This window comes from Rana temporaria, chromosome 1 (assembly GCF_905171775.1).
Source record: "Rana temporaria chromosome 1, aRanTem1.1, whole genome shotgun sequence".
Lineage (NCBI taxonomy): Eukaryota > Metazoa > Chordata > Amphibia > Anura > Ranidae > Rana > Rana temporaria.
Window position 1 is genome coordinate 248299456 of NC_053489.1, and position 62738 is coordinate 248362193.

The window sequence follows — 62738 nt, forward strand, 5'->3', positions numbered from 1 at the left end:
GCTGGCCGCCGCTAGTAAGAGAGCTACAAAGAAGATAGCGGCGGCGCAGCCTGGCAGAAGCCACCGGAGAGCGGGAGAAGAATCGGGGAGCGCGGAGAGCAGAAGACGAGAGCAGAGAAGACAGTAGAAGACCCCCGAAGTCAGAAGAAGACCCCCGGAGAGCGGAGAAGTCGGAAGAAGACCCCCGGAGCTGACTAATAAAATATTTTAAAAATCTGTGTAGTCTGTTTATTTTTTTGACACTTTTCCTCCAGGTGAATGGTTAGGGGTACGATGTACCCCATACTCATTCACCTAGGGTGGGGGCCAGTATCTGGGGGCCCCCTTGTTAAAGGGGGCTCCCAGATTCCGATAAGCCCTCTGCCCGCAGACCCGACAACCAACAGCCAGGGTTCTCGGGAAGAGGCCCTGTCCTCATCAACATGGGGGCAGGGTGCTTTGGGGTGGGGGGGCCGCAGGGTGAGCTCCCAATGTCGGAGCGTTTGTCGGATAAGTGTGAACCCGGCCTCAGGAAGAGAAAAGCAAAAGAAGGAAAAGTAAGAGGCAGGAAGTAAAATGTCAATATATTAAAAAAAAACAAAAACAAAAATAAATCTGCGCTATCCAAATACTTAGCAGCCACAAACAATCCAGTGAAACAAGAAAGCAGTGAAAAAACAGAAAACAATTTTGTGGCGCTAAAAATAATAATAATAATGATGATGATATGGTACTAATAGTCTGTGTTAACACCAATTGACAGTGTAATCAAATGAAAAAGTCCATATATAATAAATCAATGACAGTAGATAGTTAAAAATAAACTGTTGATGGATGAGTAATCAAGTGAATGGTTCCAAACACCACGGTGAATCAAAGTAATTGATTTGTGAAAATGACCACCACCAGAAGCAGAGGCTTACCAGAGGTATTGAACCCAAATAAGCATACGCTTAAAGGGTCAATACAAGCTGAATGTAAGTTGGTGAAGACCACATCAACCGGATCTGGATATACGATTGGGAGGATACCCTGAAGACATCACGTAAACCAGCACAGGGGGGAATGGCAGCAACTTGGAGGTAATTCTCAAAGGATCAGGCCGTATCCAAAGTGCATGAAGGAAAACGAAGGCACATAGTGTGATACCGTAACAATGTTGAGATTTAATAACGGTTAAAAACACTTACAGTTTTGCTGAATAAAAAGGACATCAATAAGAAATAGTGCATGGCAGCAGCAGAGTCCCGACGCGTTTCGCAATAGTTTGCATCATCTGGGGTTATGATGCAAACTATTGCGAAACGCATCGGGACTCTGCTGCTGCCATGCACTATTTCTTATTGATGTCCTTTTTATTCAGCAAAACTGTAAGTGTTTTTAACCGTTATTAAATCTCAACATTGTTACGGTATCACACTATGTGCCTTCGTTTTCCTTCATGCACTTTGGATACGGCCTGATCCTTTGAGAATTACCTCCAAGTTGCTGCCATTCCCCCCTGTGCTGGTTTACGTGATGTCTTCAGGGTATCCTCCCAATCGTATATCCAGATCCGGTTGATGTGGTCTTCACCAACTTACATTCAGCTTGTATTGACCCTTTAAGCGTATGCTTATTTGGGTTCAATACCTCTGGTAAGCCTCTGCTTCTGGTGGTGGTCATTTTCACAAATCAATTACTTTGATTCACCGTGGTGTTTGGAACCATTCACTTGATTACTCATCCATCAACAGTTTATTTTTAACTATCTACTGTCATTGATTTATTATATATGGACTTTTTCATTTGATTACACTGTCAATTGGTGTTAACACAGACTATTAGTACCATATCATCATCATTATTATTATTATTTTTAGCGCCACAAAATTGTTTTCTGAAATGTCAATATATTGACTACCACTTCTCACCCAGCCTATTGTCAAATGATGGCTGGGTGGGACATTTATCATTCCGGTTGGACGTCATATGAAATGAGCCTTACGTGCGCCCCACGGATTGCGCAGGGAACAGACGATAACAGGGAACAGACGATCACTAACACTGCCATAGAGAACGGGGAAGGTTTGTTTACACTCACCTCTCCCCGTTTTTCAGCTCCTGTGACCCGATCGCAGGAAACCGGCAGCAATCGGGCCCGCGGGTCCCGCGGGAGCGGTCACAGAGCTTTGGACTGGGTCACGAGCGCGCCGCCAGTGGTGCGCTTGCGACCCACGGCTGGGTTCTTAAAGGGGACGTACATGTACGCCCTTGTGCCCAGCTGTGCCATTCTGTCTACGTATATCGTCGTGCGGCGGTCCTTAAGTGGTTAATTAAATTATATTCTGTGCCTGAGTGCTTTCACACTTGGGCGGTGTGCTTGCGGGATGGGAAAAAAGTCCTGCAAGCAGCATCTTTGGGGCGGTTTGGGAGCAGTGTATACACTGCTCCTACACTGCCCCTGTCCACTGAAATGAATGAGCAGCACTTCCGAAGTGCCTGAAAAGCGTTTTCAGAAGTGACGCAACACAGGTGCTATTAACCCCTTGTTCGGCCGCTAGCGCAGAATAAGGCTACAGTAAAGCGCTTTACCGCCAACTGACCCGCCGCCCCAGTGTGAAAGTACCCCAAGCTAAGTATACCCAGTAATGATCAATATTTGAAAAAGTATAAGAAAAATCTAATGAATTATCAAAAATGAAACACAGTATGTGGGCCTGCCTGATTGAATACAATTTGAAGGAGTTTGGGTTTGACAAGAAAATTGTATTACTGTATGTATGGCCAGCCTTAGGAAATTACAGAGTCTGCGGTGCTAGTACTCTGTCCTAATCCCTTACAATCCCTTTTAAGGGACTGATGAAAAAAATAATACAAACAACAAGCAACAACAGAGTTCCATTACAACTTGCTAAGTACAAAAAAAAAAAAAGTTGCACAATAAAGAAATTACTTCTTTACTTTACTGCAGAATTATTAAGACAAATTTTAATTGACCCCTCGGGATAAGTGAATAAAATACAAACAAGTACAAGGCACAGAAGATAACTTTTATCAATCTAATTAACCTTTTTATCAAACTAAAATGATAACTACTTATTGCAGAAGGCTAAACTACACAGGATAATGTTAAACATTTAGCATCATCAGATTAAAGCTAAACTTCAACCTTCAGTCTTGCACAGTTGTATAGGCTCCTCTGCTGTACTGAAAACAGCTTTGTTGTTTTCAGGGTGATGCAGGTATTTGACCCTTCTGCTTTTACGTTCTGTATACAACATAATAAGGTGTGAAAAGCAGTTATTCTCACTCTTGAAGTTTGGGATACATGCTGAGGAGTAGCAAAGTGATAGAATTTAATGACATGGGCCACTAGAAAGGTAAGTATCAACGCTTTTCTAATACAACTTGGACTTACTTAACCAGGATCACCTTAAATATCTCATTAGTTAAGCTTTAGTTTGCCCACAACAGCCAGTCACATATGCAGGCATGATCCACCCTTCCGGCAGAACATGCTATAAACTAGCAAGGTTGACTGTGCTGACTCATCAAGTTCTTATGTGAAGAGAGAGACTGAAGTGAGGAGATGAGCAGGGCAGGCAGATGATGCTTAACTAATGTATTTGTCATTATTCCCAACAATAGCCAACCAGCACCATCTGTGACTCATGGAACTGAGGTCATCACATCACCCAATCTGAATGTGATCTGTCTGCTGATGGATTACCAGTGTTAAGCATTAAACCAACTCTTTTTTTTTGGCAAACAGCTGTGAAATATGAACTAATAAAAAAACTATTTCCACGTGGAAAATCAGTGAATAGACACTATGCCTAATGCTGGATACTTGGGAGGTTTTTTTCATTCAACCCAGGGGGCTGAATAAAAAAAAAACTTACAGATCACCATACTAACACATCCAATGTTAGTGCAGTGATCTCACCGCTGAGCTTATTGTGTCCTGACAGGGGGATCTCCCGCCAGAAAACAGTGAGCAGATGCTGGTTTTCCAGCATGGTCCTGCGACAAAAGAAAGGCGTGAGACCAACTAATGTCAGTTGAGGAGCAGTCGGCCGGTAACTGCTGAACCAACTGTTTTTCGTCCCGTGTATACCTAGCTTAAAGGGGTTGTAAAGACAAAAATATGTTCCTCTTAAATTAAAGTCTGAGACCCGGTTCACACTGGCGCGACTCGTCAGGCGACACAGCCGCCTGACAAGTCGCGTCCCATTGTAGTGAATAGAACCGTTCTAATAGGAGCGACGCGAGTCGCTCCGACTTAGAAAAAGGTTCTTGTACTACTTCGGGGGCGACTCGGGGCGATTTGCATTGACTTCTATACAGAAGTCATTTTGCAAATCGCCTTGGAAGTCGTTTTCAGGTCGCCTGGCCAAGTCGCCCCCGAAGTCGTGCCGCCCCTGTGTGAACCGGCTCTGACAGTAGCTGATAAAGTAAAAAGTAATGTTTTGCATTATAACTAGTTTGATACCTGTTGAAATCGAGCTGTTTTATTCACCTCCAGTACTCCTGAATCGTTATTCTCACTGACTTCCTGGTTTGCGGTGCGCATTCATTCTTGCTACATCACGGCCTAATGAGAACTACAGTTCCCATTAGGCTTAGCCTCCATGCCTGTGAGGGATAAGAGAGCATCTTCACGCAGGGCTGTAGTCATAGGGAGGGGGTGAGCACATTCTGCTTTCCACCATGCAAAACGGCTCAGATGCTGGTGGAAAGCAAGAAGAGGAGAGACAGGAAATGGCATTTTCAAACCTGGATTACTGTATTTTGGAGGTCAAAAGGAAAAACGAGGTAAGTGATGTTTAAATGCTCTAGCTTACAGCAATCAATTGATCTAATAAAAAACAAACCTTTAGTGTTCCTTTAAGTTTCTCGCCAAAGCTCTGATTTAACCTTATTGAAAGCCATCTTGTCTCTTGAAGTATCTCGAATAGTATAGAGATCATCAAGTCAGTCTTTCAATTACAGCCCATTCCTCAAAAACATTACCCTTCCTGTGATTGACATATGCCAGCAGCAGCCAGCAAAAAAAAATGAAGAGGGCATAGTTTCTGTATTCTAAAAATAAGTAAAAAATTGCATATCTATATGTTTAGGTGCATATTGGGGGGAAACAAGGACTATATTTAAAACAGGCGATGGAGCAGATTATGAAAGTAGTTCTGAGTTTACATGCTTGGGAAATGAAAAGTTTGACTTTAAATTCTGTGACTGACCCATTAGAAAGCACCACAAATAGAGAAAGTGCCTTTCAACAGAGTTATACCGGTTTGCAGGGCCAGATCTAGCCTCTCTGATGTGGGAGTGCAATAAAAAATGTCAGGGGAGTAGAGAATGCAAGGTCAGCGTGGCAGTGTAAATAATTCAGTGGGGCAGTGTACAGGGGATCAGCAAGGCAGAGGATAAAATCAGCAGTTTGTGAACAGTGTACAGTGGAATAGCAAGGCAGTGTGCAGGGGGTCCACAGTGCAGAGGATGAGAGGTCAGCAGGGGAGTGTAAAAGAGTCAGTAGGGCAGAGGATGAGAGGGCAGCAGGTTTCATAGCAGAGGTCATCAGGCCAGAATACAGGGGTCAGTAGGGCAGAGGACAGGGATCAACAGGGTTGAGGAAAGCAGCCACAAGGGCAGAGGACAGGAATCAACAGGATGGGGGACAGGGGTCAACAGTAAGGAGGAGAAGGGTCAGCAGGACAGAGGAGAGGGGGTCATTAGGGCAGTGTACAGTGGTCAGCAGGGTGGAGGATAAGGGGTCAGTAGAGCAATGTACAGGGGTCAGCAGGGCAGAGGAGAAGAGTCTGCAGGGCTGTGTACAGGGGTATGCAGGTGGAAAGGACATGGGGTCAAAAAGGTAGAGGACAGAAATCAGCAGAGCAGAGGAGGGGGGAGGGGGACAGAAGGGCAGTGCACAGTGGTCAGAAGAGCAGTGTAAAGGTATCAGCAGAATGGAGGACAGCGGTCAGCAGGATAGAAGGCACGGGCAGCAGTATGGAGGACAGAGGTCAGCAGGATAGACGGCAGGGGCAGCAGGATGGAGGATAGGAGGTCAGTGTACTGGTTTTAGCAGTATGATGGACAGGGGATCAGTAAGGCAGTGTACAGGAGGCAGCAGGGCGGAGGACAGGGAATCAGTAGGGCAGTTTGCAGGGTTCAGCAGGATGGAAATCAGGGGGTCAGTAGGACAGTGTACAGGGGTCAACAGGATGGAGGACAGGGGTCAACAGGGCAGGGTACATGGGGTCAAATCCCCCTATTCTCCCTCTTAGCCAAAATCCCCCCCATCCCCTCCTAGCACAAATCCCCCCTCCATCCCCTTCTTAGCACAAATAGCTCTCCCATTTCCCCCTCCACCACAAACCTCTCCCATCCCCGCATTTGTGTTTCCAGTACAATTCCCCCACCTGTAAGTTCTACTAACCCCCCCCCCCCCCCCACACACACACACAAACACACACTTGGGAAACTGCTACAGAGCCAGGAAGAGGTGTGCTGTGCTGTGCTCTCCCACTCCTGTCAGAACAGCTCTCCCCTATGCAGCAGATGATACAGGATAACTCTTACATCGGGCTGTACACAAAGGGTTTCATTACTTGACCCCTATGTCCTCCAAGGGCTGTTTATCTCCCGACAGCAAGAAATGTGGTCATTGGGCGCGTAATCAAACTATGTACAGTCCAATCTAGTGATCCTGTGTCACATGCTATGCAGAGAAGCGCTGTTATGACAGCAGGGGAGAGCACAGCATGCACCTCCTCCCTGCCCTTTCCCCTCTGCCGCTGTGACTTCTCTTTGGACTTTTTCACCTTAGTTCCCTGCGCCATGCAAAATGTCCACGGAAGAGGGAGCAGCATTTCTCTCATAGGCTCCAGTAGCAGGAGAACTCAGGGGGTAGGTGAGGTGACTAGTGCCCAAGAAGATAAATAGCAGGGGAGAATGCTGGAAATGCAGGAAAAGGGCAGGCAATCAGCTTGGCCTACAGAGGAAGCTATAACTTTGATTCATCACTTTGCAGGATGTAAGGTAATTGATGCCAAATGCACTATTTACATGTACCGGTAATTTTTCTTCCCTGGAGTAAGGCTTTAATTTATTTCCGAATGTGACACAGTTGAGTACATGTGTAAGAGTGGGGCAATGAAGCTTAGCATGGTAGAGACTTTGTTAAAAAAAGGGGAGGAAGGCTGCAATCAAAAGAGACAGAGTGTTGGGAATGAGAGTGCGGAAATAGAATAAAGAGATCATCTAGAGACAGAAAATGATCTGTAGAAACACGAAGTGGCAAATATTTGTGTAACAAAGGTGCAATGAGGCAGAAAGACAAAGCACATTCCACAGAAAATGATATCTCCTTATAAGTCAGAAAGTGAGATATATAGGTATTTTCTGTTAACAACTATCCCATCATGAACAACAGCCAAATCAAGTAATGGGGTGAAAGGCCCCACCACTCATTACTGGTTGTGTTATACAGGGTCTGAGCTCACAGGATGCACAATACAGATAATACAGAATCTGTTGAAACCACCATTCTTTTAAAAATATTTTAGGCAATCAATGTCTCCACCCTTTCCACCTTTTAATATATTGGACCATCATCAATTTAACAGCCAACTCTAGCCAAAACATTTTTATTAGTTTTGGATAGAGTGGGGGAGGGCTTGGGCATCTGTCAGGGTTTCCTTATTGATACTAAACAGAGAAGTGTTTATTGCCAAAATTAGTTCGTAGAAATCTTATGTATCATGCCACTGTATTTTTATTTATTTTTTAATTCTCTAAGTACCTTTTTCCTGCAGCACTGTTGTGTGGTTACATGATCTTTCCCCGTTTTTTGGAATCTTCAGGGAAAGATCCTCAGGAAGGAATTCTATTACTCTGCAGATTTATGCTCTCTACAGTGTGAGTCTTTGTCTGCACATCCCTGATTGGTTCCGTGCCAGTCACAAGAACAATTGAAACTAGATTATAAATATCATATAACTGTTTTAGAGCTCCCGATAAATCTTTATTGAACTCACCATGGGATGCTGGAGGTGGGCTCAAAGCTAAAAGTTCATGTACACTGTATCTGCATCAGAAAATGGGGTACTATATGGATGGGATAGTGGTGCTGGGACGATATAAGGGGTGTATGAGGGAAAACAGTGCTGGGGGTATCTTGGGTGGCTACAGTTCTAGAGGTATTAGGGGTGTAGAGGGGTTAGAGTGATGTGGTATCGGGGGTGTAGGGGGTCACAATGCAGGGGTGTAGAGTGCTGGGGGATATTTGGGATGTAGAGGGGTCACAGTGTTGGTGTGTAGAGGGCTTGGAGTGCTGGGGAGATATCAGGGATGTAAAGAAGTCACAGTGTAGGAGGTATCAGGGATGTAGAGAGGTCACATTGTAGAGGGTGTCAGGTATGTAGAGAGGTCACAGTGCAATGGGTATCAGGGATGTAGAGAGGTCACAGTGCAGGTGGTATAAGGGGTGTAGAGAGGTCACAATGTAAGGGTTTTTATCAGGGATGTAGAGATGTCATAGTGTAGGGTGTATCAGGAATGTAGAGAGGTTACAGTGCAGGAGATATCAGGGATGTAGAGAGGTCACAGTGTAGGGAGTATTAGGGATGTAGAGAGGTCACAGTGTAGGGAATATTAGGGATGTAGAGAGGTCACAGTGCAAAGGGAATCAGGGATGTAGAGAGGTCACAGTGTAGGGGGTATCAGGGATATAGAGAGGTCACAGTGTACGGGGTATCAGGGATGTAGAGAGGTCATAGTGCAGGGTGTATCAGGGATGTAAAGGGTCACAGTGTAGGGGTTATCAGGGATGTAGAGAGGTTACAGTGCAGGGGGTATCAGGGATGTAGAGAGGTCACAGTGTAGGGAGTATTAGGGATGTAGAGAGGTCACAGTGCAAAGGGAATCAGGGATGTAGAGAGGTCACAGTGCAGGGGGTATCAGGGATATAGAGAGGTCACAGTATACGGGGTATCAGGGATGTAGAGAGGTCACAGTGTAGGGGGTATCAGGGATGTATAGAGGTCACAGTGTAGGGGGTTTCAGGGATGTAGAGAGGTCAAAGTGCAGGGTGTATCAGAGATGTAGAGAGGTTACCATGTAAGGGGTTATCGGGGATGTAGAGAGGTCACAGTGCAGGGTGTATCAGAGATGTAGAGAGGTCCAAATGGTTGGGGAGTTTGGTAAGTTTTCAGGCCTAATGGTTAACTGGGATAAGTTGGCTTTGCTCCCAATAGACACACTACGAGATCAGACGTTAGCCGAGATGCCCCAGTTAAAAATTTTAACTACATTCAAATTCTTGGGGATTTTGATCACCCAAGATGTCAGAGATTATATCAGCATAAACCTAGCCCCATTACTCCTAAAACTCAAGCAAAAGAAAGATATTTGGAGCCGCCTCCCTCTCTCAGTAGCTGGGAGATGCCATTTAATTAAAATGATCTGGCTCCCCCAGATATTATACGTCCTCCATAATTGTCCGATTTGGGTGAACCAATTATGGTTCAAAAGATTGGAAACACTTTTTCGTGAATTAATATGGAAAGGAGGGCAGGCCAGGATCGGGCTACTGACTATGCAGCTCCCGGTTGGGGAGGGAGGGATGGCGGTCCCACACCCAAGAATCTATTTCTTGGCATCTCAGTTACAACACATTGCAGGGTGTGGAATCCCAGATTCAAGAAAGGACTGCTTTAAACTAATACTATTTGGGGCCCCACATAAAACACTAGTAGAAACCCTAGAGGTGAACTGATTTGCTCACAAGTGGCCGACCATAAAGTTACTTTATAAGCTATGGAAGACAATAAAGACTCTATTGGGATACTCGGGAGCGAATGAGTTTACTCCCCTTTTGGAACAACACAAATCTCCCAGAAGTAGAGGGCGTGGGAAAATGCAATATCTGGGAGAGACAGGGAATTACGCGATTAGTCCATTTGTATGAGGGAGACACTATGAAGTCATTCGCGGATTTGAGACAAGAATTTAATATCCCAAATAAAACTTTCTTTAAATATCTCCAGCTTAGGCATGCCATTCAGTCTCAGTATAAGACGCACTCTTTAGATAGGATCCAGACTCCCATCCTTAACAAAATAGCCCAAAACAATACAACGAAAGGGCTAATTTCACAACTATACGATAAACTGGGGGCCATGGCTATGAATAAATCAGGGTTGCTTAGGAGTAGAGAAAAATGGGAAGGAGACCTGGGGTTAATAACGCAGGAGCAGTGGAGTAGGATCCTAAACAGAGGGGTCCTAGTATCTATTGCCCCAGCACAGAGATTGTCTCATTTATTCCTCATACATCGGGTCTACTACACTCCGATTTTTTTTTTCAATTAGGCTGGAAACAGAAAGATGAATGCCCTAGATGTAAGGCTCCAGGCGACCTTGTCCATATGTTCTGGAGATGTCCCAAGTTCTTCAGGTATTGGACAGAGGTCATTAACAAACTGAACAATATCTTTGGGACATCTCTAGAGACAGACGCTAGAACTTGTCTCCTTGGAGACTTAGAAGAGCATAGAGCCCCATCGGGAACTCTGGAGGGCGTAATGCGAGGCCTGTTTCAGGCACGCAAACTAATTGCGCAGCGATGGCGGGCACAAGGTCCTCCATCTGTGAGGAATTGGATCGCAACTATCAATATGTTGATAGAGAGCGAGAGAGCGACCTTTATTAAACAAGGGAATCGTAAAAGGTTTGAAAAAGTTTGGGGACCATGGTTGAGAGCGACAGGATTCCCTCCTTAGAGACATAAGGCTGATACGAACAGCGACCTCCCTTAACGATAGAAGATAGAAAACCTTTACCAGACTAATATATAATAAAAATAAGACGGACCAGAACGCGACCCCTCTTTAAAAATGACTTTTGCGTTGGAGATCTGGAAGAGGCCACTCCCTTCGGTCCCTTCTGTTAATACCTCTTGCTGCCTTAATTGTAAACCATTGGCCGACATGGGAAGGGTGAGACATAATAGCCGTATTAGGGGGGGCGGGACAGTGAGGGGGCGAGGAGAGGGGGGGTGGCGGGGGGGGAGGGGGAAGGAAGGGGATGAAAATGGGATAGGACAAGCTGTTACATGTATACCATGGCTGGCACCGCTCTTTGTTTACCCTGGTAATATGTATTGTATGTAATGTGTATGAATATGAGCAATCATGTAAAACACTATCTTTTGGAAAACAATAAAGAAAAATTAAATTGGAGAAAAAAGAGATGTAGAGAGGTCACAGTGTAGGGGGTATCAGGGATGTAGAGAGGTCACAGTGTACGGGGTAACAGGGATGTAGAGAGATCATAGTGCAGGGTGTATCAGGGATGTAAAGGGGTCACAGTGTAGGGTGTATCAGGGATGTAAAGGGGTCACAGTGTAGGGGGTATCAGGGATGTAGAGAGGTCACAGTTTAGGGGTATCAGGGATGTAGAGAGGTCAAAGTGCAGGGTGTATCAGAGATGTAGAGAGGTCACCATGTAAGGGGTTATCAGGGATGTAGAGAGGTCACAGTGCATGGGGGTATCAGGGACGTAGAGAGGTCACAGTGTAGGGGGTATCAGGGATGTAGAGAGGTCAAAGTGCAGGGTGTATCAAAGATGTATAGAGGTCTCATGTAAGGGGTTATCGGGGATGTAGAGAGGTCACAGTGCAGGGTGTATCAGAGATATAGAGAGGTCACAGTGCAGGGGGTATGAGGAACGTAGAGACAGAGGTCATAGTGTAGAGGATATTATATATTATATGCAGGGGACAGCTTTGTTACTTTATTTTATGTAGTGTTTCCCCACTGTTCTTTGCTGTACAGAAATACAGAAAGATTGTTCATGTAGTTAATGTCTGCAGTCTTCTTTGAAAACCTTAGGATCGGTGTTTAAATTTTTGCTGTTTATACTGGTGTTTTGTGGTATTTCAGTAAAATTCCAATAAAAGGCATTTTCTTGTTTGTCTTTCTTGTTTGTAATTTTCTTACAATTATGTTCTTAGCACAAAACACATCAAGGCTTATTTTTTTTATGTCTGTTCACCTGCACCATCTCCCTGGTAAGGGCCCCAGCGCATTACTTGCCCAGGTGCCCATGATGCCATTAAGACGGCCCTTTGCCAAACATACCTATTTTGTCACTTTCATTAACACTCTGTCATCCACACACTCATCTGTTCTTCTCTACCTTTAACTCTCTACTTTTTTCCTCCACACAGCAACTCACTCACTGCTCAGGAGATGCAACCTGTGGGGATATCTCTACTGCACAGCTATCTACCTCACTTATAGTACCCTGACTAAAACCATATCCTCTTTTGACCTTGTTACTATGGAAAAATGTCACCAAACCTGTTTCAGAAGCCCCCTTAGCACCTGTCAATTGGACCCTGTTCCCTTGCAAGTACCACAGTCACCAACTTGTTTTATCCAATTTTCTCTCACTCACATCTTCAATCTCTCACCCTCTACTTGCACCTTATATATATATTGTCTCAATATATCACCCAAAGGGTACTCTCTGCACCACCCAAGACCTCCAGCTCTTTAGTTTAGTTGTCTCCTCTTCCCATGCTCATCCCCAGGACTTCTCCAGAACCTCTCCCATCCTCTGGAACTCCCTACCCCAATCTGTCTGTCTATAGCCTACTCTGCCCATGTTTAGGCGATCCCTGAAAACTCCTTTTTTCAGTAAAGTCTGTCTTGCCTTCAGCTAATAACTGATTATTTTATTTTAATCATCCCTCACAGTTTTTACTGTAGCACCACCCCCAGCAAGTGCTTCTGCTAACTGTCCCTCCTACCAGCCAGGCAACACGCATTCTCCACTTGCATCCAAACACAAGAAATCAGTTCCTTGGCTGGTCCTAGGGGGACAACTTCCTTTCTCTGTACAAAAGATCCTGGACTGCTTTCCTTCCTGTACACACACAGTCTTTTGTGGATCAGTAGCAAAAGTCCACTGAAGACTAGGAGCTGTTCTGGGAAATAGCACAAAAATGAGGCAAAACTGCATGCAGGAGTATATCCTCTCCTAATGTAGAACTGCTCCCAGCTCCACTGCTTGCAGGCACTTCCAGCCCACCTGGCTGCTCTGACTATATCCTAGGGCAAGGATAAAAGGAATAAGCACAACGCTGTTCTTTTAGAAAGCTTGCTATATGTGGTAGCCTCTCCCCTTGAAAATCCCTGGGTGTCCGCCTTGCTCCCACCGCTTCTCAGGCAAGATTCCTAGTCAAACCGCAATGCTGAAAGCATCTTCCTAAGCCAGCCCGAGCCCAGCCCGGAGGAAAAGATCCCCCCTAGACTTAGGGGATCCTTGCTAGGTCACAACAGCCTCCTCAGTACTCCAACTTCAACCTGACTCTCCTGCTAGTATGACTCATCCATAATTAAGGGCTGACCCATGCACTCTGCCAGGCCCTCTGCCTGTGGATTGGCCAAGTTCCCCCAAGTATGCAGATCAACCCTCCTGGTCTCCGCCCACTAATATCTAGACATTTTTCCAAACTTCCAATCTAAGGGGAGGCACCAGAGTCCTGCCTGTGAGTCATCCAGCCTGATCTGCAGTCAACCCTGACCCAGATTCAGACTTACTTTACTATGAGTCAATAAATGTGTGTGTGTACTATTCTAAAAAACACAGTAGAGGGTGTTACATTACCTTTTGTTATATTTGTCTCTACCTATTAGATTTAAGTTCCCAGGAATGGGGCCCTCCAAACCCTTGTGTATTGAGTTGTATTGTAAATGTACTGTGCTCCCAAGTTACCAAATACACAAAAACGCTTGCTATGTTCCTTCATACATTAGGTTCTGGTGTGGCCTGTTACTAGATGACTTTAAAATATACAACCAAACTAGGCATGTAAAGTCAAAGAAAAGTGCACCATAGTCAAAATTGCCTGTGAAACATCTATGATGTGCAGCATTTCCTTTAGATTATACCAAATTGGGTATGTGATTGGCTGGATCTGTGGTTTGAATATATGTGTATTAAGGTACCCTGGGTCTGAGAGTAAAAAAGTGACAAATGCATAGCTCCCAATTTTCTAAAAAAAATAAGAGGCACACCTTTTTGCACAAAGTATTCAAGTAAAAAGTTGACCCATGCAACTGGGGAGTTAGGCCGCGTACACCCGGTCAGTCCATCCGATGAGAATGGTCCGATGGACCGTTTTCATAGGTTCACCGCTGAAGCAGACTGATGGTCTGATGTGCGTACACACCATCAGTTCAAAAACCGATCGGGTCAGAACGCGGTGACGTAAAACACACGACGTGCTGAAAAAAACAAAGTTCAATGCTTCCAAGAATGCGTCGACTTGATTCTGAGCATGCACAGGTTTTGAACCGATGCTTTTGTGTACTAACCATCGGTTTTGACCTTTCGGTCAGCCGTCCATCGGTTCAATTTTAACGCAAGTTCTCTTTTTTTTACCGAAGGACAACAGACCGATGGGCCGTACACACGGTCGGTTTGGACCAATGAAAGTCCATTTTCATCGGTTTGGACCGGTCCTGTGTACGCGGCCTGACAGTCCCATGAAGAATCATTAAGCAAAGATAACCAGTTAACCCACAAGTGCCTTTGTTACACAACTTATTTTCCTTCATGCTGTCTTTTCACCATACCAAATGCAGTCATTTAGAAGTTCAATAAACAGTTTGGAGTAGTATAAGCAGGGCTTTTTTTTCATATGGAACTTGGGGGAACTGAGTTCCACCACCTTTGGCTCAGACCCCTTGGTGCCTGCTCACCACAATCACTTGTAAACACAGAAGTCTGGTTTCTGTGTTTACAAGTGACAGCTCTGCACTCTGGGCCATATTCTCAAACAAGTTACACCGGCGTATATGGAGATGCGCGGCGTAAGTGTAAAGATGCGCCGTCCTATGTATGCGCCGTAGTCACAGAACCAGATCCGCCAGAAATCAGGCTACTCCTGTCCGTCTTAACTAGTTTAAGTTTACGCAGCGTAGGCGTATATTTCTGCTGATGGCATCCTAGGCTGCCATAGAATTAGTATTCAAATATGCAAATGATGTAGATGCGCTGATTCCCGAACCTACGCGCGATCGGCTTAGGCTACGCGCTGTGCGCGTAAGACGATTGTCCGGCTGAAAGTTACCCCTTATAAAGCTCGGTTAACTTTTCTCCAGACCTGAGTAAGTTAGCTTGAAAAAAGCAAATACAGCAGCACCATCCCGGACGAGCAGAGCAACCAAATTTGGCAGACAACACAATCGTATGCCAACATGCCAGGGGCAGGCGTGGTCTTAGCACTGCTAGTGTGTGAGGAGGAAGAGGCACTTAGAAGGAGGAGGGCACGGAGGAGGGCACGTGAGAGGATCTACCCACAGCGCATTAGCCTCTTTGGCATGGCTGATTTGGATGTGTATCACCGTTATAGATTCAGCCCTGATGCCATCCTTGAAATTACCAGAGCCCGGAAGAATGACATCAGCAGCCCAACACAACGATCCCATGCAGTGCAGCCACTGGTGAAGGTCCTGGCAACATTGCATTTTCTTGCCACAGGCTCTTTTCAAAGAACCAGTGGAGACGTGGTTGGGATATCCCAAACCAGCATGAGTAGATGCGTGCACCAAGTTGTCCCCGCAATACTCCGACGCATGTCGCACCACATAATCAGACCCACCCAGGAGGACATGCGGCTGAAGGCAATGACAGATTTCTGCCTAATTGATGGTTTCCCACGCACTGTGGGTGCAATTGATTGTACCCATGTGGCAATACAGCCCCCCCACGAGACCGAGCACATATACCGCAACAGAAAACATTGGCATTCTATCAATGTCCAAGTGATCGTGGATGCACATGGCCTCATATGGCACGTCCGTGCAAAACACCCAGGATCCAGCCATGACAGCTTTATATTCAGGCAAAGTGACATCCCAAGACAATTTGAGCAGAATGTGTATGGGGACAGCTGGCTGGTTGGTGAGTGACATGGGTGTCAGGTATGACTGTCCCCCCCCATGATGCAGACATCACGAGGGGCACATGCATGACTAACATCCTTCTGTCTTTTCCCTTCCAGGTGACTCTGCCTATGCACTGGGACCTCATCTCATGACTCCATTCCGCAATCCGCAAACACCAGGAGAGAGAAGATATAACGAAGCACACGCACGCACCCGTGCAGTGGTTGAGCGAACATTTGGCCTCCTTAAGTCACGATTTCGATGCCTGGATAAGACTGGGGGTACCCTGCTGTATTCCCCCAACTTTGTGTGCCAAATCATCGCTGCATGTTGCGTGCTGCACAACTTCGCAGTGAGAAAGGGCCTGCAGATTGACCTACGTGATGACCTGACCCCCCAACCACCATGTCCCCCCCTAACCGAGGCTACCCCGTCTGCTGATGGTACAGCAGTCAGGAGATGTCTCGTGGAGCGAATCTTTGAACGTTAAACACAAACATTAAACATGGCACACAGAAAATGCACGCATGCACACCACTGTGGTCCCTAGCACACACACCCCACATGCACAGAACATTGGATTAGACCGAAGTACACCGCACGGTACTAAGGAGCAGCAACGCCGCGTCAAGGCCCCAATGATGTTGCTGTCCATTCATACACCTTTCACACGGACCTGGGGAGAACTTATCCCCAGCGACCGAGGGTGACACCCCTTACTGGCAGGAATGTCACCACCCCACATTCACACACCATTAACACTGTACTCTGCAACACTGCCTGTGTGCAGCACCCAAAATTAACAAAAAAGCTCTTAACCAGAGCAAATAATAAAATAAGCTCTTAACCAGAGCAAATAATAAAATAAGCTCTTAACCAGAGCAAATAATAAAATAAGCTCTTAACCAGAGCAAATGAACAAGAAATAATCACTTGCCCCGGCGCGGGCTACGCCTGGTGCCCAGGTTCCTGGCCCTCACTTGCCTGGGGGGAGCTGGGGCATCAGGTGGAGGAACATCTCCAGGTGGAGGAACATTCCCAGGTGCCTCCCTGCCTGCCTGTCTGCCCTCCAAAGCTAGTGCTATGCGGGTGAGCAATGACTCCTGGGTAGCTGTCTGGGCCTGAACAGCCCTTCGCAGGCACCTGACCTCCCCCACAAGTTCGGCAGTTGTAGTCTGCAGCTCACCCAGGCTGGTGATTGTGGCTGCGCAGTTTCCAGCCACATCTTGGAGAGCATCTGGTACTGCTCCCGAGGAGGCCAAGCTGTCGGACAGGCGCCTCAACTCCACCAAGATTTCACCCATATGACGGGTTTGCTGGTCCTGCTGCCTGGCCAGATTCTCATGAAGCATTTCTGCCGCACCACTTGTCCTGTGGGTAGCCCTCCTGGGGACAGGAGTGGCTGGGCCCCTTGCATAGAGTGAGGACCTGGAGGGGCTGGAGATGAGGGGGATGGGACGGGAGGGACTGGAGAGGGTGTTGGAGGACCCTGAAGGGCTGGAGATGCGGGGGCTTGGTGATGGTCCTGCCACCACATGCGACTCCTCCAAAAAAAGGAAGACCTCCTGCTCGCTGTGGACCACCTCTTCCTGGACCACCTCTTCCTGGACCTCCTCTTCCTGGACCTCCTCTTCATGGACCTCCTCCTCAACAACCTCCTGCGCGGAGGACTGACCACTCCCCTCCACCAAGGCCTGTTGGCTTCCCAGGAGGTCAGTCACAGAAGCAGACTGCTCAGTGGATGATGGTCTGTGACGGCCACTGGCAGCATTGGATGGCCCCGCTTCATCCTGCTCACCTGTGGATGACACAAAACATTCACATGTTGGTGGACCCACACACTTGTCACATAACCCACCACCCCCACCACACATGCAACACACCAGAAGATAAAACACACTTACCTGTCCTCATGGGTGGCTCACTTGAGTCATGGCCCTCCAGGCCCTCCACCTGCTCCCTCCGAAGGCAGCGGGCAATCACTTCCTCCTCTTCAGTGAGCCGGGTAGAACAGGGTGGCCCCCCTCCTGTGCCCCTGGCATGCTTTGCAATGATGGCCATCTTGTTCCTGACCACACCACGCAGGTCATTCATTTTTTTCTGAATTTCCTGGGGGGTCCTTGCCTCATGGCCTAAGGCATTGACCTGGGCAGTCACTTTCCTAAGGATCTCCTCCTTTTTGGTTTTACTTGTGCTGCCACTGTCAGCACCATGGAGTCTTGAATCGTATCTCTCCATGGCAGAGACTACGATGGCCCTCTCATCTTGGCTGAAATTCTTTTTTCTCCTTTCCTTCCTGGGTCCAGGCATTGCAAAGCTAAAGAGAAAAATCTCCACCCACAGAATCAATGGAGTCACTTTGCACTCGTTGGGCGCATGTGGTGACGCTTTTATACACTGGGCCGGCCCAACTCAGCAGGGATTTACGCCTACTGTTGTTTTGCGCATGCGCAGAGGGCGGGGCACGTCCGGCGCATGCTCCGTTCGGTCTGGACATCATTTGCATGGGGTCACGGTTCATTAGCATTCTTCACGCCCACATCCCTCCTACCGTCACTTGCGCCTACTTACGCCGACACATTTCAGCTCCGCGAGCGCAACGTAGGACGCATGTGGTACGGGAATATGGGAGAGCTCTCTCCAAGTTAAGCCGGCGTAGCGCAACTATGATGCGCTACACCTGAGTAAATATGCGCCGATCTACGAGAATATGGCCCTCTGTGTGTAACCACCTGAACTCTGCACTCTGTATGTAATGCAATCCTGGTATTTAATGCCCCTTTAAGACCCTTCTACTGTTTGTGAAATCTGAACGGGGTCGTGGTTGAGTTCCTGAACCTATTTTCTGAGAAAAAAAGCTCTGAGTATAAGAATGATCTAAATTAAATAAAGCATTTTTGATAGAAGCGTAATCATCAGATCAAAGACAGAGGGATTTTTTGTTTATTAGGAACTTAGGAATAAAGCTATGTCTAAAGTAAATACATAAATATACCTGCAAGTAAATAAGTCATTTCATTCATTCAATTAGTAGCCCTGAATTGTAATGTTTGTAAAATGTAATTGTGACTGTAAATTCAATGTAATATTTACAATCACTTATTTTACAAAAGATTTCCCATCAGACTGCATCCCTTTGGTTGAAATTAATATGAATACATTATGAACCACACAAGAGACTGCTTAGTATTATTTATAAGTAGAGCTTCAGTGGGTTGTTTGGCCATTTATACCATATTGGATCCTAATGGAAAACAGAAGTAGTGTTATTGACTTCATGCTGGCAGCATTTCCAATGACTTTAACAATGAGAACTTTTTCATTTGCATTACTTATTTCTATCCACGCTATTACTTTGTTGGGTAACATCCTAATCATTTTAATTGTTTGGAAGAGTCACTCCCTCCATACACCCATGTATTATTTTTTGGTTAACCTATCGATTCTGGATATATGCTTTACTTCAACCATTATACCAAAATTTCTCACCATCCTAGCAAGTGAAAATCGATCGGTCTTATTTCAGAGTTGTCTAACTCAGTGCTATTTCTACTTTTTATTGGGTTCAGTTGAACTACTTTTGCTTGCTGTCATGTCTTTTGACAGGTACACAGCTGTATGTCACCCTTTGCACTATACAACAGTAATGACGCCTGATTTCTGCCTGTGCCTCATTCTGGGTTGTTGGCTAGCTGGATTTTCAGATACCATTATTCCAACTCTTCTAATAAGTAACCTTTATTTTTGTGGCCCTAATGTTATTGATCACTTCTTCTGTGATGCAGAACAGCTTCTAAAACTTGCCTGCTCTGACACTAGGACAATTCGCATTGTTAACCTATGCTGCTCTTTTTTGGTTGTTTTTGGGTCTCTGATTTTTATATTGATATCATATGGTTATATAATATCAGCTATAATCAAGACCTCGAAGGTGGGTGAAAGATGGAAGCCTTTCTCTACATGTACCTCTCATCTCCTTATTGTAGTTATAATTTATGGAAGTTCAATCTTCCTGTGTATGAGGGGCATTACTCTGGCAGCCATAGACATTAGTAAACTCTCAGCACTCATGACTGGGATTGTGACACCACTTCTAAGCCCATTCATCTACACTCTAAAAAACAATCAGGTAAAAGATTCTATAAAACACTTGGTAATTATGCGGTCCCTGGGAGTATAACTATAAGTAATTTTTCATACTTGGAATTAGAATCAGCTCCTACAGGAGAGGAAAAAGCAGAATCACAGCAAATCTGTTCAGTTTACTCTGAACCAGGGGATCACCATGAAGTTGTTTTTCATCTCGTTGGAGAATTCAGTTCATAGCAGTGAACAGGCAAACCATTTCTGTCTGTGCAGTTGAGTGATATTGTCTCCTTCACATAGGAAGATGTAGTGTGAGCCCATGACCCCTTGGTCATCCAGTGGGATTCAATAAGGCAAGAGAGGCTTACCGCTCCAATCACCCCTCCCTTAATACAGCCGTCTCTTCAAAGCAATAAGTGCCGACTCTGTTTGCACAGGAACATAGAACAGAGAAAAGCTGGATAGCCACACTCCAAAATATTCACCTTTGCGTGTAAAAACAAAGCATCCACGAACAGAACAGACTAACAGGCACAGCTATTGCTCTTCACACTGAATGTGGTGCTTAATCTTAGCTAAAGTGCTGGACATACATGCTGGCATATAGATACACCAAGTGTGTATAATGATAATTGACAATTTACAAATTGAAAAAACCTGTGAACATCGACATCTGATAACCCGTCACCCAACCAAAAGAATTGAAGAAGAACTGAATCGTGGCCATCACAGTGAATTTTATGTCACAAATATACAAAATTGCAAAAAACATATAAACACAAACTATTATATGTATTAAAACACATATGCATAAACATGTGAAATGAAGAAAATTGTTTTCCATACACACAATATATATGCATATGTATCTCTAAAAAATCCCTTCTTATCAGGTACCGCAGTTTTGTAGATGAATAGATATTATTAATTTAATTAATAAAATAAAATTTGTACATAATATAACCTACACATAAATCCACAAAATGTTATTCATAACGTAATAAATACTAATATAAATCCCTACATAATGACCTATAATGCACAACTTACAAAGTGTAATGGTAAATAAACTAGAGAGAGATCCAAAAAAACATATATATATATTTTTTCTCTCTTAACATCCAAATGCCCAGTCACTACGCAGTACCTATAAGATAGAAAAAGAAGGGTTGAAAAAGAAGCAGAACCCATAACATATAAACATAGAATATTATAGCATCCTCAAGGAAAACCAAAACCATCACATAATCATCCATATTCAAAGAAAGAGAAATAGAAACAGGTGAGGATGAAAACTGTATGTAATAAAAATAGAAGTAAATATCACAATATTTGCCTAGACAAAACTCGCCAGGGGAACAAAAGAACTAACTGTAATTCAATCATAAAAGTGGGAAACATCCCACCTAAAGTTAAGACCAACAGTCTTCCTGGTATTAAGGTGAAGAATCCAGTAGACCTCCCTTTTGCATAGTAATCTAAATTAGTTTCCTCCTCTTTTGGATAACACAATTCTTTCCACACCTTGAATTAATAGACTGGTGACATTTTTATCATGGCACATATTCCAGTGCCTTGCTATATTTGTGGAGTGATTTTTCTCGATGTTGTACAGATGATCGTGTAACTGGTCCCTTAACCTGCGGGTCGTATGACCCACATATTGAATGTTCACAAGAAACCACATATACTACATATTTTTTATTGCAATTAATAAATGAAGATTCCTTGAAATGTTTCTTCGAAGCAGTGAAATGTATAATGTCTCCCCTTTTGATACGGGAAAAACATGGACATCCATTACCTCTGCATCTATACGTTCCTTTAAACTGTAGCCAATATGGGCGATGTGATGTGCTAGAGTAAAAACTGGGGGACAAAGTCCCACCGATAGTGGCAGCTTTGTGGGACACTGATCTGACACAGCTGGACAGGACCTGAACATAAATAGGGTCATTATACAGAGACGGTAAATATTTTTCAATAGTTTTCCTTATCTTGTCACACTAAAAGGAGTAGAAAAAAATGGAACGTAAATGAACCCAGAGCTATCATAATGATCACCTTGTCTATTTCTATTTCTAGATTTGATGATATTATCATGGAGATCACTTCTCTCAGTACTATTAGCAATGTTATAATCTCTATTAAGAGAGATTTTTCACCTCCCAAACTTATTTTGAGGAGGGGGAAAAACTGGCCACATGTTGGCTATGATAGCTAGGTCGCAGCAGCCACCCAAAGTGGTACACAGTATTATGACATCAACGCAACTGACTGTCACGGGCACGCCCTCTATAATGAAGGAGTTTTTCTCCTTTTACCAAGATTTATACTCCTCTAAGGTGAAATACCCAGTAGATGATTTGACGTATTTCTTGGAGTCCATTACACTCCCCCAACTTAAGGAGACGGATAGGGAGCGCCTTAATGCACCTCTCACCCTTGAAGAACTCCAGACGGTGTTGGCCACCTTCCCAAACTCAAAAGCCCCAGGCAATGATGAATTGCCAATTGAATTGTACAAAAAGTTTGGTGGAGTGCTACTCCATACGCTTAAAAATGCACTTGACTCAGACTCCTTGCCTGGATCTATGTATGAAGCTGTAGTGGTAGTAATACTAAAACCAGGGAAGGAACCTAACAAACCCGATTTGTACAGACCTATCTCACTGCTAAATACGGATTTGAAGCTCCTCACTAAAGTATTTGCCATGCGACTCTCGGTGGTGGTGACTGCACTGGTGCATTCGGACCAGTCCGGTTTCATATCAAATAGATCAACGGCAAATAATTTGCGACGACTTTTTCTTAATATGCAGACCCCCACTGATAATCAGGGAAATAGAGTTATACTCTCGTTAGACGCCACTAAGGCTTTTGATAGCGTGGAGTGGGAGTATTTGTGGAAAGTTTTGGAGAAGTTTAATTTGGGTGAGGGTATCATTTCTTGGATTAAACTATTGTATAAAGCACCAAAAGTGTACATCCGGATAAATATCACCCTTTCACCCTCCTTTGATTTACATAGGGGAACGAGGCAGGGTTGCCCCCTGTCCCCCTTGCTTTTCGCCCTGGCCATAGAGCCCCTGACGGCTGCTATAAGGGGAAATCCAGAGATACAAGGTTTTAGACGGGGAGAACTAGAAGATAAATTGGCACTATATGCAGATGAGTCGCTGTTGTTTCTGGGTGACACAAGATTTCTCCCATTGGGAGAGACGGGGAGTAAAGTATATCTCACAACTATATTGTGGAGATGTACTTAGGGATTTTCAGTCTCTGCGTGCGGAATTTGGCTTGCCCAACACGGCCTTTTTTCAATACTTACAACTGCGAGACGCTATCTCGGCGCAGGCCACAATCTCTATATGGGAGCTCACCAGACCGGTAGTACTTACGAAGTTAACTATGGCGCCCTCCAGGAAAGGACAAATCTAATCCTTGTATAGCTCCCTTATTGGTCATGTCTCTAAGGCAATGACTTTGAGGTGCAGAGCTGGCTGGGGGGACGATATAGGACATATTTCTGATGAGGAATGGATTGCAATATTGGGCAATGTTCTTAAGGTATTGCTGTCATCAACTCAGCTTTTCATTATTCATCTGACATATCGTACACCTGAAAAGTTGCATAAATGGCGCAGAAGAGACGACCCGTTCTGTCCCCGCTGCCTAGTGGACAATGGGACACTTGTGCATATGCTTTGGAGGTCTCCGAAGCTGCAGCGCTATTGGGCTGCGGTGGTGGCCACTATCAATAGCATATGGAAGCTCCAGTTACCTATTGATCCTAAACTGTGTCTATTGGGGTGGTTAGATGAAGAACTGTACAGGCCACACACCTCTATTGCTATTCTTAGGGTCCTGTTTCTGGCCAGGAAACTCATTGCCAGGAAGTGGCTATCCGTAGCGGCCCCCACACACACAGAGTGGATTTCATCGGTAAATGATTCTCTTGTTAGGGAACAACTCACATATAAGCATAGGGGTAGTCCGGGGAAGTTTGAAAATATATGGGACCCCTGGTTGGGTACCCCAGGTTTGGCACCACTGCGGCTTGTGCAAAACAGGATTCTAGGAGATAGAGCTGCAGTGGCTACTAGGATGGTTTAGATGGCTGTGGTTAATCAGCATAACACTGCCTGTGTATGTCACTGTATAACTGCTTTTTGACATAATGGATACCCCAAATGCAGTGCTGAAGAGTATAATTGTGTCGTATTGACTTTTCTGTGGTCTTTGACGATATGTGAAATCTGTTTTGTACTATATTTTGTAACGCATTTCAAAAATCATGTGATAGCAAACACTTCATGCTTCCCATAGAAGCTGTGTGTCCAGCACCCTGCACACATTTAAAGGGCTAGTATTTCTTTATTTGATTTTTTTTTTTATTATGATGAGTAGCTTTGGGGGGGAATGGCGCCTATGGGCGGGCTGATACTGATTTCAACTGCATATTAAATAGTGAATGACAAAAAGGTGCAATCAGTTTAAAGCTGAACTCCAGGCAAACAGCTAAATAAGCCAATGATGGCAAACTTTCTAAATGCTACAGGAGGTTGTAGTCTCCGACTTAGTTACACAGGTTGTTACTTTTAGTAAGAGCTCAAATTAACCAATATGCAGTAGTCAACTTTCCAGTGCTTCCCAAAGGGTTTGTTTTGCAAATATAAATATTAATACCCTATCATTGTTTCCACCTGTCATTGACTACACCCACTACATATTAGTATCCTTCTGTGCCATGACGTTATTGTTGAGACTTCTGTACACCAATGCTGTGTTTTTATTGAAGTGTGGATGTTATGGTTGCATAGCAATCTTGTCCAGCATAATAATATTTATTATCTGAAAAATATTCTGTTCTGTGCTGATTCATTCACAAAGAACCATATATGCTCCAACCCCTTCTATTTCTAGGACCCTTGCCATTTCCAGGTATATTGTAAAATACACTGATACAAAAACCATTAACATAACCAATATAAACTACAATGCTTTAATTGTCATCATTAAATGTATTAGTACTCTAAAGCAATATTTACTCTGTGTTAATATTCTGTAAGTAATTACTGTATAATGTGTATATTTGTTTTGTAAGAATAGCTTTGTACAAGCTAATGTACAAGCTAATGCATGGTATACTCCTTAGTGTTATGAGGCATGTTAACTCTGGTATTGTGTTTGAATTGCATGTGTATTTGAATGCGTTTGCCATGGGTACTTCTAAAGCTAGGAGATAAATACACAGACAGACTTGCAATTATCTGCAGCCAGTCATGTGATTCAGCAACCTCGTCCCAAGAGCACAGAGAGGCCATTCCTCCACTGCATGACAATTTTGTCAAGAACCCACTCAGAGCTTGCTGATTGGACAATAAATGATCAATAGAATTGAGAGACTGGACGCATGATTCCCCACTGTGATCCTGGAAAAATCTATAATCCACGGCAATCAGGTTTCACCTCCCCAGCTCTAAATGGGCTTTAAGAGCCATAGTTCCTCCAGTCATTCAATAAGCACCTCCAAAACAACACCCCAACAAGGCATCCAGGGGTTCCTTGCTTCAGGAGAATAGATCCAGCTGTCACATACTCCATTCAAGATGGCACACCATAATCCACCAACAAGCCACCCCGCCACCTCTTACCAATACCTAGTCCCACTATGATTCCTTCTGATACAGCTCCGGAACAATAATATTGCACAGAGAAGCCCAGAATTTCTCTTCTGGGGTCCCCCACCGGTGATCTTGGCTCCTTCTCTTCTGTGTCTTCCCCCATAGTAAGCGCTTTCTTTGGGGACAGACATGTGGGTTTTATCCTAAGCCGGGCTTTATGTGTCCATTGACACGCACAGAACAGCTTAGCCCCACCCTCTGTTATCTGCTTACAGGATTTGACTGACAGCAGCAGGGGTCAATGGCTCCCACTGCTCTCAGCCAAGCTTGTGAGAGTGGAGAGAGAGGAAAGAAGAACTGAAGATGCCAGCCACAGCTTTGTATCAATACAGGACTCAAGTAAGTATATTGGGGGGTGGGTGAGTGTGCAATGTAAGAGGCACAAAGTTTTTACCTTAATGCAGGGAAAGCATTTAGGTAAATAATTGTTTTACCTTTAGCACTTTAACTACTTCCCTACTGGCCACAGAGTATATATATATATATATATATATATATATATATATATACTGTGGTAGGTAAGTGGTCCTACCGGTATCATGGTTGAGGCTGCCACCATGATGTTATTTGATTTGATGTAATTTTTTAGCCCTGGCGATTCTCTTTTATTGTAAGTACCCTTTTACGGGTGGCGGAAAGGGGCCCTGCCACCACCGCCTTTACCGGGCTCTCCAGAAAAATCAGGAAGCCCAGTAACAATGCATCCAGCAGCCAACTGAAGCTGTTCCTCCCATGGTGTGACATCAGAATCTGGAAGGGAGGACTATTGTGTCACTTCCGGTTCCAGCTCTTTGTTTACTGGCCGCATAGCAGCCGATCAAATTGATCTATGTCCGATCTGCTGCATTGGAGCCAAAAGGAGAGATTGGATGTTTATATTCCTTTTTATTGCAATAAAAGTGCTAAAAAAAACACTGTAAATTTATTTTTAGATTTTTTTAAATATTATATTTTTTTAAAAGCGCCCCCGTCACCTCATGCTCACACACAGTGGTGAAAGAACACATCAGTCCCGCATGCATATCTAAAGTGATTGCACCACACATGTGAGGCATCACAGCAAACGTCAGAGCAAGAGCAATAATTCTAGCACCATACCTCCTGTGTAAATCTGAACTGGTAACCTGCAAAGGCTTTTAAAACATCATGTATGGGTAATTTAATTTACCATAGTTTGTCACCATTCCATGAGCATGTGAAATTTTAAAATAGGACATGTTTGGTATCTATTTACTCTGTGTAACTTTTTTTTTTTTTTTTATAAATTCTTTATTTAAGAAGAAAGAAACTGCGGGTAGACAGAGAACACACAGGTTCATATCACCGTAAATCAAACATTCCCAACATCCCATACATATATCAAACAGTAAAGAAGGGAAGATCACTTAACAGAGGGGAATCGCTACGTATGTCAGGCTCACAGGCCCGCACGGCCCTGTTTTTGCGGCAAAAGCCGATTTTGACAGAAATAGGAGTGTCGAGCTCAGTAAGAACTGACTCAAACAGGCATAGTACCTCAATATCAGCACCAGTGAGAGCAGAGAAAGTAGAAGTAAAATAAGGAGAGAGTACGAGGGGGAAGGGAGAAACAGAAAGAGAGAAAAGAGAAAAACAAAAAGAAAGGAGGGGGGTAAGGGGGCAAGGGGGTGGGGGGGTGCAATATTACCACACTCCAGTCACATCCACCCCACTTGGGGAGCGTTCAGAGTCGATCCTCTCAGGGGGACCGAGCTACTAGCTGTCTGTATTCCTCAGATAGATGTAGAATTTGCGCCAGTGATACCATGTTTTGGAAAATTTCTCATGTAGGCCTCTTTCCGTAGCTATCAAGTCTTCCATGTCATGGATATCCTTTACCCTCTTCAACCAACTGGCTACCGATGGAGGCTGAGTCTGCTTCCAGTTCAGAGGAATGCAGTCCTTTGCCGCAGTGATCAGGAGCGGCAATATGGTCTTTTTATAGCTTTTACTAGAAATGTTGTGGTGGTGCAGAAGGAAGAGCTCAGGAGTCAACGGCAACTCCCGGTCCGTGAATTTCTGTACAATACGATGTACCTCTATCCAGAAGGGTCTCAGAATGCGGCATGACCAGAAAATGTGGAGGAGCATTCCGACCTCCTCCCCGCATCTCCAGCATAAGTCTGTGCTCTGGGGGAACATCCTGTGTATTTTTCCCGGAGTGTAGTACCATCGGGACAGAATTTTGTAACCCGTCTCCTGATGTCTTGCGCAGATAGAAGTTTTTTGAGTAAAGAGAATGATCCGGTCCACTTGCTTCCCAGTAAATTGTAAGCCCAGCTCTCGCTCCCACAAAGAAACATAAGGAGGTCTATAGTCCGGGGGCGGAGATACAAGTATCTGGTACATTAGGTAGATCGCGTGTCTCAGCGGAGACTGATCCAGGCATAATAGCTCAAATGGTGTCAGCTTCCGCCCATAGGCGGTCGGAGAAGGTAATGTGCAGATGTAGTGGAATAGATGAATCTTCTGCCAAAATGAGAGCCCACTCAGGGCTGGATCGTCTAGAATTTGTTGCCGATTCCACCATTGACCTTTAATGAGAAAGTGCCACACCTGAGACCTTTTGGTCAGTTTTAATTCCAGAAATTTAGGGTCGCTAAGTCCTGGACTGAAGGCCGGGTTGCCCACTATCGGGGTGAGTGGGGACAGGAGCGGCGCGACCGATTGTTCGCGGAAAGCCTTCCAAGCCGTCCGTATTGCCACCCCCACCATGGGATGGTCCAAGATCTTCCTTGGCAAGGGATGCTGACTACTCTGTGTAACTTTATCTTTTATATTTTGCCCCCCCCCCTAAAAAAAAGTGGTATTTAATTGTGTTTGTGTTCGCTAAAATTCATTAATGTGTATTATTGCCAAAATAATTGTGTTTGAAAAACCGCTGAGCAAACATTGCGTGACATAAAAAAATTGCAACACCCACTGTTTTATTCTCTAGGGCCTTTGCTTTAAAATATATATATATATATATATAGACATGACTAGGTATGATGGGAATTATAGTTCTGGAAGAACTGGAGGGCCGTAGTTTGAAGACCCCTGTAATGTAATCATTGGTGCTGTGGAATTTGTTGCCATTAAATATAATTAATACTATAAATAAACAATTCACTAATAGCCAGATTCAGATAGACTGGCTTAATTTTGAGGCGGCGTAGCGTATCGCATATACGCTACGCCGCCGTAAGTCAGAGAGGCAAGTGCTGTATTCACAAAGCACTTGCCTCCTAAGTTACGTCGGCGTAGCGTAAATGGGCCGGCGTAAGCGCACCTAATTAAAATGATGAACAGGGGGGCGTGTTTTATGTTAATGACTAGTGACCCGACGCGGTTGACGTTTTTAACGAACGGTGCATGCGCCGTTCGTGGACATATCCCAGTGTGCATTGCTCCAAAGTACGCCGCAGGGACGTATTGGTTTTGACGTGAATGTAAATTACATCCAGCCCCATTCACGGACGACTTACGCAAACAACGTAAAAATTCGACTCGGGAACTTAACATTGGCTAGGCCAGCTTTTTATTCGACTAACTTTACGCCGGAAAAAGCCTTACGTAAACAACGTAAAAAAAAGCGCCGGGCGCACGTACGTTTCTTAATCGGTGTATCTAGCTCATTCGCATATTCTACGCCAAAATCAATGGAAGCGCCACCTAGCGGCCAGCGTAAATATGCACCCTAAGATACGACGGCGTAGGAGACTTACGCCGCTCGTATCTTAGCCTAATTTAAGCGTATCTGGTTTCCAGAATACGCTTAAATTTACGACGGCGTAGATTCAGAGTTACGACGGCGTAGTAAACGTCTCTGAATCTAGCTATAAGTGTTGTTCTTCTCTTTCCATTTTTCTCGATCTCTTTTTACCGTAACCAAATAAAGAAATGTAATTACAAAGCCAGCATGATACACTAATGACAGATTTTAAACAAGTAAACACAGATCTTTAAAGCGGAGTTCCACCCTAAATTGGAACTTCCGCTTATCCCACTCCTCACCCCCTTACATGCCACATTTGGCATGTCATTTTTTTTGGGGGGGGGAGTGGGGGCTTCAGGAGGAGTGGGACTTCCTGTCCCACTTCCTCTTTCCGGGTAGGCGATTAAGCTTAATCGCCTACAGGAAGGGGCTGCTGTAGGCGATCGCCTAGGACACGTCACAGGTCCTAGGCGATCTCCTGTCCAATCAGACGGCGCAGCGCCGGGCCGTGCCGCTCGCGCATGCGCAGTGCCGCTCGCGCATGTGCAGTGGGTGCCCGGCCGTGAAGCCGAAAGCTGTCACGGCCGGGTGCCCACAGTTGAAATGAAGACGCCGGCCGGGGAGGGGGGGAGAGGAGCGGAGCCCCGGCCAGCGCGTCGCTGGAACGCTGGAGCAGGTAAGTGTCTGTTTATTAAAAGCCAGCAGCTACACTTTTTGTAGCTGCTGACTTTTAATAAACTTAAAAAATGGGTGGAAAACCCCTTTAAGATCAAATGCTGAATGAATGTACTTTTTATATATCTTTTCTTAGAAATACAATATTGGTACTCTCAGCGAAATGAACTATTTTTGTGTGATTTAAATATAAAATGTTCGTTAAACGAGCTATGGTGCTTTGCTTGGAACTGATCTAATGATGACGGCTATTTAGCAGTAATTGGTTTTGTCTGTTTCTGTAAAAAGCAGTATTCTGTCAATCAGCTGACAGCAATGATGTTTCATAGCCAGTATCCTCTGCAGGGTGTGCTATTAAAAGTATTCCATTTTTATCAACGTCATTCAGTCATCCGAGCGTCAGTCTGTGACATAGATAAGAGGCTGTTAGCTGAGGCGGAGGGAAAAAAAACGGGAAAGACAAAAATAGTGAAAATACATCTTAGTTAGTATGTGAATAATTGAAAGCAAACATATGTTGCAAAGCAAACAATGCATATTTGAGTTTTTACAATGACCCTGGGGTGAATTTGGTCAGTGGATTGCTGTTATGCAGGGAGAGGCAATTGGAAACATTCTTCTCTGGGCTGTCTAAGCACGAGCTGGGCGTGACACTTTAAGAAGCATGTTTCAACTGGAGGGGAAGGATGGACCAACAGTTTGGAATTCATGGGAAACAGACCAAGAAAGACTGGGAAGACAGACAAATACTGGGATGAGACATACACAGAAATAAACCCAGTCCGCAATCCACAAGGACAGTAAAAGTAAGTCTACTCTCCTTCTAGTCCTAAGATTTCTTTCATCTACCATTGATCTCATCTTCCCAATATTTGACTTCATTACAGTGACAGTGAAGAATCCTAAGAGGATAACCTCAACTACATCAAATTGCTGAGCCAGAGGCTACTACTGCACCAGGTGGGTACTACTGAAGAGTAGATTGTGGGCAATGCATTATGATTAACAGATTAAACATGTGGTCTGCTCAGGATTGGGAAACTGTTAGGAAATAGAGAGTGCAATGATGATGACAAATGCAGATCTCTTACTCAATAATGTGTTCTATTGCTCGTGTGTTAAATCTAAATGTACATTGGAAATCAATGCGTGTTACCTATGGATGTTCACATTTTATTTAGCCATTCAAAGGGGATTTTTTTTCATTTCTATATCTGTTCATATTATTTGAGTATCCTAAATAGTGTAATATATTCAGGGCTTGTTTTCAGTGAGAACGTGGGGGAACGCAGACCGACACCTCCAGCACTGAATGTATGTAATAGCAAGAGGTGCTGGAAGGTCTATTGATGCTGGTGGGGTCTTAGTTGCTGGGGTTGATCTACAATTGCTTGGGAGTATATTGTTGTGGAAGATCCATTGTTGCTGGTGGGGTCTTAGTTGCTGGGGTTGATCTACTGTTGCTTGGGAGTATATTGTTGTGGGAGATCCATTGTTGCTGGTGGGGTCTTAGTTGCTGGGGTTGATCTACCGTTGCTTGGGAGAATATTGTTGTGGGAGATCCATTGTTGCTTGGGTGGATCTACTGTTGCTTGTGAGTATATTGTTGTGGGGGATCTATTGTTGTTGGCTGCAGGGGATCTATTTTACTGCCTTTCTTGTTATACCTAACAAATTCCATACAAATTACTTAAAGGGGTAAAAGGTACCATTTTTTTCCCTAAATAGCTTCCTTTACCTTAGTGCAGTCCTCCTTCACTTACCTCATCCTTCCATTTTGCTTTTAAATGTCCTTATTTCTTCTGAGAAATCCTCACTTCCTGTTCTTCTGTCTGTAACTCCACACAGTAATGCAAGGCTTTCTCCCTGGTGTGGAGTGCTCGCCCCCTCCCTTGGACTACAGGAGAGTCAGGACGCTCTCAACGTTGAAGATAGAGAAAGAAACTGTGTGTTAGTGAGCGTCCTGACTCTCCTGTAGTCCATAGGAGGGGACAAGCACGACACTCCACACCAGGGAGAAGCTATTTAGGAAAAAAAAGGTGAAGGAAGCTATTTAGGGAAAGAAAATTGTACCTTTACAACCCCTTTAATACCCCAAAATTATACTTCTGTATTCTCTAAAGGGGCAGTATTGGGCAGTAGGTAGGAGGACAGTGCTCGGAGGTAGAGACAAGGGGTGACTCAAACAAGGGGAGTACCTGCACCTTTCCCCTGAGAAAAAAAAAAGCCCTGAGTATACTTATATGTGTTAAAATGTGTAATTCAAGCTCAAAATAACATTTATAACAAAGTTCAACACAAACCTATGGATGTTCAATTCTATATTTAGCCATTCAAAAGGCCTTTTTTTAGCACATTTCTAAATCTGTTCATATTATTTGTGTATCCTAATAGAGTATTATATTTCTATGTATAAAATGTACTGTATTTATTGGCGTATAACACTCACTTTTTTACCCTGAAAATAGAGGGTAAACTGTGCCTGCGTGTTATACGCAGGGGGGTGTGGAAAGTTTTTTTCATGAAACTTCCCTCTTAAAGTTAGGGTGCATGTTATACGCCTGTGCGTGTTATACGCTGATAAATACGGTATATTTCAAGCTCAAAATATCATTTATAACAAAGTTGAATAGCAACATCAAAATAATAGAGCTTAATTTTCTGCTTGCTTCATCTAGTTCTAGTTCAATGGTGACTTCTACATGGGACTCACTTTATTTGGTGTTCTAGCATTGTAAGATCCCAGATAAAAAAGTTCCCCCCACAAATTCTGAGGACCCCAGAATCCAATTATTATAGGCCCTATTTGAGACCCCCAACCAAGTAATTGTAAACGTTTGGTCTGTATAATCCTAAGTATAACAAACATTGAAGCGCTTACGTAAGCAAACAAGTAAGAAAGAATTTAAACTGATTTTATTAAAGCTAGAAATAAAAAATAAAGTAAAACAATATTTAAAATAATTATATAAATGTAATATGTCAATCACATCTAAATCTATTTATGGATTGTTTTAGATCACTGGTAATTTAGAGAACAAGGTTAGGTTTATAAAACATAAAACTAAATATAATTTTTCTACTAAGTAAGTAACATTTCTGAAGTCCGTAAAACCCACTATCAGGTAAAATATAAAATTTCCCTTCATTTTTCTTCATTGATTTGGCAGTGCAACAATGGATCTGCAGTATTTTTTTGCAACACAGCACAATGTAGTGCATACGAGGGGGTCTTAATTATAGGTCAAAAACATGTAAATTATGGAATTGAATTAATACATGTGTAGCACTACCCCCGTAGGAGCTGCTGGATTTTTGGGCGGCATATTACCTCATGGCTCCTCCGAATTCCTAGGGGTGAGTGATGCGTATTTCATATAGTAGAAGTAAAGGAATGTCCACAACAGGTGCTCTTTGCAGTGCTCTTTATTACCCAGCCGGGGAAAAACAGTAACTTATGGTGAGGAAAGTAAAGTTGAAGAAGAATGGAGAATTGCAGATTCAGGCGTGATAATAGGAAACAGTCCTGCTCCCAAACATAACCCTTCTATGTGCCACTCCCGCCGGAATGGGCTTGGCGTACCCGGACAGGCCTCTCTCACTGGCCACAGACCCTCCTTAGTGAACTTGAACTTGAGAAAGAGCCTCTGCCACAGACTCCCATCGGTGAGCCTCAGAAAGACACCTATGCCACAGGTCCTCTCTGGATTGAATTCTTGGAGGTATCCCTCTTTAGATGAGTTACGCCTGGATCTCCTTCAACTTGTCACCCAGGTACCGACTGACAGGTGGTTAATCCCTCAGTGTCCGGCTACCTTGATCCCCGGTGGTTTGTCCAGGCCCTTTTGGACCGCCAGGCGCTCCTCAGACTGGCTTTAATAGGCACCCAAAAAGGTGAACCGCAAGCGCCATGTTGTGCGTTCGCTGTTCACTCAGCTGTGTGTTAGAAAAGCGAAGGAATTCACTTTGCTAACACTCAACCACTGAACCACCGTCAGGCGCTGTGATTGGATGCCTGAAGGAGGACGGAAGAAGACATGGAGGACGTGCAGGAGACCGCCGTTGATCCGATGCGAGACAGGTAAGTGCCGGGCATCATCTGATGGGGCACAGTAGCGGCAATTGATGGGCACACTGGCAGCATCTGATGGGGCACAGTAGCGGTAATTGATCGGCATACTGGCAGCATCTGATGGGGCACAGTAGCAGCAATTGATGGGCACACTGGCAGCATCTGATGGGGCACAGTAGTAGCAATTGATGGGCACACTGGCAGCATTTGATGGGGCACAGTAGTGGCAATTGATGGGCACACTGAGAGCATCTGATGGGGCACCGTAGCAGCAATTGATGGGCACACTGGCAGCATCTGATAGGGCACAGCAGTGGCAATTGATGCCCAAACTGGCAGCGTTTGGGGCACAGTAGCGTCAATTGATGGGCACACTGGCAGCATTTGATGGGGCACACTGGCAGCAATTGATGGGCACAGTGTCAGCAATTTATGGGTACAGTGGCTGTGTTTGACGGCACAGTGGTGGCAATTTATGGGTACAGTGGCTGCGTTTTATGGCACAGTGGCGGCAATTTATGGGTACACTGGCTGCGTTTGATGGCACAGTAGCAGCGTTTGGCACAGTAGCTGTGTTTGATGGGCACAGTGGCTGCAATTGATGTGTTTTTTTTTTCAGTTTGTTTGTGCCCCTACCAAAAATTTTGAGCACCAGCCACCACTTTATACAACTATATAGATCAGACCAAAATGAGGGACAAATGAGGAGGAAAGAGGAACAGAGGGACATTTTCCAAAATCAGGGACAGTTGGGAGCTATGAGAAAATACCTGCAAATATTGTAGAGAAAAGGGAAGCTGCACTCCAAGATAAAGCCAAAGTTGTTTATCAAATTCTGTCTGGTGCAAATGGCAAAATCCCACAAACCTCCTTCCTCTAGTCTAATGCATTTCTCTCAGCAATGAACCTAATTGTACTCTGATTAAGATATTGCTGACTAAAGTGCCTTAGACAGATTAATAAACATTTCCTTTTTTAGGTTCTATCTTGGATCAAGTCTACGCTTTTCTCTGCAATGGGGGTTGTTGACTTTGCACCACAAGTGCAAAGTGCACTTGAAATTGCACTGAACGTGCACTTGGAAGTGCAGTCTCTGTAGATCCGAGGGGGACATGCAAAAAAAAAGTATTTTACAGTAGCTTGCACATGATTGGATAATAAAATCAGCAGAGCTTCACCTCATTTCAGATCTACCCCTCAGATTTACAGCAACTGCACTTCAAAGTGAACTTTCAGTGCAATTCCAAGTGCACTTTGCACTTTAGTTTGCACTTGTAGTGCAAAGTGGATTTGCCTTTCGTAAATAACCCCCGCCGTTTTCATGTTGAGCAGTGGATAGACTGCTTGGGGAGCCAGTACCTGTAGCTAGGTGTGCACAGGCACAGAATATGCAGTGGAGCATTTGACAGAAAATACCTGCTGATCCTGCCAGAAAAGCAGTATCCTTGTCATTTCCTGTAAACTGAACTGAAAGCATAAACAATCTTATTCCCCCTTCCCCCATATCATGGAGATGAGTAGAGGAAGACCTCAGGAAAGCAACCTAAGTGACAACCAAACTTTACAGATACAGTGTCATGAGTGTTGTCACCCTAGAACAGGAAGTGTTTTATACACAGGATTATCAGCTGAAAATTAAGGGGAGAAAAAGAAAACAAATGCATCCCCCACATGTAAGGACTGGTCAGCTGTATTATATTATTTTGGGTTTGGATAAGCTTTAAGAAATAGATTTGACTTTTAATAAACTAAGATTAGAATTGTACATGTTTGAGGCACTTAGGTATGTGCATCAAGCATGAGTAATGGTCATTACAATAGCAAACACAAATCTATATGTTTTTGTTGGTTTTATTCTAGTTAAAAAAAGAATGGGTGGAATTGTGCGTAATACAGTATAACATAAACTGTAGAATATTGCGCCATACAGACATTTTTTACTATTATATTGTTTAGAAAAGTAAAATCATTCCATATGGCTTGTGCGGAGTTATGTTAAGCATAAGTATAGTTATGCCTAGAGGCAATAGATGTTGACAGGCAAACTTTTCCTTGCATACCATGTCTGTCAAATGCAGTGCTTCAAGTCATCAAGTCTGTAATACAAACCTGATAATACATTTATAGGGCAGCTAGAGTATATACATTACTGCTCTAATGGATAGAGCTCAGTCATATACTAGATTGTGTTGCTAGCAGATGGAAAAAGCTGTTTGTAAGGTTCTGTTTGGCTAATACATGGGGCAAAATATGTTCTGAGCATTATATGGTGCTAGGCATGGAATATATTATAGTACTGTATGTAAACAATGCAATCAGCCATATGTACAGCATTAACCACTTCAGACCCGAACCATTATGCAGGTTAAGGACCTTTTTGCGATTCAGCACTGCATCACTTTAACTGACAATTGCGCGGTCGTACGACGTGGCTCCCAAACAAAATTGGCGTCCTTTTTTCCCCACAAATAGAGCTTTATTTTGGTGGTATTTAATCACCTCTGTGGTTTTTATTTTTTTGCGCTATAAACAAAAATAGAGCGACAATTTTGAAGAAAAAAAACAATATTTTTTACTTTTTGCTATAATAAATATCCCCAAAAATATAAAAAAAAAACGTTTTTTTCTCAGTTTAGGCCGATACGTATTCTTCTACCTATTTTTGTAAAAATATAATCGCAATACGCGTTTATCGATTGGTTTGCGCAACATTTATAGCGTTTACAAAATAGGGGATAGTTTTATTGCATTTTTATTAATAATTTTTTTTTACTACTAATGGCGGCGATCAGCGTTTTTTTTTTTTTTGTGATGCGACATTATGGCGGAAACATCGGACAATTTTGACACATGTTTGGGACCATTGTCATTTTCACAGCAAAAAGTGCTATAAAAATGCATTGTTTACTGTGAAAATGACAATTGCAGTTTAGGAGTTAACCACTAGGGGGCAATGTATGGGGGTTAAGTGTGACCTCATATGTGTTTCTAACTGTAGGGGGGGCGGGGCTGGACGTGTGACGTCATTGATCGTCTTTCCCTATATCAGGGAACAGACGATCACTGAGACTGCCACAATGAAGAACGGGGAAGGTGTGTTTACACACACCTCTCCCCGTACTTCAGCTCCGGTGACCAATCGCGGGACACCGGCGGCGATCGGGTCCGCTGGTCCCGCGGGCGCGGTCACGGAGCTTCGGACCCCATGGCTGGGCTTAAAGAGACACGTACAGGTATGTGATTGTGCTCAGCCGTGCCATTCTGCCGACGTGAATGGGTCCTTAAGTGGTTAAAGTTAACCTGTGCAACTTGGAATTTTTTTTAACTTGCTGCATAGCTCCCACCTGTCCCTGATTTCGAGGGACTGTCCCTGATTTGGAGCAATGTCCCTCATTCCTCCTCATGTGTCCCTAATTTTGGCCTGATCAGTTCAGATGTGTATACAATGCACTTTTTATCTATCAAAACAACACTAAACCTTTCATCTGATTTCTAAATTGTTGCATTTGTAAATTCCAAAAGCCAAAATAAAAGAATAGTAGTGGTAAAAAAAAGCACTTGTGGGTTTAACCAAACTTGTTTTTTGTACAATTCTCCTTTAAGGGGGCATGGTAAGGGGTGTGTCCTATGTCTGCATACTTTTGGTGATAGGTGTCCCTCATTCCAATCTTAAAAAGTTGGGAGGTATGTTCCTGTACTAAAATGTTAATTTATTATATTCCTGAAAGGGCAGTGATTTCCTAGTTCAGACACGTTTGCTAATAATAAAAGTAAACCCCACCTAACCTAATAAATAGAACCTTGCAGGGAATGAATTTTCCAATCTGTGCATGACAAGTCATTTTATAAGAGTATAAGAGTTATTTGGGATCACTTTTTTTTTTTTTTTTTTTTTTTGTCTTTTCTTTCTTTTTTTTTTCTTTTTGGGTGGTGGTGATGCTTGCAGACATTAAGCCCTTTTTGTCATTCTTCTCCATGAGGCTAGTCAATTCATATTCAAGTCTCTTGTATAATATGTGCTAACAAGCAGAGACCAAACTCCCAGTAAAGCTTTGCTTTGCTATTTAAAGTGTAATTAAGGCAAAACATTTTTATTATTATTTTAGATAGGGTAAAAGAGGGTTATAACCCCTGTCAGTTTTGTTTTTTCTTGTCTTTTTTTTCCCCATAGGGGAGACTTTCCTTCACTTCCTGTCCCATAGCCAAACAGGAAGTGAGAGGAAATCCCTCCAAAGTGAGGGAATGCCAGGGTGTCACCAGAACTAGTGTCCCCATTGGAAGATGTCCCCTGTTCTGGTGTCAAATAGGGATGAGCCGAACACCCCCCCGTTCGGTTCGCACCAGAACCTTCCAACGGACCAAACGTTTGCGCGAACATTTAGAACCCCATTGACATCTATGGGACTCGAACGTTCGAATTCAAAAGTGCTCATTTTAAAGCCTAATATGCAAGTTATTGTCGTAAAATGTCTTTGAGAACCCGCAGGACTCCTGGGAAAAAAACACAGTTTTTAAAACTTTTTTTCCATTGATACATGTTCCCTGGGGCAAGACCCGGGTTCTCAAAGACGTTTTCACAGGCATACTATAGAAACCCAGCAGGTACAATATTTAAAGGAATTTTTCATTCTTTTTATTTTTTTATTTAAGCATCATTAAAATCACTGCTCCAGCATATTGTACCTGCTGGATGTCTATAGTATGCCTGTAAAAACGTCATTAAATAGCACAATCACCTGCCTGCCAGTAAATTAGAAAGTACTGATCAAGCTAAACTATACAGTGTATAAATATATGTACAACACCGGGGATGTATATATATCCTCTACACACTGTAACATTAACTGACTAGCCTGCCTGCTCTATCTACCTGCAAAAAATGACACTCTCTCTGTCTCTCTCTGTTCTCTGTTAACTGCCGCAACACACTACACAAGGCCGCCCTGCAGGCGGCCTTTTATAGTGTGGGGCGTGTACTAAACCCCCTGAGCCATAATTGGCCAAAGCCACCCTGGCTTTGGCCAATTATGGCTCTCCGTTTTTTGCGCGCTGTGATTGGCCAAGCATGCGGGTCATAGTGCATGCTTGGCCAATCATCAGTGCGCAATTCCGCAGTGAATTATGGGCCGTGGCGCCTCACTCGAATTTGGCGCGAACGACCCGTTTTGTTCGTAATTCGACGAACGATCGAACATACGATGTCTCGAACACGAAGCTCATCCCTAGTGTCAACCCAAAATTTGTGATTTTCTTTTACTTTCACTTTCGATGATAACAGTAAATAGGACAAATAGGGTGAATTTCCCTATTTTGAAAGTAATAAACAGTAATAAATATAAAATAAATAATTAACAGCAATAAATACCAACAGGTGTTCTAATCCCTCTAATCTATACAAAACTAAAAAAAAAATTGCCATATGCATATATATATATATATATATATATATATATATATATATATATATATATATATATATATATATATATATATATATATATATATATATATATATATATATATATATATAATAAATAAAAAAATCAAGGAAAAAGTTGCGCTACTAGTGATAAAATAAGAAAACAAATTAGCTGCCAGCACCAACAATAGAACAATATTGTGTACAAAAATAAACAAAAAGAAATGCGGCGCTGAGAAGAATAAATACAATAACCCACTTAATGTGGAAATGTAAATAATGGTAGAAACCACTATGTGCATAAAAAGTGCAAACAATCTGTGCAAATAAATGACCATGTATATACAGCAATGGACAAGACTGGTGATAGAGTTCAAAGTCTTCACAGTAATTCCGTGGAAAATTGCATCAAATATAGTTCTGTAATGCGATTATGCTGAACATGTGAGGTGAATCGCAATTCAAAAACTTAGATGGAACATCCACCATAAACTTCAATGACACACAGGATGTATAAAGAGACTGGGTACTCTTACCGGATGTAGTGGACACACTCGCCAGCGGCGGTGAGTCAAACATTAAAAAATAAAAAGTACAAGCCCTGGGAAGAGACAGGTACAAGTGATCACAGAATAGTAATATGGCGTGGTGAACAAATAGCTATGACAGGCTATGTACCCGACATGTTTCGAGCAATGGCTCTTCAACTGGGGCATAAACGGTTTTATGCCCCAGTTGAAGAGCCATTGCTCGAAACATGTCGGGTACATAGCCTTCCATAGCTACAGTATTTGTTCACCACGCCATATTACTTTTATTACTATTCTGTGATCACTTGTACCTGTCTCTTCCCAGGGCTTGTACTTTTTATTTTTTAATGTTTTTATCTACCTTTTATACCTTGTCTTTGCCAATAAAGGCTGTTTTACCTCCCATTGGGATTAACCGCACTATGTGGAGCTTGCCTTTATTTTTTTCATGTCCCTCTATGCGAATTTGATTCCCCACCACATTCCATAAGGTGTCCTTTTTCCACCCACTACATCTTGGACGTATAAGATTAATGACTACGGACTGCTACGTTTTCCTTCCAACCGGTTGGTGTTCCTTCCATGGGCGTTACTACCTTGAGGATCTCGTACATGCCTGATTGACTCACCGCCGCTGGCGAGTGTGTCCACTACGTCCGGTAAGAGTACCCAGTCTCTTTATACATCCTGGGCCAGATTCAGGTACATCTGCCGCGGCGTAACGTATCGCATTTACGTTACGCCGCCACAAGTTTTACGGGCAAGTGCTTGATTCACAAAGCACTTGCCTGTAAAGTTGCGGCGGCGTAGCGTAAATTCCACCGGCGCAAGCCCGCCTAATTCAAATGATCCGTGCCGATCGTACTGCGCACGCGACGTCCCTAAAATTTTCCAACCTGCATTGCGGTAAATGACGTTGCAAGGACGTCATTGCTTTCGACGTTAACGTAAATGGCGTCCAGCGCCATTCACGGACGACTTACGCAAACAACGTAAATTTTTCAAATTGCGACGCGGGAACGACAGCCATACTTAACATTGGATACGCCACCTAGGGGGCATGTTTATCTTTATGCCGCGTATCTCTTACGCAAACAACGTAAATTTACTACGACGGGCAAGCGTACGTTCGTGAATCGGCGTAACGACTCATTTGCATATTCTACGCTGACCGCAATGGAAGCGCAATGGAAGCGCCACCTAGCGGTCAGCGTAAATATTGCACCCTAAGATACGACGGCGCAGGCCGTCGTATCTTAAGCATGTTTAAGTGTATCTCAGTTTGAGAATACACTTAAACATACGACGGGCTTAGATTCGGAGTTACGTCGGCGTATCTACTGATACGCCGGCGTAACTCTATGTGAATCTGGCCCCCTGTGTGTCATTGAAGTTTATGGTGGATGTTCCATCTAAGTTTTTGAATTGCGATTCACCTCACATGTTCAGCATAATCGCATTACAGAACTATATTTGATGCAATTTTCCACGGAATTACTGTGAAGACTTTGAACTCTATCACCCACCAGTCTGGTCCATTGCTGTATATACATGGTCATTTATTTGCACAGATTGTTTGCACTTTTTATGCACATAGTGGTTTCTACCATTATTTACATTTCCACATTAAGTGGGTTATTGTATTTATTCTTCTCAGCGCCGCATTTATTTTTGTTTATATAAATAAATAGAACCACAGAGAATAGCACACACATACAAAAATACAAAAGGAGTAACTTTAAAATCACATCATATGGCCATACCATGCTTAAGCCCACCACTGCGCCATAGTACCCCATTTTCAGTGGGTCCTACACTATTCACTATGTTATAAATAGTGTAGGACCCACTGAAAATGGGGAACTTTGGTGCAGTGGTGGGCTTAAGCATTGTATGGCCATATGATGTGAATAAATCCCTATATTTGGGTGGCACTGAATAGTGGCACTGATGAGTGGCACTGATGGGTGGCACTGATGGGAAATGATAGGTGGCACTGATAGGTGGCACTGTTAGGTAACACTGATGAGTGGCACTGGTAGGTGACACTGATTGGTGGCACTGATGGATAGCACTGTGGGCACTGATGGGTGGCACTGTGGGCACTGATGGGTGGCACTGTGGGCACTGTAAGTGGAGCTGGTGGGCACTGGTAGGCGGCACTGTTGTGCACTGGTAAATGGCACTGGCAGGTGGAGCAGGTGGCACAGATGAGCATCGGTCCCAGTCTCCTTGATCGGGACCGATGTCCGTCTAACAGCCTCCGGTGACTGAAAATTGCAGATTACCGACTCTGTTTACATCACATGATCAGCTGTCATTGGCTGACAGCTGATCATGTGGTAATGGCTTGGGATCTCTCGAGCACGGGAGGACATCCAGGAAAGCCCTCCCGGCAAATTAGGTCTGCGCTGTAGCCGTCTTTCGGCTATAGCGCGGAGCTGAAGTAGTTAATCAATGTCTTTATCTTACTTTCTGTTGTATCTGCAGAACAGGAAGGGAAGATAAATCTCCCCATTGTGACTCAGGGGATAAATAGCTGCTATTTCCTACTCTGTCCAAATGAAGAATAAGGTTTAGGAGTTATATACAGTGGAACCTTGGATTATGAGCATAATCCGTTCCAGAAGAATGCTCGTAATCCAAAGCACTCGCATATTAAAGAAAGTTTCCCCATGGAAGTCAATGGAAACAAAAATAATTTGTTCCGCATTGACTTCAATGGCATGCAATACTGCATGTGGCCAGATGTGGGGGGTGCCGGAGAGCCTCGGGAACACTCGGAAAGGCCAGAGGACAGCTCGGCTGACCTTGGAAACCCTCGGAAAGGCTCGGAAACACCCGGGAATGGAGTATTTTCTAGTATTTTCGACCATTTTCGACGCCCCTCAGGCCAAATGTGGTACTACAAACCCTATTAGCTTGAATTCTGCTAGTTTTGCAAGACAACACTCGCAAACCGAGTCAGAATTTAAAAAAAAAGTTGCTCGTCTTTCAAAATGCTCGTTAAAAGCATTATTCGTAAACAGAGGTTCCACTTTATACTTTAATATTATAAAAGCCCCATGATAAGGGAGTCTTGGGGAAAAAAAAGTATACGAGTGAGAAATGCTGTCAAATTGTTAAAAACAACAATATTTCCTATGCCAGGAAAAAAATGAATACTTTTTTTATCTTTATTTTTTAATACAGAGCAGCTTTTTTATTCAAAGCACATATATAGCTTCCAGATGTCTTATAAAATGAAAATCAATGCCAAAAGTTAGCCAGTATCACTCCATAGTTTCTAAACACAAAATCACAGATTTTCTTAAAACAATATACAGTATTACTTACATTTAATAAGGCATGATTGTATATGTATATAACTACCAGGTTCCCTTATGCAGTTGGCATTTAGAACACAACCTCAGTCTTGTAGGATACATATTCTTGCCACCTTGATCTCAGGAATGACTCACACACTTGACAGTAGACTTCTTTACCATACAAAGCTTTGTTTCAGGAACAGCAAAAATGTAGGTAGTAACACAAGACACTCTTTTGGTGCTTATCTGGTGCAACTCAGTCCAATCATGAGGTCCAGTCCCAGAGACTCTACACATAACTTAAGCTGGCCATACATGCAGAGGCGGCTCTTTAATTAGGCAAATTAGGTGGTCGCCTAAGGCCTCGCAATCACAGGGGCCTCACGGCCGCCTAACTTGCCCAATGCATTACCCCAGTTTTGAGGGACAGGGGACCTTAACGCTGCTGTGCTCAGGCAGCGTTATGAGCCCTGACTCAGGAGCGGGGGCTACCAGCGTCCCTAACAACCAGTGAATATCGGTGACACCACCCCTTGTGAGGTCAAGGACCCAGCATGCCCTCAGTCAGTGTCGTCACAAGGCGGGTTCACCAAGTTACATCACCGGGTGGCCCCCGCCCCTTAGTTATTAAAGAGCAGGATCTGGGGGCCACCTTGTTAAAGGAGGCTTCCAGATTCCGATAAGCCCTTTGCCCACAGACCCCCACAACCACCGGCCAGGGTTGTGGGGAAGAGGCTCTTGTCCTTGAATTATTTTTCCCATCATGGGTGTGAGTGGGGGCCCCATGTCAAGTTTTGCCTAAGGCCTCACAAAGCCTAGAGCCGCCTCTGCATACATGTATTGGAATCAGGGATGGACTGACCATTGGGACTACAGGGAGTTTCCCGGTGGGCCAATGGCTCAGTGGGCTGGCTTCAGTGACAGCAAACCGCCACCCCCCCCTCCACTCCTCTCCCTTCCCAAAGCACTCACCTCCTCTCCCTCCCTGCAGCGCTCACCTGGGGGGAACAGAGAAGCAGGGGGGCGACAGAGGAGCATGGGGGAGGGGACAAACAGCTGGCTCAACAGCTATGGCCTGGAAGTTTTGCATCTTCTGCCTAATCTTGTCCCATAAGGGGGGGCACCGAACTGATTTTTTGCCCCGGGTGAAATAATGTCTAGCTTCCCCACTGGTACTGCCTATAAGAGTACCAGTACCAGCCGTTCTACTCTAATAAAGTAGAACAGCTAGTGGCTAGTTAAGGGGGAGAGCGGGCTTGGGTGGCAAGGGGGTTGTTCGGCCGCCATGGAAGAGACCTGTCAAAGTGGGCCAGTCTGCATGAAGTCTAGGGCCACATTTTTGTCCCAGTCCAGCCCTGATTGGAATTCAGCTGGTTCAGCAGAGACTGGATACATTTAGATACTTGTGCGGCCACTGTGGTATAACGGAAGTCAATCTACTGATCGACTTCTGCTCCACCGCCCTGTCGCTATAATTTCGCCTGATCAGTGCCGCAGGCAATAGGCTGATGGCGGGGAAGTCTTCCTGCTGTTAGAATACAATGACATGGTGGGGAGGATTCTTGCATCTACAACAAATGTGTGGATGGGGGAATCAGGTCTGTTATTTTTGTTCAAACTCCTGATCCATATATGGCCAGCTTTAGGTCTCATGCCATAAAATAATTGTTGGATGAACGGACCTCTCTCTAGGCTCTTAACTAGGATTCCTCCTGAGGTTGCTCGGGGTTCTTTGAGCTGTGGCTGAGTGACATCCCATCGTGTCAGAGCCTGCAGAATGACACTGATGATCTTTTTAGCCTTTTTTAAGGGTAGCATTCTGAACATCACTGCAAAGGAAGCATTGTTCCCACTGTCCACCAATGTAAAGCTCCTCCTTCCCACTGACCCCAATGAATTAATTATAGAAGAGAAGCATTAAAGAGGAAGCAAACCCTTCACTTTAAAAAAAAAAAACCTGCAAGAGAAAGGTATAATGAGCTAGTATGCACAACATACTAGCTCATTATGTGTCACTTACCTGCGATCAAAGCCCCCAAAGTCCTCCTCCATCCCATCCACCGCCGCCGCCATGTCCCCTCATCGCTTCTTCCTGTTATCCCCGCTCCGGCGCTGTGATTGGCCGGAGCGGCGACGACGTCACTCCCATGCATACGCGCGGGACCGGCAGTTCCCCGTGCATACGTAAAAATCCGCCATTAACCCCATTAATGGCATTAAGAAAAACGGCACGCTCAGTGCGCCTGCGCCGTTGTCTACGGCGCGCATGCGCCATAGACATCGGCGCTCATCTCAATTGTAAATATCTCCTAAACCGTGCAGGTTTAGGAGATATTTCTTGCACCTACAGGTAAGCCTTAATCTAAGCTTACCTGTAGGTGTAGGTGTAAGATGTGTGGTTGGGTTTACAACCACTTTAAAGTTGTGTAAGGCTGCTTTAGACTTCTCTGTCATATGTGACAGAGCTATAATTCTGGTGGAATGCAGCCATCCACAGCTGGATATTGTCAGAACACTGTGGGGGTTATTTACTAAAAGCAAATCCACGTTGCACTACAAGTGCAAACTACAAGTGCAAAGTGCTCTTGAAATTGCACTTGGAAGTTCAGTCGCTGTAGATCTGAGGGGGACATGCAAGGAAAATAAAAAGCAGCATTTTAGCTTGCACATGATTGGATAAGAAAATCAGCAGAGCTTCCCCTCATTTCAGATCTACCCCTCAGATTTACAGCAACTGAACTTCCAAGTGCACTTTCAGTGTAATTTCAAGTGTACTTGTAGTTTGCACTTGTAGTGCAAAGTGGCTTTGCCTTTAGTAAACAACCCCCTGTGACTTCAGTAGTCCAGCATTTTGCTGCACTTGCATTCTTCATTAAAGAGAGATCTTCCTGAAATCCATAATGACATCCATACAACATCTGTGCCCTATCCACTTATTGGTGTTGCCCAATCTTAGGACAGGGCTTCCTTTGAGAAGTTCTGCCTTGACAACTGCACATTGCTGTATTATAAGTGGAAACCCATCTAAATCCTTACACAACAAAAGCACAAATGGAAAAGTACATGTATGTCTTACAGTCATAGGCGTGCGCAGGGGGTGTGCCGGGTGTGCTGGGCACACCCTAATCACCGCTTGAGGATCAGATTCCCCCTGCTGATATTGCACCAATGCCTCCAAAAACAATTAAAAAAAATAAAAAGATTGAAATTTTAAAAATAAAAAGCTACTGACACTGTCCATGGCCCCACTGACACCAACCTCTGGCTCTACTAATAAGTCCACTTCTCTACTGACATGTCCATGTTTTAATACATTTGGGGCAATAGGCTGCGCACACCTATGCTTACAGTACAATTCTCCCAGCTCCTTTCTCTACATAGACACTCAATGATACTCATTGATCAGCACTAGAACACTTTGTAAATTGTGTTTGCACAGACAACACATTTGCACTTTATATAATTTTCAAAAATATTTTTATATTGAATTTTGTCACATCGCTATCACATAGCAGCGCCAATTCAGCCATATACTTTACTCTTAAGAAGAAAAAGTAAATGATCCAATAGGAAAAGGTTACCAATGTCTTAGATGTTCCCACACTTTGGGGAGATTTCCTCTCATTTCCTGTTCCATCTCCACGACTGGAAATGTAGAGAAAATCTCCCCAGCCAGGCACAAACAGGGAAAAAAAATGACCAGTGTTTTCCAAACCCTTATTACACCTAAAATAATCTTTTGAATTTTTCTACATACGATTTAAAGGTATATATTAAAGCGGAGTTCCACTAAAAAATGGAACTTCCGCTTTTCAGATTACCCCCTCTGGTGTCACATTTGGCACCTTTCAGGGGGAGGCGGGAGCAGATACCTGTCTAATACAGGTATTTTGCACCCACTTCCGGGCATAGATACCCGAGCCACCCACGGATATCTACGCCATTTTTGGCACCTTCTCCGTTGCCCACCGCTGTCCTCTGGGAGACACACAGGTCCCAGAAGACAGCAGGGACCAGTGGTATCGTGCAACGTGAGTTGCATATGCGCAGTAGGGAACCAGGAAGTGAAGCCGCAAGTCTTCACTTCCTGATTCCCGTACCGAAGATGGCGGCGGCAGCACCCGAGAGCCAAGGGAGAGATCGGCTTCGGGTGCCGACATTGGACAGGTTGGACATTGGTGCTGGACAGGTAAGTGTCCTTATTTTAAAAGTCAGCAGCTGCAGTATTTGTAGCTGCTGACTTAAAAAAAAATGGCGGAGCTCGGTTTTAAATACAGTGGGGTAGATTCAGATAGAAGATACGACGGCGTATCTCCAGATATGCTGTTGTATCTCTGAGTCCGGCCGGTCGTATCTATGCACCTGATTAATAGAATCAGTTACGCATAGATTTCCCTAAGATCCGACCGGCGTAAGTGTTTTACACCGTCGTATCTTAGGCTGCATATTTACGCTAGCCGCTAGGTGGCGCTTCCATAGATTTACGTGAGGAATATGCAAATGAGCTAGATACGCCGATTCAGAAACGTACGTCCGGCGCATTTTTTACGTCGTTTACGTTAGACTTTTTCCGGCGTATAGTTACCCCTGCTATATGAGGTGTATCCTATGTTAAGTATGGACGTCGTTCCCGCGTTTGTGTGAGTCGTTCGCGAATAGGGCTGGACGTAATTTACGTTCACGTCGAAAGCAATGACGATTTGCGGCGGAATTTCGAGCATGTGCACTGGGATTTTTTTGTCAAATACGTGGGGTCACAGTAAATTTTAATAAAACACGCCCACACCATCCACATTTAAATTACGCAGGCTTACGCCGGACCACATACGTTACGCCACTGTAACATAGGGCACAAGTTCTTTCTGAATACGGAACTTGCGCCCTAAATTACGCCGGCGTAACGTATCTGAGATACGTTACGCTGCGCGGATAGATACTCCATTGTATCTGAATCCGGCCCAGTGTTTATTAATAAATAAATCTTTTTTTTGTTTTTTTATTTCCCTTTCACATGATTGGGTATGCAAAGTGAATACATTTTCTCTGTATTCAATAACATTCGCTTTGCAAAGTGAATATTCATTTGCTATGTAAACACCTCTATCCCTTTAGCGTGATTTAGATTCGTCAGTTTTACACTTTAAAAATAAATAAAATTGAAAGCAGCTGCTTACACAGATAAAACCACTGTCATATCCATTGGAAAATACCAGTCCAGTGATGTTTCTCAATACTATGTGGGAAACATATGTTAAAGTGAATGCTAATAAAAAGAAAGAACTGTCCTGTGTTAATGCATCGCTAAAACTGCACATTTTTTTTTAGCTTTTATTAGTAGAGGCTGAAAGGAACTACTGTAAAGGATCTGATTTTTAAAAGAAATGAAGTACAGTGGAACCTTGGATTATGAGGATAATCCGTTCCAGGAGAATGCTTGTAATCCAAAGCATTCACATATCAAAGCGAGTTTCCCCATAGAAGTCAATGGAAACTAAGATAATTTGTTCTGCATTGACTTCTATGGCATGCAATACCGCATGTGGACCGAGGTGGGGAGGCACCGGAGAGTTAAGGAAATACTCTGGGACAGCTCGGCTGATCTCAAAAACCCCCGGAAAGGTTCGGAAACACTCGGGAATGGAGTGTCACCGGCCTCTGGCCAAATGTGGTACTGCACAGCCCATTAGCTTGAATTCTGCTTGTTTTGCGAGACAACACTCGCAAACCGAGTCAGAATAAAAAAAAAAAGTTGCTTGTTATTTAAAAACGCTCGTTAACCGCGTTACTCGTAAATCAAGGTTCCACTGTAATCTATTTTTCCCAATACTGCTACTGTATATACTGCTGGATTAAATGTTTCTCCACAAAGATAAATGAAAGTATTTGACTATAGCACGGTTGCATACCTGTGACTTTCGACCTTCACATTTAGGAGCAAATATGCTATTAAAGTTTTGTAGATTACATCTGGCTAGCTGCTACTTTTTTTTTTTTTTTCGTTCAGCCAATAACAAAAAAAAGACTACTACGCGGGTACAGACAGATGGAAATTCCGACAACAAAACCATGAATTTTTTTCCGATGGAATGTTGGTTCAAACTTGTGTTGCATACACACGGTCACACAAATGTTGTCTGAAATTCCGGATGTCAAGAACGCGATCATGTACAAGACGTAAGACGAGCCGAAAAAAAATGAAGTTCAATCGGCAGTGCGGCTCTATTGCTTGATTCCGAGCATGCGTGGATTTTTGTGCGTCGGGATTGCACACAGACGATCAGAATTTTTGTTGTCGGAAAGTTTGAGAACTTGCTCTTAAATTTTTGTTGTCGGAAATTCCGACAGCAAATGTCCAATGGAGCCTACACACCTTTCCGTCAAAAAGCTCATATCGAATATTTGTTGTCGGAATTTCCGATCGTGTGTACGCGGCATAACAGATTCCTCCATCCACACATACAAGTTGGATGAAGAAATCCCCCCCCCACTAGGAAATTGTATTCTGACAGTGAGAAATTCAGACAAAGAAAACAAAGAAAAATAAACATTTAGAAGGGAAATCGAAGGAAAAGGTAAGTGAACCAACAATGTACTAGCTTAAAGGAACCTATTTAGAAAATAAAAAACGAACCTTTACAACCCATTTAATTAGCCATATCAGGAAGACATTCAAAGTCACATGAGAAAAGCAGTCATCAGAAGCTGTAGTGGGCTGGATATGCCTTAGATGATCTCACACTGAAGACGTGCAATTATGAATACAGTTACATGCCAGGAAGTGCATTGCGAAATATCATGAACAATTCAAAGCAATAGGTAGATTTTTTTTTTTTTTCACAAGATGAAATATATTCCATATACAAAGGCAATGCTTTACTTTTAAATACAGTACTTGTCCACTATGTGCCTATAATTAGGAATAATGGTCCACATAAGATAATATGACAAATGGGAAGTACCTAACTTTTCAGATCATATGTTTTTTTGGCTACCAGAAAACTGTGGTTATTGAATGCATCATTAGAAACTAGAGGGTCTATTGTTTTTACTCAGATATGCTCTCTGATGGGCGCATTCAACAAAAAATAAAAAAAGATCAGCCAATCACAACCATGAAACAGAGCCTGATCTAATGTAATGAGCAAATCTGACTACCCAATGTAGAAATAAGGGGCCAGATTCACAGTACAAGTACGCCGGTGTATCTACTGATACACCGGCGTACTTTCAAATTTGCTGCGTCGTATCTTTAGTTTGAATCCTCAAACCAAGATATGACGGCTTTTGGCTGCGATCCGACAGGCGTACGGCTTCGTACGCCTTCGGATCGTAGGTGCAATACTTCGGCGCCCGCTGGGTGGAGTTTGCGTCGTTTTCCGTGTCGGGTATGCTAATTAGCATTTTCCGTCGATCCACGAAGGTACGCGTGGCCGTCGCATTCTCTTACGTCGTCGCTAGTCGGCTTTTCCCGGCGTATAGTTAGAGCTGCTATTTTGTGGCCTATATTTAGACTTGCCATGATAAAGTATGGCCGTCGTTCCCGCTTCGATTTTACATTTTTTTTTTTTGCGTAAGTCGTCCGTGAATAGGAAAGGACGTAACTCACTTCGACGTTCAAAAAATGACGTCAGTGCGACATCATTTCGCGCAAAGCACGGCGGGAAATTTCAAAATGGAGAATGCGCAGTACGTTCGGTGCGGGAACGCGCCTAATTTAAATGATCCACGCCCCCTACCCGGATCATTTGAATTAGGCGGGCTTGCGCCGGAGGGATTTACGCTTCGCCGCCGCAACTTTACAGGCAAGTGCTTTGTGAATCAAGCACTTGCCTGTAAAACTTGCGGCGGTGTAACGTAAATGCAATACGTTACGCCGCCGTAACTGTACCTGAATATGGCCCTTGGTATTTTAAAACAAGACAACACATTTATAAGATTATTTTCATCAACCTGATGTGCTCCATGTATCATTAATAAAACAAAAAACAAACAAAAAAACAATGAAATAGCACATACTTTTCTATATTATTGTTACAAAAAAAGATGGTAGTCTCCAAATAAATGAGAGTATTGCTGAAGAGAGTTGGTATAAGCTCTAATGAGAATTGTTCTGTCTCAAATGTCATTTTTTGCAAGAAATATACCTCCTGGGATAGGGAAGTAGAATCCATTGCAGTTTAATCCAGGTTTATGCATGCAAAGGAAGTTTTTTTTTCTGGGTTTCTTGAATGTAAAGCTTACCCCTGAAGGAGCTACAGTACTGATGTTTGAGCCACCTGCAGTACATCTTCTATGAATGAATCTATAAATGGAGGGTGGGCAGATAATTGAAAGGTCTGTCATTCATAGATTCTGTTTTATTCAGAATCATAGAAGATGTAGAATGGTTTCTATGAATGGGGTAGTTGGGCAGAAAGGGCATAGTCGGGCTCTCTGTAACATCCCCTTAATTGTAATAACCCCCATTGCACCATGTCTGCCTATGTAAACAAGGCCGATCACCTTTCTATGAGAAGGGAAGGTTGTGATCCTGTGTTCTTGCAAAGCAGGAACATGGATCTCTGCCTTCCCATAGTACAAGCACCTCACACAGTGTGCACGAGCAAAGGTTAGGCACACAGTTAACCCCTTTATCGCCCCTGATGTTAACCCCCTCCCTGCCAGTGTCATTAGTACAGTGACAGGGCATATTTTTAGCACTGATCACTGTATAAGTGTCACTGGTCCCCAAAAAGTGTCAGATAGGTGCCCGATTTGTCCGCCACAATGTGGCAGTCCTAATATAAGTCGCTAATCGCCGCCATTACTAGTCAAAAAAAAAAATGCCATAAATCTATCCCATAGTTTGTAGACTCTATAACTTTTGCGCAAACCAATCAATATACGCTTATTGTGATTTTTTTTTTTTTTTTTTTTTTTACCAAAAACATGTAGTAGAATACATATTGGCCTAAATTCATGAAAAAAAAAATCATTATTTTATTTGATATGTTTTATTGCAGAATGTAAAAAAATATTGTTTTGTTTTTTTTTCAAAATTATCTGTCTTTTTTTTTTTTATAGAGCAAAAATTAAAAACTGCAGAGGTGATCAAATACCACCAAAAGAAAGCTCTATTTGTAGGGGGAAAAGGACATCGATTTTATTTGGGTATAACGTTGCACGACTGCAGAGTTGTCAGTTAACCACTTAACCCCCGGACCATATTGCTGGTCAAAGACCAAAACACTTTTTGCGATTCGGCACTGCATCACTTTAACTGACAATTGCGCGGTCATGCGACGTGGCTTTCAAACAAAATTGACGTTCTTTTTTTTCCCCCCAAATAGAGCTTTCTTTTGGTGGTATTTGATCACCTCTGCGATTTTTAGTTTTTGCGCTATAAACAAAAATAGAGTGACAATTTTGAAAAAAAATAATATTTTTTACTTTTTGCTAATATAAATATTCCCCAAAAATATATAAAAAAACATTATTTTTTCTCAGTTTAGGCCGATACGTATTCTTCTTCTACATATTTTTCGTAAAAAAAAATCGCAATAAACGTTTATTGGTTTGCGCAAAAGTTATAGCGTTTACAAAATAGGGGGTAGTTTTATGGCATTTTTATAAAAAATTTTTTTTTACTAGTAATGGCGGCGATCAGCGATTTTTTTTTTTTTTGGTACTGCGACATTATGGCGGACACTTTTGACACATTTTTGGGACCATTGGCATTTTTATAGCGATCAGTGCTATAAAAATGCATTGATTACTATAAAAATGCCACTGGCAGTGAAGGGGTTAACCACGAGGGAAGGGGTTAAGTATGTTCCCTGGGTGTGTTCTAACTGTAGGGGGGTGGCCTCACTAGGGGAAATGACTGACCGCTTTTAATACATTGTATGAACAGACGGTCAGGCATTTCTCCCCTGACAGGACGGGGAACTGTGTGCTTACACACACAGCTCCCGGTCCCCGCTCTGTAACAGTGCCGGGCACGAGCACGGGAGTCAGGGACCTAGTGGCAGCTTCAGGGAGCGACGTATAGCTACGTGCTCTCGCGCAGGGGAGCCGACCTGCCACCGTAAAACGACGGCGGCTGGTCGGGCAACCAGTTAAAGTAACACAGTGCCGTATCGCAAAAAATTACCTGGTAATGAAGGAGGGTAAACCTTCTGGAGGTCAAGTGGTTAATTTTAACACAAAAAATACTTGTAAAATGCGACATCAGTGGCCGTCTGATTAGAAGGCTACAGCTTAAAATGTTATGTACTGTTATACACATTTTAAATTATATTTTATATAGATAAACAGTGGAACCTTGGATTACGAGCATAATCCGTTCCAGGAGAATGCTTGTAATCTAAAACACTTGCATATCAAAGCGAATTTCCCCATAGAAGTCAATGGAAACAAAGATAAGTTGTTCCCCATTGACTTCTATAGCATGGACTGCCGTATGTGGCCAGAGATGGGGGAGTGCAGGAGAGCCTCAGAAATACTTGGCGACAGCTCGGCTGATCTCGGAAACACTCGGAAAGGTTTGGAAACAATCTGGAACGAACCGTTCCGAGTGTCACCGGCGCCCCCGCACCCCTGATCAAATCCGGTACTGCACACCCCATTAGCTTGAATTCTGCTTGTTTTGCGAGACAACTCTCACAAACCGAGTCAGGATTTAAAAAAAAAAGTTGCTCGTTATTCAAAACGCTTGTTAACCGCGTTTACTTATAAACCGAGGTTCCACTGTATATGATTTATGTGGTATTCTGTAGCACTGCTTCAGTGGAAACATTGTGAAATTTGGAACAAATCGGTCTATTCTTTTTATTCTAATATTTTTTGTATGGTTTGTGTTGCCTTTGTATAGCGCTGCTGTAGTAAAGGCATTGTAAACATTTAAGTGAAATTGATTGTAGACATACACATGCTTAGATTTTTGGACGACCGAACGTCCGTTTTTGTGGCATGCTAGTGTCATGTCGAAAGTGAAGAGGTTACTCACAATACCAATTTTTTTTTTTTTACGACAGAATAGGATGTCAGAAATGACGTAATGTGTTGAATAGTTTTGCATGTATTCTTTCATTTCCGAGCATGCGTAGTCTCGCTCTTATGATTTTTAAATGAAAATCAGACATTGAGTTCACATTCGACAAAAATTTTATAGTCTGCACATCCAGCTTTTGTCTGACGAAAAAGCGAAACCGGCTGTCGATAGCACCGTACTAACGATCCGAAAACAGACAGACAGCTCGTCGTACGAATTTTTCCATCTGATTTTTGTATCGTGTGTACGGGCCTTTAAATTATAGCTTACCTGATACTGAAAAGTCATTTATGTCTGGCATTATTTTAAGCCTATCACTTTAAGCAAATACAGCATGTAAGCAGATTCCAGTCAAGCTGCATATTTTTCTGATATCTAAGGAAAAGCCGGAAGCTACAATGTTTCACTCTTACTGTTTGCCTCATTAATGGCCCAGGCTAATTGCATTAATTCGTTCAATCATTCTGTGGTTAGGTGGACTTTAGCACCGGTTGAGTACTGCCATTTAACATTAAATTATAAAAGCAAATTCTAATGGAAAATTCCTATCTAGCTAGGAAGCAGCACTTTAAGCATGCCTGTTTATTTTCCAAGTGTTTTAGGCCACATGAAATAGATAGATAGATAGATAGATAGATAGATAGATAGATAGATAGATAGATAGATAGATTACACCACTGAATGTTTATTGCTTTACGATCATCCCTATAGTCTGTATAGGAAAGGAATTTATGATAATTTCATTAAAATGACTTACCGTATTTTCCGGCGTAAAAGACGACTCGGCGTATAAGACGACCCCCTAATTTTCCAGGAAAAATTTTGATTTTGGGATATACTCACTGTATAAGACTACCCCCTTCCTTCTAGTCTTTCTGGAAGCTGAGGGGGAGCCAGAACCGCTGACAGAAACAGGCTTTTTCAAATCTCACTGTGCCATTACATTACATTCCTTACTGTGCCATTATATTCCTCACTGTGCCATTACATTCCTCACTGTGCCATTACATTACATGCCCAGACTGTGCCATTACATTATATGCCCAGACTGTGCCATTACATTACATTCCCAGACAGTGCCATTACATGCCCAGACTGTGCCACTGTGCCATTACATGCCCCCACATTGCCACTGTGCCATTACATGCCCCCACATTGCCACTGTGCCATTACATGCCCCCACATTGCCACTGTGCCATTACATGCCCCCACATTGCCACTGTGCCATTACATGCCCCCACATTGCCATTGTGCCATTACATGCCCCCACATTGCCACTGTGCCATTACATGCCTGAACTTGTTGCCCCCCCCAGTGCAATAACACTCACTTTTTTTTCCCCCAGCGGTGACAGTCTCCATACGGCGAGTGCGAGCGTGAATGATTTCAAAGCCGCGCCTTCACTTCAGAGTGTTCTGTGATAGGCGGCACACAAATCTTCCCAGCAGCGCCTCTGTTCTGTTTCCGCCTATCACAGACGTCTTCTCATCTCGTCCGAGGATGAGAAGGCATCTGTGATAGGAGGAACACAGAACAGAGGCGCTGCTGGGAAGATTTTTGTTCCTCCTATCACAGAACACTCTGAAGAGAAGGCGCGGCTTTGAAATCATTCACGCTCGCGCTTGCCGTATGGAGACTGTCACCGCTGGGGAAAAAAAAGTGAGTACTGAGACCGTACCCGGCGTATAAGACGACCCCCGACTTTGGATGCATTTTTTTGCATCCAGAAAGTCGTCTTATACGCCGGAAAATACGGTAACATAATATTAAATTTACCGTTCTGATCAGTGTCAGACTTTGGGTTTTATGGCTCCCTCTGGCAAAATCTTAGTTCATTGCCTTCCCCATGTGAAAAACAGATTTTGGTATTCCTCATTGAAACCACTGTTACTAAATCTTGCATGCAATAAAGCAAGGGTCTCCAAACTGCGACCCGAGGGCCAGATATGGGGCACTATTCCTCCAACTGATATGAGGCACTATTCCTTCCACTGACACCAACAAGGGGGCACTATTTCTTCTACTAATATCAATGATGGGATACTATTCCTCCTACTGATAGGGGCCCTACTTCCTTCCACTGACCACCAACCCTGAGGCCACATTTATTCTCACTGGGGCTGGGTCCGGGGCATTTTCTGCCCCCCTCTGGCCACAATCCGGCCCTCCTAAAGTCTGAAGGACAATAAAGTGGCCCTTTGTTTAAAAAGTTTGGAGACCCCTGCAATAAAGGATCCTTGTGCCTGGAACACACTTCCACCCTCACTTACAGTATAGTATTTTCCCTTGTTTCAAAATGATGCTGCATTACAGTTACGAAATTACAATTGAAAACTGTAAATCCAGATGTCTAAATTAGCGCTATGACATCACTGCAGCTGAATAAATAAGCATTGTCACCTTAGAGGAAGTGTCTCTGAATATGCTTTTCTAGTATGATTTATCTGAAAGCAGGACACAAAGAATATAAAAGATTAACATTTTTGATATTACAGGAACATGTACAACAACATATTTGGTTTAACTGTATGAGTTTGAATACACGTAATGTTTAAAAATAATAAATAGTATCAGTATATATGCTATGTGTTTCTTCAGCTGTTTAATCCTCATCCACTTCTGTTTAGTTGTTTATTTATCTCAATTTTTCTATTCCATTTAGGTGGATCTGTTTCAAACATGGTCAGCTGCGTCAATACTTATAACAATGACACCATCCTCAGTTCTTCGGCTTCCCGCATCCCTGGTGCAATATTTCTGGGATTGGCGGCCATCTTGGGTTTACCTGGGAATACTTTTATTATCTGGAGCATTTTGTGGAAAATGAAAGGCCGGGAAAAGTCGGTGACCTGCATCCTAATCCTTAACCTGGCGGTGGCTGATGGGACAGTCCTTCTCCTTACTCCATTTTTTATCATATTTTTGGCCAAGAAGAGCTGGATATTTGGTAGACCTACCTGTAAAATTGCATACTACCTCTGTTGCCTTAACATGTATGCCAGCATTTTCATTATTGCTCTCATGAGCATGGACCGATTCTTAGCTGTTTTTCGACCCTACATGGCTCAGTCGCTTCGTAAACGAAATGTGGTGGTAAAGGTCCTCATAGTCGTATGGCTTCTAGCAGGGGCTTTGGCACTTCCAGCATTCGCTTTCAGGGAGGTGATAGACAACAAAGACATGAACTCTACGATATGTGAACCTTGCCATGCCAACCGAGCAGAGGCCATCTTTCATTACTCCTTTGAGACATTAGTGGCTTTCCTGCTTCCTTTTCCTGTGGTATGCTTTAGTTACATGCTTGTGTTAATTAAACTAAAATCAAGTCGCTTTGGACAACGGTCAAGGATAGAGAAACTGATTGCTGTCATCTTGTTGACTTTTGCCATCCTATGGCTTCCATATCATGTAGTCAATGCTATGCAGGTGGCTGCCAATCTCACCACTGGAAATATATCGGAGACTTTGGCAAAAGCAGCTAAAAAGAGCCGAGCTGGAGCCACCGCCTTAGCATTTTTCAGTGCGTGTGTCAATCCTTTGCTGTACGCCTTTGCTGCTTCTGATTTATTTAGGGTGTTTGGAGTGGGATTTGTAGCCAAGCTGCTGGAGGGAACTGTGGCAGAAATACAAAAACGGGTTAAATCTCAACGTGAGCTTGTAAAAGGTCTTGTGAGAGTTGGAAGTCGGGCTGAGTCAGTGGAGCTTGAAGAGAAAAATGGGATAAAATTAGAACCAATGAATGGTGACTGTCCATGTAAAAGTTAGCCGTATCAGCTAGAAAGACGGGCCTTAAAAAATAGTGCAGTATTAAATGTATTTAAACTTTATAAATTCCCTCAGTTAGTCAGGATGGAATAGTACTACGTAAGCATAACACGTTCTCCTAAGCAGTTCTAGGATAACTTTATTGTTTGGAGAGAAGAACTGCTTTTGAGGGATGGTAAAGTTAACACATATGAATCCAGGAATGTTATTGACAGTCTCCAGAACATTCCATCAAATGAAGGAACACTGGTCATATATCCAAGGAAGAACTGACACCCACCGATAAATAATTCACAGCATGTAAAACCGAGAGTGCATTTTCTGTACAACTTACTCAATAACATAACATTTCAGCAGTTAAACGCAAATTCAGTTTTCAGAGATTTCATTTCATTATATATTACCGTACACACAATGGGCCAGATTCATAAAGACTTGCGACGGGCGTATCAGTAGATACGCCGTCGTAAGTCCGAATCCGCGCCATCGCAACTTTAAGCTTATGCTCAAACTGAGATACGCTTAAATGTTGCTAACATGCGGCCGGCGTAAGTCTCCTACGCCGTCGTATCCTTACTGCATATTTACGCTGGCCGCTAGGGGCGTGTACGCTGATTTACGCCTAGAATATGTAAATCAGCTAGATACGCCTATTCACGAACATACGCCCGGCCGTCGCAGTAAACATACGCCGTTTACGTAAGGGGTTTTCAGGCATAAAGATAAACCACCAAAAACATGGGGCAGCCAATATTAAGTATGGACGTCAGAACCGCGTCAAATTTTACTTTGTTTGCATAACTCGTCCGTGAATGGGGCTGGCCGTGATTTACGTTCACGTCGAAAGCATGACGATTTGCCGACGTTATTTGGAGCATGCGCACTGGGATACGTACACGCTCCAGTTTTAGTAAATCAACCCCCATGATTTTCCCAATGATTTAACCATTTCATCACTGACTGTTTGTGAAACGTGGGGTACCTTGGCAGTAAGCGTGTTACTTCCTGTTGCGGGAACAAATACAATATAATGTTTGCAGTGTTAGGCTAGCCATACATTATACAATTATTAGATTGACCAAAACCATATACGGTAATATAAGGTAAAATCTAAACACTTTTAATTTGTATGCAATCAGGCAGGCCCTAGTACTATACAGTTGAAGGAAAATCTAAAGGAAATCGAATAAGAAAATTGTATGGTGTATGGCCAGCTTTAACCACTAGCTCACAGCGCACTGTAGCTTTACTGCTACAGTGTGGGCCGGCTGCATAGAATCATGTATATATACAGAATTCTGCTTTTTCGGTTGGGGGTGCGTGCGTCGCCCGCGCGCCAGCTGTGCTGTGATTAGTCAAAGCACACACCGATCAGCAGGTGCTGGTGTTCATTCATTGGTCGGCACCCGCTGATCGGCGAACAGAAAGACAGGACAGAGCTCTGTCAATGTAAACAATATAAAGCTCTGTCCTGTCAGCGGGGATGTGCCGGATTTTGTTTCCCTGCAAAGTAAAACTGGCACATCCCTTAGTAAAAGTCCCACACAGTACACACATAAACACTGTTTAGGCACACCCATTGATCGCCCCTGATGTTAACCTCTTCCCAGCGAGTGTCATTTGTACAGTGACAGTGCATATTTTTAGCACTGATCACTGTATTCTTATAACTGGTTCCCACAAAGTGTCAGTTAGTGTCAGACTGCCAATCATACGATCACAGTCCCTCTATAAGTTGCCGATTGCTGCCATTACTAGTATAAAAATTAAAATAAATTGCAATATATATACAATAGTTTGCAGACTCTATAAAGTTTGCGTAAACCAATCAATATACGCTTATTGGGATTTTTTTTAACCAAAAATATGTAGAAGAATACTGTACATATTGGCTTAAATGTATGAAGAAACTTGATCTTTTATATATTTTTTATTGGATATGTTCTATAGCAGAAAGTAAAAAAAAAAAAAGTTTATTTTTTTTCAAAAATGTCAGTATTATTTTGTTTTATAGTGCAAAAAATAAAAAACACAGCAGTGATCAAATACTTCTAAAAAAAAAAGCTTTCTTTGTAGGGTTTGAGTACAGAGTTGCATGACTGCACAATTGTCAGATAAAATAACACAGTGCCAAAAAGCAAAAAACGGCCTGGTCATGAAGGGGGGTTAAATCTTCTGGAGGTCAAGTGGTTAATACAGTAAAAGCAATTGCATTATTATTTAGGGGATTTATATCTATTAAATGTGCTTGTACACTTGTGTGGTATGCTTGGCCAAGCTGTCAATTTTCAAAGCACCAGCAGACATTTGTACACTATATATTAAGCAGTGTTGATTTTTAGGACAGAAATTGGAACTAGTTATTATGAAATGTGCGTTAGTCAATAAACACTATGGGCCAGATTCACAGACGACTTACGCCGACTTATCTATTGATACGTGGCGTAAGTTCTGTGATGCGCCGTCGTATCTATGCGCCCTATTCAGGGAACAAGATACGCCCGAATTTTGCCAAGATACGACCGATGTAAGTCTCCTACGCCGTCGTATCTTGGGTGCATATTTACGCTGGCCGCAAGGGGCGCTTCCGTAGATTTACGCGTTGAATATGCAAATGACCTAGATACGCCGATTCACGAACGTACTTGCGCCCACTGCGCCGTTTACGTAAGGCTTACGTCCGGCGTAAAGTTACCCCTGATATATGAGGCGCAAGTAATGCAAAGTATGGACGTCGGAACAAGCGTATATTTTTACGTTGTTTACGTAAGTGGTACGTGAATGGGGCTGTGCGTAAGCTACGTTCACGTCGTTGCCATTGAGCCGTCGTATCTTAGGGTGTAAATTCAACGTGATTCTGAGCATGCGCGCGCATGCGCCATTCGTACAGCGCTTCATTTACATGGGGTCGCGCTTCATTATAATACAACACGCCCACTACCAGCCTACTTTGAATTACGCGGGCTTACGCCGGGCCATTTACGTTACGCCGCCAGAATTTAGGGAGCAAGTGCTTTGTGAATACTGTACTTGCCTCTCTATGTTACGTCGGCGTAGCGCATATGAGATACGCTACGCCCGCACAGAGATACGCCGATCTCTGCAAATCTGGCCCTATATTTATATAGAGTAATATATTATTCAGGGCCCATAAGTATGGTGTATGTTCCATTAACAACAGTGCTTGACCTAAAAAATATCAGTCTTTTAAAAAAACACATATCCTAAATCTAAGCACATTGGCTAAGTGGTTAGCACTTTCACCTAATAGCACAAGGGTCATCAGCATAGGCGTGCACACAGGGTGTGCCAGGTATGCCTGGGCATACCCTAATCTCCCCATGTGGTGCATATTTCCAATGTTTAGACCCCTCATATTTCACAAAAAAAAAAAAATTTGTTCTACAATTTTTTTTAAAAGAATTAAAATAATATTGTAACGGCACTACTGACACCACCAATATCTGCTCTTATGACACCATTCACTTTTCTACTGACACCTTCCGTATATATACACATGCACACACACACACACACGTATATGTACTGTATTTGAGCTTTGGGGTGCACACCCTAATGCAATAGGCTGGGCACACCTATGGTCATCAGTTTCCAATCTCAACCATGTTACTACCTGCCAGGAGTTTGCATGATCTTCCTGTGCCTGTGTGGGTTTCCTCCGGGTACTCGGATTTCCTCCCACACAAAGACATGCTGGTAGGTTAATCAGCTCTTGTCTAAAATGGCCCTAGTATTTGTATGTATGAATGTGAGGTAGGGATCTTAGTTTGTAAGCTCCTTGAGGGCAGAGACTGATGTGAATGGTACAATGTACAGCATATATAGTGTATATAAAATGTATAGCGCTGTGTAAATTGATGATGCTATATAAGTACCTGTAATAATAATTTAAAATTTAAAAGAAGCTTATTAAAGTGTATCTGAATCAAAAGGTTTTCCTTTTAGTTTGGGATACAGTGGGGAATGGCTGGAACCCATGTTAGGTTTTTATTGTGTCCCCACTGCGGCGTATCATAATCTCTTTAAATCTTTTGTTACTGGGACAAAAATCAATGGGAATCTACAATTCTAAGGCTGTCACCAGAACAGAAGATGAAGGGAAATCTTCCAGTGATAAGTATGTTATGCCCCATACACAGTGTTGTAAGTAATGGCATTTAAATAAACGCCGTTACCTAACGATGCCCCCTTTGAGGGTAACGAGTAATCTACCTGATTACTCTTCCCCTCACGGTAACGCAATTCCCATTACTTGGGCGGCGTTACCGCAATTACATCTACCTGTGACTCAGCCGGCGGCCATCCATTATTAAAAAAGCGCGCCTCCTCCTCTTACTGTTCCGTGATAGGCGGAACACTAATTTTCCCAGCAGAGCCTCTGTTCAGTGTTCAGCCTATCACGGATGCCTTCTCATCCTCAGCCTCGGACGAGAGGACATCCGTGATAGGCGAAACACTGATTTTCCCAGCAGAGCCTCTGTTCAGTGTTCAGCCTATCACGGATGC

General features: G+C 43.3%; 1 protein-coding gene across 2 annotated transcripts; it reads left to right on the top strand.

The window, feature by feature from the left end:
- Positions 1-30563: 30563 nt before the first annotated feature.
- Positions 30564-58579, top strand: LOC120940357 (leukotriene B4 receptor 2-like). 2 transcript variants are annotated; one of them, XM_040353156.1, is made up of 3 exons: positions 30564-30891; positions 30973-31045; positions 57109-58579. In XM_040353156.1, exon 3 carries the CDS (start codon positions 57126-57128, stop codon positions 58209-58211), a length of 1086 nt encoding a protein of 361 aa, XP_040209090.1. In that variant the 5' UTR covers positions 30564-30891; positions 30973-31045; positions 57109-57125; the 3' UTR covers positions 58212-58579. The 2 variants fall into 2 exon arrangements, with proteins under 2 accessions (XP_040209090.1, XP_040209099.1); XM_040353165.1 differs by lacking the exon at positions 30564-30891 and having other exon boundaries at positions 30902-31045.
- Positions 58580-62738: the final 4159 nt, after the last annotated feature.

Excerpts from the sequence above, each read along its gene's own strand:
- LOC120940357 (XM_040353156.1), top strand. The coding sequence starts at position 57,126 with ATGGTCAGCTGCGTCAATACTTATAACAATGACACCATCCTCAGTTCT.